The sequence below is a fragment of the Sarcophilus harrisii genome, chromosome 6, assembly GCF_902635505.1.
Source record: "Sarcophilus harrisii chromosome 6, mSarHar1.11, whole genome shotgun sequence".
NCBI lineage: Eukaryota > Metazoa > Chordata > Mammalia > Dasyuromorphia > Dasyuridae > Sarcophilus > Sarcophilus harrisii.
This window is the reverse complement of record NC_045431.1, coordinates 254,690,684-254,762,772: the sequence shown is the minus strand read 5'-3', so window position 1 is coordinate 254,762,772 and position 72,089 is coordinate 254,690,684. Positions and strand designations below refer to the sequence as shown.

Sequence of the window (72,089 nt, the reverse complement as noted above, 5' to 3'; positions counted from 1 at the left end):
TTTATAGATGCAAAGTGAGAAACTACCTGTGTTCACCCTTCACCGAGCCAACAGCTCAGGAAAGTCCATTGAGAAGTGGAACAATGGATAGAGCAATGATACCTAGAAGGAAGGAGGATATTGGGACCAGAGTTCAAGTGAAGCACAGCTGAGAAAGCATTTCTTCAATTAGGGTCAAGATCAAGGGTTCTTAATATAGAAAATTTCTTGGTAATTTCATTTTAATAGGGTCTTTTCCCTTTGAAACACTATGCATTTTTTTTTACACTTTTAAAGACATGATTCTGAACAGTTCAAAGGCTTCATCAGATTGAAAAAGATGTCTGTGACACAGAAATAGTTAGGAAGTTCTGGTTCAACTAGAGATGTACAGACCAGATGTATTACATTTATTTCAACACTAAGTTTTAAATTTAATTTTTTGTGTTACATTTTAAGTTCTGAACTATTTCCATTTTTCGCCACCTGCACTAGAGAAGGCTACTATTTGACATAGAATTATAAATATATGTAAAAGCATACTATGTGTACCTCTATCAGTTCTTTTTTTTTTTTTTGGATGGAAGATAGCCTCTTCCTTCATAAATATTTTTATTTCTTTTGTTAAATATTTCCCAATGTCATGTAACCTTTTTTTTTTTAAAAGCATCTATTAAAAAATTGAGTTCCATTTCTCTCCTTCCATTCTACTTGTATTTCACCCCTTAAGAAGACAAACCATATGCTATGCACTACACATGTGAAGTCATGGTAAACATGTTCATATTAGCCATGGAGCAAAAGAAAATCACAAAAAACCTTCCAAGAGAAAAGTATTCTTCAGTGTGTACTCAAAATCCCATCAGTTCTTTCTGGAGGTTTTATTCATCAGTCCTTTGGAATTGTCTTAGATCATTGTCTTGATTAGAACAAATTAATTTCATGGTTGATCATCTTTAGATATTGCTGTTAGTGTATAATGGTTTCCTGATTCTACTCATTTCACTTTACATCTGTTCATATTCTTCCCAGGTATTTCAGAAAGCATCCTGTTCATATTTCTTAAAACACAATAATAGCCATCACAATTATATACTACAACTTGTTTAGCCATTCCCTGATGGATGAGAATCCTTTCAATTACTAATTTTTTTTTGCTACCATAAAAAGAGCTTCTATAAATATTTTGTATTAATAAATCCTTTCCCATATTCTATGATCTCTTTGAGATACAGATATAGTACTGGTACTGTGGATCAAAGGGTATGCAGTTTTATATTCTGTTGGATAGAATTGTTTTCTTGAATGCTTGGACTAGTTTACAACCAACAACACCAAAAGTGCTCCAATTTTTCTACATCTACTCCAGTATTTTTTATTTTCCTTTTTCAGTTATGTGAGCCAATTTGATAAATGTGAGGTGGGATCTCAGAGTTGTTTTAAATTACATTTCTTTAATCAATAGTGGTTTAGAGCTTTTTCCCATATGACTCTTCATAACATTTCTTTTTCTGAAAACAGCCTATTCATAGTCTTTGAGCATTTATCAGGCTTATGTGAATTTGGCTTTTTATCTATATATTTGAGAAATGAGGCCTCTCTTAGAGAAACTTGCTGTAAACATTTCTCCTCTAATTTTCTGTTTTCCTTTTTATTTTGGCTGCAATGATTTTGTTTGTACAAAATCCTTTTAATTTCATGTAATCAAAATTATTCATCTTAGTTCTTTTTTCTTTCTCTTTTGGTCATAAACTCTTCTCTCATCCATAGGTGTGGCAAGTACCTTTTCCCCTGTTCTCCTGATTTACTTATGATATCAACCTTTATTTCTAAACCATTCATCCGTTTTCACCTTATCTTGGTTTATGACATGCAATGCTGGTCCCTGCCTAATTTCTTATAAACTTCTTTCCAGTTTTCCCAGTATATATTTCCCAGTATGAGTTTTTACCCCCCAAATTTGGATCTTTGGGTTTATCAAATTCTCAATTCCTATGATAATTTACTATTGTGTATTACATATTTTGTCTATTCTACTTATCCATCATTCTGTTTCTTAGTATCACACTGTTTTGTAATATGGTTGGAAATATGCTACTGATTGGCTGTCTTCCTTCATGGTTTTTCCCCATTGATTCCCTTAATATTCTTGATCTTTTTTCTTCCAGATGAATTTTATTATTAGTTTTATTAGTATTATTAATTTTTCTAGCTCTATAAAATAATTCCTTGATAATTTAATTACATTACATAATTACATAATTACAGAATAAGTAAATGAACTTAGGTAGAACTGTCATTTTTATTACATCGCCTAGGCAAAGCATGACAATATTTTTAGTTTAAATCTACATTTATTTGTGTGAAGTGTTTTATAGTTGTATTTATTTAGTTCTTGAGTTTCTCAGAGGGTAGACGCCCAATAATTTTATGTTGTCTGTTTTTACTTTAAATGATTTTTTCTATCATTTCATGCAAATTTTGTTGATAGCATGTAGAGATACTGATGATTTATGTGAATTTATTTTATTATTCCAAATTTTGGGTTTAAACTTCCATTTAATGATCCTTAGGTTCCAAGATACTATTCTAAAATACTGTAAGGGATGTCCTATTAATATTTTTAAAAGGGTTCAACTCTTTTCTTGTCATTGCTAAGCACACCAAAAAGCCTAAAATTTAATGTTTCTTTTATTTCTTCTTGAGGCTAAGTTTAATTCCTTTTCCGAGAAAGAGAATTTCTTTTGGTTTTAACAATTATTACCATAATTTTAGAAACCTTTTTATTTGGTGCTTTCTGGGAGGGTAGAGAGGGAGGAAAATAAATAAATGGTCAAAATTTTTTGGCATTTATTTAATCCACAATATAATTTTGTTTATTATTTTGTATTGATAAATAAAATTAATTATGTGGTAATTATTTTCCTGAACTTTTAAATTATTTTTCAATTCTTATAAATCATAGGTCATAGTAATATTTTAAGATGTATTTGTTATTACCATCCTTTGCTTTTAAGAGAAATACATTTTTACAATTTGATATTATTAAGGTATTGGGAACCTTGTTTATGTTTTTTTTTTTATTAAAGGTGCTTTTATAGTTTCAATTGATGGCTTAATTAGGAAAAGCCCTTTAATCTTTCAAATTTTTTTTGAAGGTTAATTTTATCAAATTCCCCATCTTTTGGTGACAAAACAAAAAATTATTTAATCTTTCTCAAGAACTATATTCCCTGGAAAAACTCTTATCATTATTATCTGGGAAAAAGTAATTATTTAAGTTTAGCATCTTTTCATTGTTGGAAGGCAAATTTTTTTCTCTTTTCAACCATTTTGTTTCCAGAAAATCGTTGTAGAATTGAAATCTCTAATTTTACTTTTTAAATAGTTTAAAGGGGGCTAATGCGAAGTTTGGAAAGACTGTTCCTTCTGTCCTGGGGATTTTTTTCGGAGGAATTGGAAATTAAATACCCTGAAAGAAAAAATTCCCTGTTTAATTGGGAGTCTATTTTTAAGGAGCAAAATCTAGGAAAATTTGACTGTTGGGAAGTAGAGTTTTAATTTCAATTTGGAAAGTTTTTTCAAATTTAAGAGATTAAACCTTTTTTTAATCAAAATTTAAAAGGGGCAATTTATTGGTTTGATAAACCAACCTGAAGTTCAAAGGACTCCTATTCAATCAGTCTCTTCATTTTAAATTTCTTGTTTGTTGGGGGAAATCCTTCCCCAAGTTGGCCATTTCAGACCCGACAAGAACTTATGAGAATAGTCTTTCTTTTACAATTTGCTGCAATTAGAAAATGTAAAAATATTAATTTAGCAGCTGTCTCACCAATTTTGTAAGGGAAAGATTAGAATCAGGGAAACAAGTAAGAAGGGTTTCTCAAGAGTACTATATAGGGAATGGGGGCCTTTGATGTAGAAGAAAGGGAATGACATAAGAAATATTACAAAGGTATAATTCACATGACTTGGCACCTAATTTATATGTGATTATTGAATGTGAGAAAAGGCCTGAGAATGGTTCTAAGCTTTCAAACCTGAAGTGACTTGTGGTGCTTTCATGAGAATTCAGGAAGAAAGAGAAAGGCATAAGTTTTATTGGAAAGGTAAGTTGTTTTGTGTAGGATTTAGGGTACAGAAATTCCTATTCCAATGTATAATGTCCCATGGAGTCTAGCTTGGAAAGAAAAGGAATGGATGTCCTATTCCTCCTTTGTGCCCAATTGCTTTTCATGAAGCCCAAGTATTTTCATTAACTTGAGAGTTCTTCCTGGCCTAACTTCTTCAACCCTAAGAGAACATGCAAAGACCTGGGAATCTGGGTGTCAAAGCTGATCAGCACAAAGGGGCTAACTATTGGATAAAACAGGGAAAGGGCAACAGTGAAACGTAGCCCCCAGTGCCTCGTTGCTTTAGCAGAAGCTATGTAAATGATGACAGGAGAACTGGCCGAGTTAAAGCAGACAAAACTAAGCACAAGCATCAGGATGGCTTTGGTGGCTCTGGTCTCATGGGAGGCTCTGAGTAGGAGGCTGGTGTGAATGTGTTGGACTTGCTGCCTGTGTCTATAGAGGACAGACACCATGTAGCCACTTGAGCAGATCATGAGCCCCACAAAGAGAGCATCAATAACTGATTTCCAAATGAGAATTTTTATGGTATTTCCGGTGTGCAAGTTGAAAGAGCTATGTCCAACCCTCCATCTTTCATTACTGCTGTTTCTTGCATCACTTATATTTGCTGCCATTATGACATCTACCAGAATATTGAAAATCCAGCAGAGTGAAGAGCAGGAAATAATATGTTTGTGGATCCAAATTTTGATCGCTGTCCATAGGGGCTGTTGGGACTGATAGTGATGGCCTGGAAGACACTCAAGAGGCAGGTGGTGGTGAGGGAAACTCCCCGGGTCACTCTTATGAGGTAATTTAAGATTTTTCCCATCATGTCATCTGGAAAAGATCTCCATCCCCAAGTGATTATTATTATGGGTATTCCTCTGAAAAAAATCATCAGGGTATGAGCTAAAGCCAAGTTGATGATTATCAGGCTAATAAGTCTTTTTCTGTGACCTATGATGAGCTTCTGGCTGTGTAGATAGAGAAGGAACATATTCCCCAGGACCCCAAACAAAAGCAGGGTCAAGTAGATAATCTCCAGGACTTCTTTATGCGAATTCATTTTTTGGGGGGGGTGTCTCAGGGAACTTTTCTATTAGATTCAAAGTGACCTGGGGAGAAACAGATAGGAACTTTATTAAATTAAGAATTATTCAGTAAAATCCTCCAAATGACTCACCTTTTATACAAGGAGTGGGGACCTTTGCAGAAGTAGTACTACTTCAGGAGACATGCATTCAACTTATTATCGCCTAAATATTTATTAAACATTTACTCTGTAACCTAGTAATGTGATAATTTCCAGTTGTCTCCAAATCATGTCTTCTGCTCTTGGAATGTCATCATCCTTTCCTTCCCACTGGTATCTTGCACTGTTCCTGGACCCATCAGCTCTGATAGATGAGTTGTAGCCTTTTCTCCCAAGGCTCATGTCTCCAGGCCACTTTCCTTCCATGTTTCATCATGCTACTGAACTTGTTTCTGTCCCTATTTCTGTAATAATCTGTTTTGTTTTTCCATTAGAACATAAGCTCTTTGAGGGGAAGTATCATCTTTCTTATTTTCATTCCTTCCCCTAGCGTTTGATAAATCTCATGGCACACAGTAAGACCATTTTGATAGTTTTTGGGTGTAAGTAGCATGTGCTTGGTTCGTCCTTACCTTTTAATCAATAATGATCAGAAAGGGATTTGTTATTAACAAAATCACACCACACGTTAATCAAATTACTCTTCTGTCATGTTCTTCTTTGTAAAAGGGTGAAGGGGCAGAGACAAAGAAGCACAAATACAGATGAAGTAAAATACAAACAAGTCATCACTGTGAAAGTAAATGAGATCAACTTCCTCATAAAGTAGAAGAGGACAGTAAAATACTTCAGAAATATGATTCTAACAGTGTATTATTTACAAGAAATATTCTTAATTTATAAATAATCACACATCACAATGAAAATCTTTAATAAAATTTCAGGTGACCTAAAAATGCCCCACTAACAGTAATAATCATGATTTCAGAAAACACTATATTAATAAATATGTTAATTTCATAAATAAATTAGATTAAATCAATATAATAAAAAAAAATAAAAATATGTGCAAAGAAATGACATTGTGCTTAAATATACCATAAGCAAATTAATATGATCCATTAATTGTATATCCATATGTAATATACTCTTTGTTACTCTCTATCTCTTTCTCTGTCTCTGTGTCTCTGTCTGTCTCTCTAATTATATACAGATATATTATCACAACCACTAAATATTTAAGGGAAAAATTAACCCAACCTTAGGAAGAAATACAGAGTAAAAGTGGAAGACCTTATTTTGAAGATATTTGAGGAATAGATTCAAATGTATAAGAATAAGAGCCAGTCCCAGTTGATAAATGTTTGAAGAATATGACCAGGCTGTTTTCAAAGGAATAAATCTAAGGTATCCACCTTTGTATTAAAAAGTGCTCATATTTTTAGTAATGAGCAAAACACATATTAAAGCCATATTGAAGTTTTCCCTTTCACCCTTACCATTTGAAAAATTCCAAAAAAGGAAACTATAAAATGTTGGAGGGACCGAGGGAAGGTCTGACCACTCTAGAAAGCCTGATAGTCACCAAACTGCCAGAAATACTACTACCAAGCCAATGCTACAAAGAATTTAAAATGAGAGGGAAAGGATTTCTATGTATAAAAATATTTCTAACAGCTTTTTTATAGTATCAAAGAACTAGAAACTAAAGTTGTATCTCTAAATTGGGGACTGATTGATGAAAATTATGTTATAGAAATGTCATGGAATACTATCATTCTCTAAAAAAAGGATTAATAGGACAGCTTCAGAGAAATCTGGGAAGATTTGTATGATGCAGTATGAGTAAAACCAAGAGATTAAATTATACAATACTAAATATTACGAAGAGAAACAACTTTGAAAATTTAGGCACTCTGTTGCAAGGATTAGCTACGGTTCCAGACAACTGATAATAAATTATGACACAAGTAATGGAATCTTGATGAACAATTATACACACATATATATGCATGTGTGTATATATATATATAATGTTATATTATTATACTATTTTATGCTATATACAAAGTAATAATATATATTGCATATTTAGTATATACATACCTCATATATATACACATACATATATAGATACACAGTACATATGCATGTATATATTATATATAAATATATATTATATGTAGTAATATATAGTATATATTGCATATCATATAATACATATAGTATTATGATATACTATATACATCATATAGTACATTAAATTAATATCCTATATATAGTAATGCATGTTATCTTAATATAAATATAAATGTTATATTAATAATACTATATAATCACTATCATATATTAATACAATATACAGTAGCATATTATTCATATTAGTATTATATTAATATGCCATATATTGGCATGATATGCATGCATATATTTGTAAAACCACACACATATATATGTAAACACATTTTCAAACATGTCCAATGTGGGGATTTATTTTATTCAACTATGCTTCCTTATTATATATGTTTTACTTTCTATTCTTTGGTGGCAGTTGGTGAGATGGAGATAAATCAAAACTTGTGAATTAAAAAATAAAATGAAAATTAAAAACAATGGTTGCAGACCTTAATGTATGTTCCACCTTTAAATAGACAAATCTAATGAAAATATAAACAAAAAAAGGTAAGGGCTCAAATCTTTAGAAAAAAAAAGTTAGAATTGTGAGCTCTGCGATGATTATTGAATAGGATGATTATTGGGACACAAGTTTGGTACTCTATCCATTGTATTACTCAACTGCCCCAAGAAACACAGAAACAGAAATGATAAAGTGCATCATTTAGTGAGACAGTGAATCACCAGTTATTGAATGTCTACTATGTGCTAGATGGTGTGCTATGCTAGGGATACAATGAAAGGCAAAATCCAGTCCCTGCTCTCAAAAAGCTGAGGGTCTAATGGGGAAGACTATACACACACCCCTACACACACACCCCAAACTATATTATACAAGATAAATTGGAGATAATTGGCAGAGGGAAGGCATTCAAATTAAAGAAATTGGGAAAGGTTTCCTTTGGAAGATGAGGTTCTATTTGGGACTTCAAGGATGAGTAGAGGACCTGAAGGAAGGTAGAAATGAGAAGAGAGAGAACCTCAGTCATGGGAGACATCCAGTGAAAATGCCCAGAGTTAAGAGATGCAATGTTGTTATTTTTGAAATGGCCAAGAATCCTGAGTCATTGGACTGAAGAGTATGGGAGGGGTTATAATGTGCAAGAAAACTAGAAATGTGGAGGGGTAAGGATTGAGTTATAAAGGACATTGAATGCCAAACAAAGGATTTGGTATTTGAGGGGAAAAGAAGCTAGTGGAATTTATGGAGTAGTGTGGAAATGGCATGGATATATGTGGCATTTAGAAAGTAGGATTGGTGGCTGAGTGGAGTTTGGCCTGGAGTCTGAAGACTGTGGGGCTACTTTAAGTTCTGGCTTAGAATCGTACAAGCTGTGTCACCCTAAGCAAGCCACTTAACCTTTGTCAGGCTCAGTTTTCTCATCTATAAAATAGGAATGAAAATAGTGCCCACTTCTCATAATTGTTAGGATAAAATCAGTTGATAAGGATAAAGTACTTTCCAAACCTACTATGTTATGTCTCCAGAAGAATTCGATCTGGTCTAAACTTTTGTGCCTTACTATTGCACAGCATGAGGTTTTCCAACAGGGGATTAACTGACTAATCAATCAATTGAAGTCCTGCTGCCCCATATGAAGGTTCCCAAAGGTGCTCATTGGAAGAGCCAATGGAAACATGAAATCAATATTTTAATGCATACAAATGAGCAAGAGTTTGTGTTAGGAAAGCAAAACTAGGAAGAGACTTTGGATCCTTTTAAATGATGATCCACAGATCTCAGAGTACTCTTAGGGGTGCCCATATCTATGGACAAAGCAAGACTCTCATAGGATCATGGAAGGAACCAAGGTATAGAATCTATCAGTTGGGGTTTGTGGGTGGGGAGAGGAAGCAAACTGTCTGCTAGCTTCCTATTTCATGTCATTATTTTTGCTAAATAGGTATTGCTGGGCAATATGCTGCAATGGCTACAGGACTATTCTTCCAATCAGGGAGATGGCTTCAAATTCTGACTCTGACACCGTACAGATTGTAGTTCTCTGAGAATGTCACCTGATGTCTCAGATATTCTGAGTAATTTAAGATTATAAATAATAGAACAGATGCTAATCTCTTATTTTAAGAGGCACTTTCTTTACTTATCTCCCAGCTTGGATGAAAAATCACAGGGATGCACTAATATATATTTTTTAATTTCCCTAAGGAATATGATTGCTACCAGCATCTTTAAATGTTAGAATGTTGTGATAAGCCTTAACCCTCTCCCTTTTCCCCTTCCCCCCTGCTCGCAGGAGTTACACTGAATTGTATTTTATAACACACAACGTAATAGTTTTTGTGAATGTGTTTGCTGTTTAAGGAGCTTAGAGTTAGAAAATTCCTTGGCAGCATAGTATATACTAAAGATTTATCTGAGTCCTTAACTTTCTTTTATTTATATTTCCATTAGATTTATCTGTTTAAAGCTGGTACATCCATTAAGGTCTGTATTTCATTTTTCAAATGAAAATACAGTAATGACTCACCAGCTTCTGTCAGCTAGGAGCTGTCCCAATCTATTCCAATTCAGTCCTCAGTTCCTATATATGGAAGATTGAGTGGATCTTGGGCAAACACTGATGCTAATAATTCTATTTCTAACCCTACTATTATTTGAAAAATGCTTAGTTTTTTTTTCCCTAAGAAACTAGAAAAGTTCTTAGAAATTACTTTCTAAATTTCTTGAGCATACTAGGAACTTAATAAATGCTTAGTCTTCTCCCCATTCCTTATCCCCCTCATATCCTACTCTGACTCATGCAAGGAGAAATGACTGGGTGGGCTTGAGTGCTCAGGATCACTGTGCATTGTCAAAGGAACCAAACAATTTTTCTGTCTCAGAGTTGAGATCTAGAGTTGAGACCTGGCATATTGGAACTGCATAATAATTGCCTATTGATTGAATGATTGATTCACTGAGACCTGTGCTGTGTCCTATAGAGGCTAAGTGATGGGAAGCAGAGAAATTAAGGTTCTGGGAGTCTTGCCTCCCTCTTTATTTCTAAACATAGTAAAACAGTCATGACATTGAGCTGCCTGTGTGATGTGTGAGATCTAAAAACATTATGTTCTCTCTCAACTGAATAGATTCGGGTTAGAGCTCAGGAACTCCAATTCCTTAACCCGGGGTCATACTCGGTAACTATAACCCATTTCTTAACCAAGATCTTGAGGCAATAACTGGCTGAAACTCAGTACTTTTCTGGGGTGACTGAAGCAGAGTCCTCCCTCATCCGGGTCTAACACTGAAATTTCTCCCTTCCCCATCTCATACATTCTTCTCTGCTTTAGTTTAAAAGGATAGGGTACAGAGCCTAGGGCGGCGTCTACTCTTGCCCACACTTCAGGTACAAGGCCTTTCCTATGACCCAGTGACATAAATTTCTCTAGTTGGGCAACGTTCCTAGAATTCCTGCCTTCTCTCCACCACCCATACACCAAGTGTCTGTTTTCTTCCTCCTAGAAGGGATTCTTCTAATTCCTTTCTCTGAGAATAAGAAACTTCAGTCACTCACCACATTGTTCTCTGTTGGCAGGGCAGGCCATAGAGCTGTGTCAATTGGCGTGTGCGTAGGCAAGAAGCGGGCACTGCCACTACAAGAATTATAGGGAAAGGTGAAGGCTGACCTCATCTCCCCCAAGAACTGAAATTATCATGTTATCTGCTGTGACATTGTTGGCTAAGGGAAATTGGAAAGTTTGTGAAGAAGAGAAAGAAATTAACTTTTGTCTCAGGTGCAAATCTTTATTAACAATGATTGTAAGTTAATTAAAGTCTCCAAAAAAAGCATCCATCATCTTCTAGGAGACACTTTTTCTCTTTTAAGAGGAGGAAAAGAGAACATGAGAATTGGGAAGGGCCATTTGAGAAAAGGGAGGTAGGGACCCCTGATTTCTGTTAATGAAGATCCATAAGCTTAAACCTTGCAATTTCTAACAAGATATTTTTTCCTTTTTTTTTTGTTTTTCTCAGTAGTATTTTATTTTCCCCAAATCCATGTAAATATAGCTTTCAATATTCATTTTTATAAGATTTTGTATTCTAAATTTATTCTTCCTTCCTCTCTTGCTTCCTCCTTCCCCAAGAAAGCAAGCAACCTGATAGAGATTGTACATGTAAAATTCTTTCAAACATATTTTCATATTTGTCATCTTGTGGAAGGAAAATCAGAAGAAAAGGGGAAAACGACGAGAAAGTAAAAGCAAGCAAACAAATAATTAAGGTGAAAATGTTGAAATACTCGGGAGAGCTGTTGAAATACATGGGAGTCAGCTGACAGTGGCTGGTGGAGATCCAACCCAGAATGGATCTCCTCTTGTGAGAAGATGATACAAGGAGATTGAGAGGTTATTGCTGTTCTCTGGTCTCTCTGACTGAGAGGCCCTTGTGTTGTCTGACCTCTCTCCTTTTCCCTTTGCCTCCAATTTATCATCTTCCCAGTCCACAACCTCTGTGTCAGTCAAGGCAATCCTGCAACTCCTTCAGTTGTTATGATCCACAGCTGTGGAGGCTCTTGGAAAATTGACCTTAACATGAAAATACTATGCTTTGATCCACACTCAGTCTCCATAGCTTTTCCCTCTGGATGTGGATGGCATTTTCCATCTCAAGACTGGCAAGATTTTCTCATGTGGAAGCTACCAAGACTCCTTCCTCTTCCCTGTTTCATTATCTTCTTTTACACATCTGGGTTCCCTTAAGTAACTCTTTTCCAAGGCAAAGAAATTCGAAATAAAACTCAGAAGAGCTTTTTTATAGGACTGTTGGGAATGTTTCCACAGATGTGGCCAGTTCTACTCAGTTAGGATGGTGTCGTTGTTCATTGCCCTCAGATTCAGGAAAAGAAGCTATTTCCTTTGCAGGGGTTCTCAAACTTTTAAAATGGGGGGTCCTTTCACTGTCCCTCAAACTGTTGGAGGGCCAGACTGTAGTAAAAACAAAATCTTTGTCGTGTGGGCCTTTAAATAAAGAAACTTCATAGGCCTGGGTGAGGGGGGATAACCATACTCAGCTGCTGCATCTTGTCCGTGGGCCATAGTTTGAGGACCCCTGCATAGTGTATAGTTTCCAAGTGTCTTCATACTCTGTCACATAGTTCAGAGCCATAATTCTCTGGGCCTTGTGTTTCAGATAAGGAAATTATTTATAAAAGTTTTCCTTTAGTTAACATTTTTTTCCTTCTTATTTTGGCTTTATTTGTTTTATTCCTATAAATCCCTTTTAATTTTATGTATTCACAGTTGTCCATTTTGTCTTTCATGATCTTTTCTAGTCCTCATTTGATCACAAGAACTTCCTCTAGCCCTAGACTTGAAAGGTAGTTTTGTCTTCCTTTAATTTGTATGTGACCTTTTATGCCTGTCACGTATCTATTTGAAACTTGTCTTGTATATTGTGAGATATTGCTCTAAACCTAATTTCTGCCCATCTCATGTTTGGTTTTGCAGTAGTTTTTGTCAAATAGCAATTCCTTCACCCATTATCTGTTCTTTTAATTGATCAAAGCTAGGCTACTAGGCTTATTTGCTTCTCTTGTTGTATATTTGTTTTTCTTCCACTGATTCACTTTTTAAGCCAATCCCAAATCATTTGGATGATTCCTAACTAGGTGGCTATTACAAGTTTTAGGCAATGAAGTGGTCTAATGAATGATGTGGTATAAAGCCTGAGTTTAAATGTTTCATATCTATTTATATATAAATATAAAAATTCTTCATATATATATATATAATTCTTTATATATTAATATAAATTATATGCTTACAAGCTGTGACCCTGTGAGGTCACTTGACTTCTGCCTGCCTTAGTCTTCTTACATGTTAAATGGGGACAATGATAGCAACAATCTTTTAGGGATACTGTGAGGATAAAATAAGGTAATATTTGTTAAATACTTTATAAACATTAAAGTGCTATAAAAATGCTAACTCATTATTATTGAATTATAGTTTGAATTCTAATACTGCTAAGCTCTTTTCCTTTCCATTTTTTCTCATCATTTTCCCCAAAATTCTTGACATTTTTTCCCACCAGATGTGTCATTATTTTTTCTTTACATAAGAATCCATTGGTAGTGTTGCTTAGTTTATTATGAGGAATTTATATATTTTTTCAACTATTTTGTCCAATTCCATGATGTTTTGGCAATCATATTAATTTAACTGATGGATAAATTGACTGGTTGATTTCCAAGAATTTTATACATTTAGTAGTAACTTAGGCTTTTTTAGGTTAGCTAAATTTATTTATTTTCATTATAATAACTTTTTATTGACAGAACCCATGCCAGGGGAATTTTTTACAACATTATCCCTTGTACTCACGTCTGTTTCGATTTTTCCCTCCCACCCTCCACCCCCTCCCCCAGATGGCAAGCAGTCCTATATATGTTAAATATCTTGCAGTATATCCTAGATACAACATATGTGTACAGAACCGAACTGTTCTCTTGTTGCACAGGGAAAATTGAATTCAGAAGGTAGAAATAACCTGGGAAGAAAAACAAAAATGCAAGCAGTTTACATTCATTTCCCAGTGTTCTTTCTTTGGGTGTAGCTGCTTCTGTCCCTCATTGATCAATTGAAACTAAGTTAGATCTTCTCTTTGTCAAAGAAATCCACTTCCATCAGATTACATCTTCATACAGTATCGTTGTTGACGTATATAATGATCTCCTGGTTCTGCTCATTTCACTTAGCATCACTTCATGTAAGTCTCTCCAAACCTCTCCGTATTCATCCTGCTGGTCATTTCTTATAGAACAATAATATTCCATAACATTCATATACCACAATTTACCCAACCATTCTCCAATTGATGGGCATCCATTCATTTTCCAGTTTTCAGCTGCTACAAACAAGGCTGCCACAAACATTTTGGCACATACAGGCCCCTTTCCCTTCTTTAGTATCTCTTTGGGATATAAGCCCAGTAGAAACACTGCTGGATCAAAGGGTATGGGCAGTTTGATAACTTTTTGGCATAATTCCAGATTGCTCTCCAGAATGTTTGGATTCATTCACAACTCCACCAACAATGCATCAGTGTCCCAGTTTTCCCACATCCCCTCCAACAATCATCATTATTTTTTCCTGTCATCTTTGCCAATCTGACAGGTGTGTAGTGGTATCTCAGAGTTGTCTTAATTTGCATTCTTTGATCTTAGTGATTTGGAACACTCTTTCCTATGAGTGTAATAGTTTCAATTTCATCATCTGAAAATTGTCTGTTCATATTCTTTGACCATTTATCAAATAGAGAATGGCTTGATTTCTTATAAATTAGAGTCAGTTCTCTATATATTTTGGAATTGAGGCCTTTATCACAACCTTTAACTGTGAAGATGTTTTCCCAGTTTGTTGCTTCCCTTCTAATCTTGTTTGCATTAGTTTTGTTTGTACAAAGGCTTTTTAATTTGATATAATCAAAATTTTCTATTTTATGATCAGTAATGGTAGCTAGTTCATCTTTGAAATTTCTTCCTCCTCCACAAATCTGAGAGATAAACTATCCTATGTTCCTCTAATTTATTTATAATCTCATTCCTTTTGACTAAATCATGGACCCATTTTGATCATATCTTGGTATACGGTGTTAAGTGTGGGTCCATGTCTAATTTCTGCCATACTAATTTCCAGTTATCCCTGCAGTTTTTGTCAAATAATGAATTCTCATCCCAAAAGTAAGGATCTTTGGGTTTGTCAAACACTAGATTGCTATAGTTGACTATTCTGTCTTGTGAACCTAACCTATTCCACTGATCAACTAATCTATTTCTTAGCCAATACCAAAGGGTTTTGGTGACTGCTGCTTTATAGTATAGTTTTAGATCAGGTATAGCTAGGCCACCTTCATTTGATTTTTTTTCATTAATTCCCTTGAGATTCTCCATCTTTTGTTCTCCATATGAATTTTGTTATTTTTTTTGTTCATTAAAATGTTTTCTTGGAAGTATGATTGGTAGAACACTAAATAAATAGATTAATTCAGGGAGTATTGTTATCTTTATTATATTTACTTGGTCTATCCAGGAGCGCTTAATATTTTTCCAATTATTTAAATCTGACTTTATTTGTGTGGAAAGTTTTTTGTAATTTTGCTCATATAGTACCTCACTTTCCTTTGGTAGATAGATTCCCAAATATTTTATGCTGTTGACAGTTATTTTGCATGGAATTTCTCTTTTTATCTCTTGCTGTTGGATTTTGTTGGTAATGTATAAAAAAAAATGCTGAGGATTTATGGGGATTTATTTTGTATAAATTTATGTTGAAAACCACAAAATCTTTTTTTTTTTCTGAGACAATTGGGGTTAAGTAACTTGCCCAGGGTCACATAGCTAGGAAATGTTAAATGTTATATGTCTGAGGTCATATTTGAACTCAGGTCCTTCTGACTTCAGGGCTGGTGCTCTATCCACTACATCACCTAGCTGCCCCTATTTTCTGGTTCTAGAATATTGTGAAAGTTTTCCTGCTTCTGCCAATGTTCCTTCTTAACTTGGGACTGTGACCGAGGACCAAATATGGGCAATGCAATAAAATGTTATACCTTGGGCCAGCATGGGGTCCCATGTAATTTCCTTTGGACTCCCTTACTGCCTGTAGACTGAGTGCTTCAGGAGCTTCCACCTCTGAAGCAATTGTCTCTAAAGGCTGTTGCTGGGATCAGTCTGTGCCCTATTCTCATTCTGGTGAGACAGAATTTTCTAAGTTGTCTTAAACTGAAAAATTATTTCCTCCCATCTTGTTTCAGTTGAAGTTTTATTTAAAATTTGAGGGGCATTTGGGAGAACTTAGGTGAGTCCCTTTACCCTGTCATCCTGGTTTCAGCTTTCTCCTTAATCATTTTGGATCACACTCCAGCTCTTGATTCTGTACCTTAACTGCTTCTCTCTTTTTCTTGGGAAGCTCCTTCTGCTCATAATTTCTTCCAAGATTTCTTGCCTTACTTAAAGATTCCATTCAAATCCTACTTCCTGTAGGAGGCCTTCTCCATCCCCTGCCATGCCTAATTGATGCCATCCCTCTAATTTTGCCTCCCATTTTATACACACACACAGACACATTTTCAATGAACCTAATAGTTTGCCTGTTGTCTCCCTCATTTGGAATGTGAGTGGCTTGAGAGCAGAAACCATATTTTAACCTTTCTTAGTATCCTCAGAACAGTTCCCAGAACACATTAGGGATTTGATAAATCATTGTTGCATGATTATTTTTTAAAATGAATTTTTGCTTATATCATTTAAAATATTTCCTAAATTGTTTTGTGTTTCTGTCTGAATCCTTCTCCAGAGAACAATTTCTTATAGTAAAGTTCTTTAGTAGAGAAAACTCTACAGATAAATATATGCAAATTTAATACAAATGTGAATGTAATGTGAAGTAATTATAGTTGTATGCATGCATCTTTCCATGTGAAAACATAAAATTTGGTAAAAATACAAACAGTTATTGTTTCCAAGAAAAATATCTTGTAGAATGAAGTATCTAAGTTTTACTTTGGAGGTAGTTAGGAAGGCTACAAGGCAGAGTTGAGAAGACTATACTTTTCAGTCATGGGGGATGCTATAAGGGAATGGAAAATCAAATATCCTACAAGGAAAAAGCCATTCAGGTTAGTTCAGTTTGATTCTGGATTATATAAGGGCAAATGCTATGAGATTTGACTGTGAAGTGGAGATGGAATCAATTTGAGAAGTAATGTAGCTTTCAAATTTAGAGGAAGTTAAAAATTTTTTTAATGCAAAATGGAATAGAGAGGGGCAACTATGAGACAATCTAGTCTCAGTCATTTAACACATTCTGGCTGTTTGGCTCTGGGCAAGTCACTTAACCCCAATTGCCTCAGCAAAAACAAAGAAAAAGCAATAGAGAACTAGTGCTGCATTTTGAGCAGATGAATGACAGTTAAGACTGTGTACTAAAAAATATTAATTTAGCAGCTGTCTCACCAATTTTGTAAGGGAAAGATTAGAGTCAGGGAAACAAGTAAGAAGGGTTTTTCAAGAGTACGACATAGGGTATGGGGCCTTTGATGTAGAAGAAAGGGAATGACATAAGAAATATTACAAAGGTAAAATTGACATGACTTGGCACCTAGTTTATATGTGATTAATGAATGTGAGAAAAGGCCTGAGAATGGTTCTAAGCTTTCAAGCCTGAAGTGACTTGTGCTGCTTTCATGAGAATTCAGAAAGAAAGAGAAAGGCATAAGTTTTATTGGAAAGGTAAGTTGTTTTGTTTAGGATTTAGGGTATAGAAATTCCTATTCCAATGTAGGAAATATCCCATGGAGTCTAGTTTGGAAAGAAAAGGAATGGATGTCCTATTTCTCCTTTGTGCCCAATTCCTTTTCATGAAGTCTAAGTATTTTTATTAATTTGAGAGTACTTCCTGACCTAACCTTTTCAATCCTAAGAGAACATGCAAAAACCTGGGCATCTGGGTGTCAAAGCTGATCAGCACAAAGGGGCTAACTATTGGATAAAAGAGGGAAAGGGCAACAGTGAAAAGTAGCCCCCAGTCCCTAGTTGCTTTAGCAGAAGCTATGTAAATGATGACAGGAGAACTGGCCGAGTTAAAGCAGACAAAACTAAGCACAAGCATCAGGATGGCTTTGGTGGCTCTGGTCTCATGGGAGGCTCTGAGTAGGAGGTTGGTGTGAATGTGTTGGACTTGCCGTCTGTGTCTATAGAGGACAGACACCATGTAGCCCTTGGAGATCAAGGGCCCCCAGAAAGAAATCAATAACTGATTTCCAAATGAAAATTTTTATGGTATTTCCTTTTGGTTGAAAGAGCTATAATCCTCCATCTTTCATTACTCTGTTTTTGATCACTTATATTTTGCCATTATGACATCTACCAGAATATTGAAAATCCAGCAGAGTGAAGAGCAGGAAAGAATATGTTTGTGGATCCAAATTTTGATCGCTGTCCATATGGGGCTGTTGGGACTGATAGTGATGGCCTGGAAGACACTCAAGAGACAGGTGGTGGTGAGGGAAACTCCCCGGGTCACTCTTATAAGGTAAATTAAGATTTTTCCTATCATGTCATCTGAAGTCCCATCCCCAAATGATTTTTTAATATTCCTTGAAAAATCATCAGGGTTACGGTTGAGATTACGGAAAAGTCTTTTCTGGACCTATGATAGCTTTGGCCCGGTAGATGGAAAGGAATATATTCCCCAGGGCTCCAAACAACAGCAGGGTCAAGTAGATAATCTTCATGCTTTTTTTAATTATTTTATGGAGGGGGGGTGTCTAGGGAACCTTTAGATTCAAAGTGACCTGGGGAGAAACAAATGAATTTAAATTAAGAATTATTAGAAATCTCAAATGACCCCTTATACAAGGGTGGGGACCTTTTAAAGTAGTACTACTTCAGGAAACATGCATTTAACTTATTATCACCTAAATATTTATTAAACATTTACTCTGTAACCTAGTAATGCAATGATTTCCAGTTGTCTTCAAATCATGTCTTCTACTCTTGGAATGTCAACATTCTTTCCTTCCCACTGGTATCTTGAACTGTTCTGGACCCATCACTCAAAATGAGTTTGGCCGTTATCAAACGCATACTTTTGATCCAGAAATCTGGGATTATTCCCAAAGAGATTATAAAGAGGGAAAGGGACCTGTGTTCCGAATGTTTGTGGGCCCTTTTAGTGGGAAAAACTGAAACGAATGGATGCCCATCAGTTGGAGAATGGCTGAATAAATTGTTTAGAATATTTGGAATATTACTGTTTGAAGAAAACCAACAGGATGTTTGAAAGGCCTGGGAGATTACAGAACTGTGCTGGTGAAAGGGCGGAAGAATCATTATATCTTAAAATACTAAGATGACCAGTTCGATGCACCACCCTCCAAGAGACAACCAACATTTCCAATGGAGCGAATGAACTGAACCAATTGGCCAGAAAAAAGAACTCAGATGACTAAAACCATTACGAACCCAGTCCCTAATTTATGCATACCTGCATTTTGATTTCCTTCGCTAATTTTAAATTTTCAAGTCTGATTCTTTTGGGACACAAAAATGTTTTGTCATTATACTTATTTGTATCTAATTTATATTTTAATATATTTAAATCTATGGTCATCCTGCCATCTAGGGTAAGGGGGGTAGAGGGAAAATTGGAAAAACGTTTGGCAATTGTTAATGCTTAAATTCCATGCAATCCTAAAAAAATATTAAATTAAAAAACAAAAACAAAAACAAAAACAAAATAAATGAGTTGTAGCCTTTTCTCCCAAGGCTCAGGTCTCCAGGCCACTTTCCTTCCATGTTTCATCATGCTACTGAACTTGTTTCTGTCCCTATTTCGTAAAATCTTTTTGTTTTCCATTAGAACATAAGGTCTTTTGAGGGGTTCATCTTTTTTTTTTTCCTTCCCAGATTTGATAAATCTTTAACACAGAAGACTATTTTGATAGTTTTTAAAAAGTAATGGCTTTGGTTCGTCCTACCTTTTAATCAAAAATAAAGGTTGTTTTCAAATCCCCACACGTTAATCAAATTACTCCTCTGTCACTTTCTTCTTTGTAAAAGGGTGAAGGGGCAGAGACAAAGAAGCACAAATACAGATGAAGTAAAATAAAAAAAAGTCATCATTGTGAAAGTAAATGAGATAAACCTCCTCATAAAGTAGAAGAGGACAGTGAAATACTTCAGAAATATGATTCTAACAGTGTATTATTTACAAGAAATATTCTTAATTTATAAATAATCACACATCACAATGAAAATCTTTAATAAAATTTCAGGTGACCTAAAAAAGTATCACTAATGGTAGTAATCATGATTTTAGAAAAGACCATAATAATAAATATAATGAATAATTTCATAAATAAATAAATTAGATTAAATCAATATAATAAAAAAAAAATATTAAAGAAATGACATTTGAAAATCCATCAAATTAATATGACCAATCAATATAATCACTTTGTTATTCTACCCCTTTCTGTCTTTTGTCTCCTTTTTCCAATTATATACAGCTATATTAACAGAACCACTAAATATTTAAGGGAAAAATTAACCAAACCTTAGGAAGAAATGCAGAGTAAAAGTGGAAGACCTTATTTTGAAGATATTTGAGGAACAGATTCAAATTTATAAGAATAAGAGCCAGTCCCAGTTGATAAATGTTTGAAGAAAGACCAGGCTGTTTTCAAAGGAATAAATCTAAGGATACCTGAAAAAAGGCTCTATTTTAAAATGGCAAAACATATTAAAAAATTGAACTTTTTCCCTTTCACCCTTATCATTTGAAAATTCCAAAAAGGAAATGAAAATGTTGGGGGACGAGGGAAGATCACCCTTTCTCGATACCAAACTGCCCGAAATACTACTACCAAGTAGCAAAGAATTTAAAAATGGAGGGAAAAGGATTTCTAGATAAAAAAATTTTAAACTTTTTTATAGTTTAAAGAACACAAAAAGTTGTATTCTAAATTGGGGACTGATTGATGAAAATTTGTTATAAAAATGTTGGAATACCATTCCTAAAAAGGTTAAGGAAGTTTCAGAAAGTATAAAGATTTTAGATGCAGTATTAAAAAAGCAAGAATTAAATTTAAATAAAAAAATATTACAAAAAAAACGAAAATTTAGGCATTTTCGGATTCTGTTAGACAACTATAATAAATTTCAAAAGTATTTGGAATCTGATGAAAAAAAAATATATATGCATGTGTACACATATAATGTTATATTATTATATTTATGCTATATACAAAGCAATAGTATATATTGCATATTTGATATATACATACCTCATATATATACATACATATATAGATATATGATATATATGCATGTATATATTATATATATATTTACTATATGTAGTATATATGTAGTAATATATAGTATATATTGCATATCATATAATACATATAGTATTATGATATACCATATATATCATGTAGTACATTAAATTAATATCCTACATGTAGGAATTCATGTTATGTTAATGTAAATATAAATATTATATTAATAATACTATATAATCACTATAATGAATTAATATAATATACAGTCACATATTATTCATATTACTATTATATTAACATGCCATATATTGGCATGATATAAATTAATTTGTAACAACATATGATTAAACACATTTTCAAACTAAAATGGAATTTAATTTATTCAACTATGCATCGTTATTATATATATTTTACTTTCTTTCGTGGCAGTTGGTGAGATGGAGATAAATCAAAACTTGTCAATTAAAAAATAAAATGAAAATTAAAAACAATGATTGCAGACCTTAATGTATGTATTATTTTTAAATAGACAAATATAATAAAAGTATAAACAAAAAAAATTTAGGGACTCAAATGTTTAGAAAAAAAGTTGGATCTTAACCTTCGGATTATTAACAAGTTTGGTATAATTCATTGTATCCCAATTTCCCCCAAAAACACAGAAACAGAAATGATAAAGGCATTTGTAGAAAAGTGAATGACCAGTTATTGAATGTCTACTATGTGATAGTTGGTGTGCTATGCTAGGGATACAATGAAAGGCAAAATCCAGTCCCAGCTTTCAAGAAACTGAGGGTCTAATGGGGAAGACTATACACACACACACACACACACACACATACACCGAAGTGTATACAAGATAAATTGGAGATAATTGGCAGAGGGAAGGCATTCAAATTAAAGAAATGGGAAAGATTTCCTATGGAAGATAAGGTTCTATTTGGGACTTGAAGGATGAGTAGAGGACCTGAAGGAAGGTAGAACTGAGAAGAAGGGAGAACCCGACATGGGAATCCAGGAAAATGCCCGAGGTCTTTATTATTTTGAAATGGCCAAGAGTCCTGAGTCATTGACTAAATATGGAAGGGAAAAGCAAGTGAAATTGGAGAGGAAATTTGAGATAAAGGTTAATGAAAAAAGATTTTGGTGTTGAGTGGAAAGGCCAGTGAATTTAGGGAGGTAATTTCTGGATAAATGGGAATTTAGAAAATTAATTTGGTAATTTTCATCTAAACGTGGGGTATGTTAATTCTGTTAGATAAAGAGTGGCCAAAACCCTACAAGTTTAACCTTTTCAGGCCAATTTTTTATTTAAAACGGAAGTTTTTTTCTAGAAAATAAAATGATTGACAAGGATCCCCTTTGAAATGCAACATTGTCCCCATTGGAATTTTTAGAAAGGGGCTGTTTTTGTTAGCTAATGACAAGTTTGGGTTTTTTTTTATTTTCCAGGGTTCCTCAGGGTTCCTTCCCATGAGTCCCCAAAGGTTGGGATTGGTTAAACCTTTTCCCTTTATTCAAAAATGAGGTTTTTAAAGAGGAAACCAAACTAAAAAAAATCCTCTGCCCTTATAAAGGTTCCCAAATACTATGGAAGAGCAATGAAAATAAAAAATTTTAACAAAAATAAAAGGTGTGGAAAGCAAACTGGAAGAGCTTTGGGTCCTTTTTAAATAGATATGTTTAAATCTCAGAATCTTTTGGGTGCCCTTTCATGGAAACAAGACTGAAGGATCTGGAAGGAACGAAAAATTTATAGAATAACATTAGGGTTTGGGGGGGAGAAACCACGTTCTACTTTTTTTTTTTTTTTCAAATGGATTGCTCAGATCTGAAGGTTAGTATTCTTAAAGGAGTGGTTCAAATTTCCCTGCCCTGTTAAATTCTTAGGAAGTATATTAATTTTGGTAATTTTTATAAATAAAAATTGTAATTTTTTCGGAAATTTCTTTTTGGTTTCCTTTGGATGAAAACAAGGAATCAATCTTTTTTTTTTTTTAATTTCCTAGGGTAGATTTCTACCAATTTTAAAGACATCTGGAAATTAACCCCCACCCCTTTGTCCCCACCCCGGATTAAGTTGTCTTAAAACACACAATAATATTTTGGGAATTTTTGTTTAAGGAGCTTGGCAAAAATTCCTTGGACTAGTTTAAAAATTTCTTTGGGAACTTTTTTGTTTATATTTTTATTAGATTTGTCATTTAAAGGTGGACATCCATTAAGGTCGCATGTCATTTTTCAAAGGAAAAAAATCTCTCGGTTTCTCAGGTGGACTGTCCCGTCAAATTATCCTTGTTCCTTGGATATGGAAGATTAGTGGTCTTGGGCAAAAGTGCAAAATTCTTTTTCTCCCATTTTATGAAAAATGGTTTTTTTGAAAACTAAAAAGTTCTTAAACTTAGTTCTAAATTTCGAACCCTTAAACAATAAATGTACTCCCATTCCTTTTTTCTGCTCTCTGACTCATGCGGAGAAATGAAGGGAGGGCTTCTCTCAGGTACTGGATTTCAAAACCAAAATCTTTTCTGTTAGGGATTAGACTAAGGCACCATTTAACTGCAAAAATTTTCATTGAAATTTCCACTGAATCTTGGTTTCCTTTTCTAAAGAAACCCAAGGTGGGTTCTGGGGTTTCCTCCCTTTTTTTCAAAAAGAAAACAGCCTTTAATTGGCTCCTGGGTGGGAGTTAGAAACATTATGTTTTAAAAAGAGGGTTAGAAACTAAGAATTTTTTAACGGGTCTCTCGAACTATAAATTCCTAAAAGATCTTAGGGAATAACTCTCTCTTGTTTGGGATAAGATTCCTTTATCCAGGTTAAATGGATTTCTCCTTCCCATCTCCATTTTTTCTTGCCCTAGTTTGGGATAGGGGAATAGGGCCGTCTAATGACCTGCTCCTTTCTTTGGCCCAAAAAATTTTTTCCCTTGGAAATTTTTTCTAGAATTCTCCTTTTCTAAAGAACCCAAGTTCTGTTTTCTTTTCCCCGGAAAAGCCCTAATTTTTTTGAATGAAACTTTAGTTTCCCAAATTTTCTCTTTTTAAGGAAAACTGAATTTTGGGGGGGGAAAAGCGGGCACCCATAAAAGGGTTTGGAAAAAGGGAACTAAGAACTAAAATTTCATTTTGGGTAAAAAGTGACTTTTTAAAGGAAATTGGGAACCCTCTGAAGAAGAGCTTCTTTTTGTCTCAGGTGCAAATCTTTTTTCAATATTTTAATTAAATCTCCAAAAAAGCTCCTCATCTTCTAGGAGACACCTTTTAGGAGGAGGAAAAAATGAAATTAAGTCCTTTTAAAAAAAGGGAAACAAATATTTCTTTTAAGAAACCCAAAATTTTGAGTTTTAACAAATATTTTTTTCCTTTTTTTTCCTCAAGGGTTTTTTCCCAATCCTTAAATTCTTTCAATATTCTTTTATAAGATTTTGTGTTCCAAATTGTTTTTCCTCCCCCTCTGCTTCCTCCTTCCCCAGGACAAAACAAACAACCTGATATAATTATAGATGTAAAATTTTTAAATATTTTCTAATTTCATTTTAAAGGAAAAATAGGAATAGGGAAAAAGAAAAGTAAAAAGAACCAAATAAAAAGGTGAAAAGGGAATAAAAAGGAAACTGTTGAAAATTTAGGATAATTTTTGAAAAAACCAAATGATCTCCCTTTAAAAGGAAGGTTTTGTTTCTTGACCCTCGAAAGAAAAGCAAAAAATTTTTTTCCCACCCCAAATTTTCCTTTCCAGAAAACAAATTTAAAAGGGTGCCATTTCCTTCGATGTCTGACCACATCTTAAGGAGCTCCCCTAACCTTTCTAATTTTAAAAGAAAATTTCTTGGTCAAAATTTGTCAGAAAAACGCCTTTATTGAAAAAAAAAAAAAGAAAGAGCCATTTGGTTCTTTCTTTGGAGACTTTATACAATTGAAACGGAGACCTTTGTTTAAACCAATGAAAATCCCCAGATCGTTGTTTGTTTAATGACTCCCTTTTCTTTATTTTATTTTGCCGTTCTATAAGCTCCAAGCCCCTTACAATTGGTTTTCCAAGAACAAAATATTCATAAAAGTAGTTTATGGAATTTAAAATTTCCCTTTATTACCGTTTCTGAATCCAAAATTTGTAAAATATTAATTTAGCAGTTTTTAAAATTTTGAAGGGAAAGATTAGTTTGGAAACAATAGGGTTTCTCCTTTATATAGGGAATGGGGCCTTCAAGGGAGGGGGACATAAGTACAAAATATAATTCACAGATTCACCTAATTTATATGGATTTTGAATAAAATTTAGAATGGTTTAAGCTTTAAAACCTGAGGACTTGTGGTGCTTTGTGAAATTCAGAAAAAAGAAAGTATAAGTTTTATTAAAGGTAGGTTGTTTTTAGGATTTGGGACAGAAATTCCTTTTTCCAATTAAATGCCCATGGAATTACTTAGAAAAAAGGAATATGTCAAATTTCCCCTTTTAATTGTTTTCTGAAGCCCAAGTATTTTCATTAACAAAGATTCTTCCTTTTTCCCTTTTCCCCAAGGGAACTGAAAGCCTGGGCACTGGGCCTGATAGATAAAGGGCACTTTTAAAAAGGGAAAGGGCCCAGGAAACTTTCCCCATGCCTCGTTGTTTTGCTTTATAAAAAGACAAAACTGGCCATTAAAAGACCCGAAAGAAGGATGGCTTCTTTTCTCATACCTCTGAGCGGAAGTTTAATTTTGGACTTGCCCTTGTGCTATGGGAAATTTACCTTTACCACTTGGGCAGACCTTGAGAAAAAAATCACAAACGGTTAAATAAATTTTTATTGTTTTGTGTGTGTTGAAAGAGCCAGAACCCACCATTACGCTGTTTTTGATCATTTATATTTGTGATTATGGACACTCTATTAAAATAAAGAGGAAGACAGGAAAGAAGTTTTGATCAAATTTTATTTCCCATAAGGGCTGGGGACTATATTCCGGAAACAAAAGGATGGTTAACCCCGGATTTAGAGAATTTAAAAAATTTTTCCCATAATTATTAGGAAAAAATATAATATTAAAAATTTGGTTATTCCTTAAAAAAACATAGGAATAAAACCATTATATTATCAAAGAATAATTTTTTACCCCTGTCTCTGGCTTTAATGAAAACATATCCCAGGAAAAAAAAAACAGGGTCAAGAAAATCCAGGCCTTTTTTAAGAATATTTTTTGGGGGGTTAATATTAATTAAAGTGCCTGGGAAAAGTAGGAATTTATCAAAAAGGTTTCAAAAAAATCCCAATGACACTTTTATAAAAGTGGTACCCTTTTGGGTTAGAACCAGGAATAATTAAGTTTTCCCCAAATTTTATTAAAATTTCCAAAGAACATAATTTAACTAAATCTGACCCTCTTGAAGTATATTCCCCCACTGGTATCTTGCTTTCCTACCCATTTGAAATGAGGGTCGTTTTTATTTTTAGGCCCTTTTTAGTTTATCAAGAACAGAATTTTCGTTCCTATCCTTAAAATTGGGGTTTTTATTGAAATAAGTTTGAAAAGTATTGTCTTTCTTTTTTTTAATCTTCCCCAGATTTGTAATCTGGAACAGAAGACATTTTTAAATTTTTTAAAAACTAGTTTTTGGTCTTTCTTTAATCAAAATGATAAAAAACCTAGGGATTTTTATTAACAAAATCACACCAAGTTAATCAAAAATTTTACTTTTTTTTGTAAAAAAAGAAAAAAAGGAAAAACAATATAAAATAAAAAGTCATAGTAAATGAGATAATTTTAAAAAAAATAAAGAGGAAGTAAAATATTAGAAATATAAATTTAATAGTATTATTTAAAGAAAATTTAATTTATAAATAATCATACAAAAATTTTAATAAAATTTAGGTAATAAAATTGTTATAATGGTAATAATCATGATTTCAGAAAAGAATATAATAATAAATATATTAACTTCATAAATAAAAATTTTAATAAATATAAAAAAATTCAAAAATGATTTATATTAAATAATAAGCAAATTAATAGATCCATTAATTATATACCAACAATATATTTGTTACCCCATTCCTTGTTTTTTTAATTATTGAATATATCCCAATCCCAATTTTTAAGGGAAAAATTAACCAAAAAAAATCAAAAAATGAAATTTTAAAAGAATTTGAGGAATAGATTTTAAATGTATAAAATAAAAGTTGGTTGAAAATTTTGAAGAAATAGGCTGTTTTCGGAATAAATTAAGGGATATTTTATTAAAAAAGTGTCATATTTTAAATGAAAAACATAAAAAAAAATGTGTTTTCCTTTACTTACCCAATTTAAAAACCCAAAACTTATAAAATTTGGAGGGAAGGAAAGATTACCACCTAAAACTTAAAATCTTGAAATATATTTACTAAGAATGACAAAATTTAAAATGAGAGGAAAGAATTTATGTATAAAAATATTTAAAAGCTTTTTATGATCAAGAACTGAAACCCCTGACTAAATTGGGGGAATTGAAAGAAAATTATGAAGAAAGATGGAATAATCATTCTCAAAAAAAGGATTAATAGGAAAAAGAAACTAGGAAATTTTACGTATTACATGTATATGTATTAATGTACATGTACAATAATGTAATGTAGTGTAATTAATCTTAATGTAAATATAAATATTATCTTAATAATACTATATAATCACTATCATATATTAATACAATATACAGTAGCATATTATTCATATTAGTATTATATTAATATGCCATATATTGGCATGATATGCATGCATATATATGTAAACACACACACATATATGTAAACACATTTTCAAACATGTCCAATGTGGGGATTTATTTTATTCCACCATGCTTCTTTATTATATATGTTTTCCTTTCTATTCTTTGGTGGCACTTGGTGAGATGGAGATAAATCAAAACTTTTGAATCAAAAAATAAAATGAAAATTAATAGCAATGGTTGCAGACCTTAATGTATGTTCCACCTTTAAATCTAATGAAAATATAAACAAAAAAAAGTTAAGGATTTAAATCTTTGAGAAAAAAAGTTAGAGCTGTGAGCTCTCCAATGATTATTGGATGGGATGATTATTGGGACACAAGTTTGGTACTCTATTGATTGTATTACTCAACTGCCCCAAGAAACACAGAAACAGAAATGATAAAGTGCGTCATTTAACACACACACATACCACCACCCTGCCAAAACTGTATACAAGATAAATTGGAGATAATTGGCAGAGGGAAGGCATTCAAATTAAAGAAATTGGGAAAGGTTTCCTATGGAAGATGAAGTTCTATTTGGGACTTGAAGGATGAGTAGAGGACCTGAAGGAAGGTAGAAATGAGAAGAGAGAGAACCTCAGTCATGGGAGACTCCAGTGAAAATGCCCAGAGTTAAGAGATGCAATGTTGTTATTTTTGAAATGGCCAAGATTCCCGAGTCACTGGACTGAAGAGTATAGGAGGGTTATAATGTGCAAGAAAACTAGAAATGTGGAGGAGGGATAAGGATTGAGTTATAAAGGACATTGAATGCCAAACAAAGGATTTGGTATTTGAGGGAAAAGAAGCTAGTGGAATTTATGGAGTAGAGTAGAAATGACATGGATAAATGTGGCATTTAGAAAATTAGATTGGTGGCTGAGTGGAGTTTGGCCTGGAGTCTGAAGACTGTGGGGCTACTTTAAGTTCTGGCTTAGAATCCTAAGAACTGTGTCACCCTAAGCAAGCCACTTAACCTTTCTCAGGCTCAGTTTTCTCATCTATAAAATAGGAATGAAATTAGTGTCCACCTCTCATAGTTGTTTAGATAAAATGAGTTGACAAGGATACCACACTATGTAAATGCTAACCATTGTCAGCCATTGTAATTATTTAAGAACGGAGCTGTTTCTTGTCTGAGAGCATACATAGATCCAAGTTTGAGTGCCTCTTTTCTTTTTGACATTAGTGCTAAGGTTCCTCTAGGCTTCTTTTCCTTCCTACTATGTTATGTCTCCAGAAGAATTGGGATCTGGTCTAAACCTTTGTGCCTTAGTATTGCACAGCATGAGGTTTTGCAACAGAGGATTAACCGACTAATCAATCAATTGAAGTCCTGCTGCCCCATATGAAGGTTCCCAAAGGTGCTCATTGGAAGAGCTTATGAAAACATGAAATCAATATTTTAATGCATAGAAATGAGCAAGAGTTTGTGTTAGGAAAGCAAAACTAGGAAGAGACTTTGGATCCTTTTAAATGATGATCCATGTAGCTTAAGATCTCAGAATACTTTTAGGGGTGCCCATATCTATGGACAAAGCAAGACTCTGACAGGATCATGGAAGGAACCAAGGTATAGAATATATCAGTTGGGGTTTGGGGGTGGGGAGAGGAAGCACACTGTCTGCTAGCTTCCTGTTTTATGTCATTATTTTTGCTAAATAGGTATTGCTGGGCAGTATGCTGCAATGGCTAGAGGACTATTCTTCCAATCAGAGAGATGGCTTCAAATTCTGACCCTGACACCGTACAGATTGTAGTTCTCTGAGAATGTCACCTGATGTCTCAGTATTCTGAGTAATTTAAGATTATAAATAATAGAACAGTTGCTAATCTCTTATTTCAGGAGACACTTTCTTTACTTGGATCTCCCAACTTGGATGAAAAATCACAGGGATGTGCTAATCGTTTTTTTTTAATTTCCCTAAGGAATATGATTGCTACCAGCATCTTTAAATGTTAGAATCTTGTGATAAGCCTTAACCAACCCCTTTGTCCCCACCCCCAGGAGTTACACAGAATTGTACTTTAAAACACACAATGTAATAGTTTTTGTGAATGTGTTTGCTGTTTAAGGAGCTTAGAGTTAGAAAATTCCTTGGCAGCATAGTATATACTCAAGATTTCTTTGAGTCCTTAACTTTCTTTTGTTTATATTTTCATTAGATTTGTCTATTTAAAGGTGGTACATCCATTAAGGTCTGCATGTCATTTTTCAAATGAAAATACAATAATGACTCACCAGCTTCTCTCAGGTAGGAGCTGTCCCAGTCTATTCCAATTCAGTCCTTAGTTCCTGGATATGGAAGATTGAGTGGATCTTGGGCAAACACTGATGCTAATAATTCTATTTCTAACCCTACTGTTATTTGAAAAATGCTTAGTTTTTTTCTAAGAAACTAGAAAAGTTCTTAGAACTTACTTTCTAAGTTTCTCGAACATACTAGGAACTTAATAAATGCTTAGTCTTCTCCCCATTCCTTATCCCCCTCATAGCCTACTCTGACTCATGCAAGGAGAAATGACTGGGTGGGCTTGACTGCTCAGGATCACTGTGCATTGTCAAAGGAACCAAACAGTCTTTTCTGTCTCAGAGTTGAGATCTAGAGTTGAGACCTGGCATATTGGAACTGCATAATAATTGCCTATTGATTGAATGATTGATTCACTGAGATCTGTGCTGTGTCCTATTGAGGCTAAATGATGGGAAGCAGAGAAATTAAGGTTCTGGGAGTCTTGCCTCCCTCTTTATTTCTAAACATAGTAAAACAGTCATGACATTGAGCTGCCTGTGTGATGTGTGAGATCTAGAAACATTATGTTCTCTCTCAACTGAATAGATTCGGGTTAGAGCTCAGGAACTCCTATTCCTTAACCCGGGGTCATACTTGGTAACTATAACCCATTCCTTAACCAAGATCTTGAGGCAATAACTGGCTGAAACTCAGTACGTTTCTGGGGTGACTGAAGCAGAGTCCTCCCTCATCCGGGTCTAACACTGAAATTTCTCCCTTCCCCATCTCATACATTCTTCTCTGCCCTAGTTTAAAGGGATAGGGTACAGAGCCTAGGGCGGCGTCTACTCATGCCCACACTGCAGGTACAAGGCCTTTCCTGTGACCCAGTGACAAAAATTTCTCCACTTGGACAACTTTCCTAGAATTCCTGCCTTCTCTCCACCACCCAGACACCAAGTGTCTGTTTTCTTTCTCCTGGAAGGGATTCCTCTAATTCCTTTCTCTGAGAATAAGAAACTTCAGTCACTCACCACATTGTTCTCTGTTGGCAGGGCAGGCCATAGAGCTGTGTCAATTGGCGTGTGTGTAGGCAAGAAGCGGGCACTGCCACTACAAGAATTATAGGGAAAGGTGAAGGCTGACCTCATCTCCCCCAAGAACTGAAATTATCATGTTATCTGCTGCAAAAGTGACATTGTTGGCTTAGGGAAATTGGGAACTTTCTGAAGAAGAGCAAGAAATTAACTTTTGTCTCAGGTGCAAATCTTTATTAACAATGATTGGAAGTTAATTAAAGTCTCCAAAAAAAGCATCCGTCATCTTCTAGGAGACACTTTTTCTTTTTTAGGAGGAGGGAAAGGGAACATGAGAATTGGTAAGGGCCATTTGAGAAAAGGGAGGTAGGGACACCTGATTTCTGTTAATGAAGATCCCTAAGCTTAAACCTTACAGTTTCTAACAAGATATTTTTTCCTTTTTTTTTTCCTCAGTAGGTATTTTATTTTCCCCAATCCATGTAAATATAACTTTCAATATTCATTTTTATAAGATTTTGTGTTCCAAATTGATTTTTCCTCCCTCTCTTGCTTCCTCCTTCCCAAGACAGCAAGCAACCTGATATAGATTATACATGTAAAATCTTTTAAACATATTTTCATATTTGTCATCTTGTGCAAGGAAAATCAGATGAATAGGGGAAAAAGATGAGAAAGTAAAAGCAAGCAAACAAATAAAAAGGTGAAAATGTTGGAATAAACGGGAGAGCTGTTGGAATACATGGGAGTCAGCTGACAGTGGCTGCTGAAGATCCAACCCACAATGGATCTCCTCTTGTGAAAGGATGATACAAGGAGACTGAGAGGCTGTTGCTGTTCTCTGACCTCTCTGACTGAGAGGCCCTTGTGTTGTCTGACCTCTCTCCTTTTTCCTCTGCCTCCAATTTATCTCCTTCCCAGTCTACAACATCTGTGTCAGCAAAGGCTGCCCTGCAATTCCTTCAGATGTTATGATCCACAGCTATGGATCTTGGAAAATTGTCTTGGAAAATTGACCTTAACATGAAAATACTATGCTTTGATCCACGCTCAGTCTCCATAGTTTTTCCCTCTGGATGTGGATGGCATTTTCCATCTCAAAACTGGCAAGATTTTCCAATGTGGAAGCTACCAAGACTCTTTCCTCTTTCCTATTTCATTATCTTCTTTTACACATCTGGGTTCTCTTAGGTAACTCTTTTCCAAGGTAAAGAAATCTGAAATAAAACTCAGAAGGGCTTTTTTCTAGGACTGTTGGGAATGTTTCCACATCGATGGCCAATTCTGCTCAGTTAGGATGGTGTCAGTGTGCATTGCCCTCCGATTCAGGACAGGAAGAAATTTCCTTTGCAGGGGTCCTCAAACTTTTTAAATAGGGGGCCAGTTCACTGTCCCTCAGACTGTTGGATGGCTGGACTATAGTAAAAACAAAAACTTTGTTTTGTGGGCCTTTAAATAAAGAAAGTTCATAGGCCTGGGTGAGGGGGATATCTGTCCTCAGCTGCTGCATCTGGCCCATGGGGCGTAGTTTAAGGATCCCTGATTTGTATATAGTTTCCAAGTGTCTTCATATTCTGTCACACAGTTCAGAGCCCTAATTCTCCAGGCCTTGTGTTTCAGATGAGGAAATTGTTTATAAAAAGTTTTCCTCTAGTTAACCTTTTTTCCTTCTCATTTTGGCTTCATTTGTTTTATTCCTACAAAACCCTTTTAATTTTATGTATTCACAGTTGTCCATTTTGTCTTTCATGATCTTTTCTACTCCTCATTTGGTCGCAAGAACTTCCTTTAGACCTAGATTTGAAAGGTAGTTTTGTCTTTGTTCCTTTAATTTGTATAAAATGTGACATTTTATTCCTGTCACGTATCTATTTGAAACTTGTCTTGTATATCGTGAGATATTGCCCTAACCTTAATTTCTGCCCATCTCACGTTTGGTTTTTGCAATAGTTTTTGTCAAATAGCAATTCCTTCTCCCATTATCTGTTGTTTTAATTGATCAAAGCTGGGCTACTAGGCTCATTTGCTTCTTTTATTGTATATTTGTTTTTGTTCCATTGATTGACTTTTTAAGCCAAGGCCAAATCATTTGGACGATTACTAGCTAGGTGGCTATTACAAGTTTTAGGCAACCAAGTGGTCTAATGAATAATGTGCTATAAGGCCTGAGTTTAAATTCTTCATATATACGCATATATAAATATAAAAATTCTCCATATATATATAAAATTCTTTATATATAAATATAAATTATATGCTTACGAGCTGTGACCCTGTGAGGTCACTTGACCTCTGCCTGCCTTAGTCTTCTTACCTGTTAAATGGGGACAATGATAGCAACCATCTTTTAGGGATACTGTGAGGATAAAATAAGTTAATATTTGTTAAGTACTTTATAAAAGTGCTATAAAAATGCTAACTCATTATTATTGAATTATAGTTTGAATTGGATCTTTGCCTCTTCAATGGCATAGGGGAAAATGTTAACTAATCTTTTTTTTGAAAATTCTGTTCATTATAATTTTGCAACTTTACAGGGGAGAAAGGAACATTAATTTTCAATTAGCCCCTTCATTTTTATTCCTTGATTTTTTTTGAGAATAGAGGCTGTGGGTAGTAGGATCAATGGGTTAAGGAGAGAAACTTATCCATAAAGAATCTTTATATAATTCCAAATTAATATCTAATCCAAATTAATATTAATTTCAAGATGATTGAAAGCATACTCAGCTCCAGGGATTGTTTTTGGGTACTTGTCTTAACATAACACTTTGGCATTTTTGTTAACTTAAGTATAAGATGAAATTTAGAGTTCTTTTATCATTAGTGATTTGGAAGGTGCTTCTATGTGGTGATTTATAGTTTACAATTCTTCTTTAAAAAACTATTCATATCCCTTGACCACTACTCAACAGAGAAATGCATGTTTTAGATAGTTGTATATCAATGACCTATATATGTTGGCTATCAGACACAATAATGATGTTTGCCATAGATCCATCCCCCTCCACAATTGAGAGTTACTCTTCTATTTTTATTAAATTTTTTGGATGAGTTTTTGAATTTAATTTAAACATGAGTGAAATTATTTGTTTTTTTGGATGAACTCTACTTTTTGTTTTGCTGAGTGTTCTGTCACTCTTAGTTGTGAATGGTCACTTCTCCCATTATCCTCCACTTTTTTTTTTTTGGTGATGTGACATATACAGGTTCTTCATCCATTTTGAGCTAATTTAATGATAGATTTAAAATTTAAAATTTTTAAAAAAAATTTAATAGCTTTTTATGTATGGGTAACTTTACAGCATTGACAGTTGCCAAACCTCTTGTTCCAATTTTCCCCCTCCTTTCCCCCACCCTTCCCCCAGATGGCAGGATGACCACTAGATGTTAAATATATTAAAATATAAATTAGATACACAATAAGTATATATGACCAAACCGTTATTTTGCTGTACAAAAAGAATCGGACTCTGAAATATTGTACAATTAGCTTGTGAAGGAAATCAAAAATGCAGGTGGCCAAAAATATAGAGATTGGGAATTCAATGTAATGGTTCATACTCATCTCCCAGAGTTCTTTTGCTGGGTGTAGCTGGTTCAGTTCATTACTGCTCCATTGGAACTGATTTGGTTGATCTCATTGCTGAGGATGGCCAGGTCCATCAGAATTGATCATCAAAATATTCTTGTTGAAGTATATAATGATCTCCTGGTCCTGCTTGTTTCACTTACCATCAGTTTGTGTAAGTCTCTCCAGGCCTTTCTGAAATCATCCTGTTGGTCATTTCTTACCGAACAATAATATTCCATAATATTCATATACCACAATTTATTCAGCCATTCTCCAATTGATGGGCATCCACTCAGTTTCCAGTTTATGGCCACTACAAAGAGGGCTGCCACAAACATTCATGCACATACAGGTCCCTTTACCTTCTTTATGATTTCTTTGGGATATAAGCCCAGTAGTAACACTGCTGCATCAAAGGGTATGCACAGTTTGATAACTTTTTGAGCATAGTTCCAAATTGCTCTCCAGAATGGTTGGATGTATTCACAATTCCACCAACAATGTATTAGTGTCCCTGTTTTCCCATATCCCCTCCAACATTCCGCATTATCTTTTCCTGCCATTCTAGCCAGTCTGAAGGTGTGTAGTGGTATCTCAGAGTTGTCTTAATTTGCATTTCGCTAACCAATAATGACTTGGAGCATCTTTTCATATGGCTAGAAATAGTTTCAACCTCTTCATCTGAGAATTGTCTGTTCATATCCTTTGACCATTTATCAATTGGAGAATAGCTTGATTTTTTATAAATTAGAGTCAGTTCTCTATATATTTTGGAAATGAGGCCTTTATCAGAACCTTTGATTGTAAAAATATTTTCCCAGTAAAACTTAAATCTAATCCTAATCTATGCCTACTTCTTAGCATCTTCCATAGCAGCTCTTCTCAACTACAGAGTATTTCTTGAAAAGAGTTCTTGAGATATAGAAGAGTGGCAAAAAAACCTGGGCTTCTGGGTGTCAATGCCTATCAGCACGAAAGGGCTGACAATTGGATAAAACATGGAAAGTGTGACAATGAACTGTAGCCCCCAGCGTCTGGTTTCTACAGCAGAAGCTACATAAATAACAAAAGGGGAGCTGACTGAGTTAAAGCAGACAAAGGTGACCACCAGCATTAGAATGGCTTTCGTGGCTCTGTTCTCAGGAGAAGCTTTATGGGAATAGTTGCTGCTATGAATGTGTTGGACTCTCTGGTTGTGTCTGTGCAAGACAGACATCATATAGCAACTTGAACAGATCATGAGACCCATAAACAAAGCATCCACAAATGACACACAAATTAAAATTTTTATAATACTTTTGGCTTGCAAGTCAAAAGAAACATGTCCAATCCTCCATCTTTCATTACTGCTGTTTTTTGAAGTACTTATATTCAGAGGTGTAGCAATATCAAGAAGGAGATTGAAAACCCAACTCAAAATGCAGGAGGAAGGAATATACTTTTGGGCTCTAGTTTTAACCTTTGCCCACTTAAGGCTGTTAGGGCTGATAATGATGGCCTGGAAGACACTCAGGAGGCAGGTATTGGAAAGAGAAATGCCCTGAGTTACTCTTATGAGATAAGTTAAGATTTTACCCATTGTTTCATCTAGGAAAGATCTCCATCCCCATTTGGCTATTATTGTGGGGATGCCCCTTAAAAGAATCATCAAGACATGGGCCAAGGACAAATTGATTATGATTAGGCTTATGAGTCTTTTCCTGTGGCCAGTGATGAGTTTAAGGCTATGTAAATAAATCAGGGACAGGTTCCCCAAAATTCCAAAGAAAACCATGGTCAAGTAGATATTCTGCAGTCCTTCTTTATTAGAGTTCATGCCTTCTGGGTCTTGGAGAACTTTGCTGTCAGATCCAAAGACCTGGAGAGAAACACAGGAAACTGTGACTTTTCCAGAACAAGAAATTCCCAATAAAATTCTACAAATTACTCCCCTTCTCTCTGAGGAGTGGTAAGACTTCTTAGATAAGTAGTAACATTCTAGTATTTGTGACACACGTATTCAATGAATCAATTCATAAAGTATTGATTGTTCATTTATTGTGTATTTAGTAATATACCACTTCCCATATATCTCCAAACTATGCCTCTTCTCTTGGGCCATGAGCATCAACTCCTTCCCACTAGGCCTTGGACAGTTCCCAGGATCCTCAGCTGTCATGTTTGAGTTTTTCCTTTATCTTTTCAGGTCCATATCTTCAGGTTACTTCCTTTCCTTTGCTTCACCATGGTATTACAGAAGTCTCAGTTCCCCTTTCTGTAATCTTCCATTTTTTTGTTCTTCCATTAGAACATAAGAGATCTAGGACAGAGATTGTATTGGGTGCTTTTAATCCTATCATTAGTGCTTAGCACAGTTCCTCCAGCAAAGCAAGGTCATTTTGATGGTCTTTTGAATAATTGGAACTTGATGAGAATGAGTCAACTCTGCAGGAGTCAGCTTGGATCCTTCTTACTCTGAAAGGCTAAGTGACCAGAAATATTGGAATGCTGTGGGATTATTTTCTTTTGATGCTGAAAATTCAAGTCCTTAAAGAGGGGTGTGTGTGTGTGTGTGTGTATGTGTGTGTGTGTGTGTGTGTGTGCGTGCGCGCACATGTGTGCCTGTAGACTGATACTCTCAGGCCGGAAATAAAGACTGTACATATAAAATGTTTATAGTTACTCCTGCCGTAGCATCATGGAACCAGAAACCAAGGAGTTCCTTATAAATTGGGGAATGACTAACCAAAATATGGTATATAGATGTAATAGAATCCACTGCACTATAAAAAAATGATGAAACTTAGGGTTTCAGAAAAAGCTGGAAAGATTTATATGAGCAGACCCAGGAGACAAATTCATACAATATCATAATTGTAACAAAAAAAAACCTTTCTAAATTAAAGAACTCTGATGATTTTAAGGATCCATTATTATTCTAGATGACTGGTCATGGAGTAAACAGAGAGAAGATTGAATCTCAATGCAAAATTACACACACAGTTTTTCTTCAATGACCATATAGGAATTTGTTCTACTTTGTGCTTCCTTGTTACAAATATTTTGCTTTTCTATTTCTTTAATAGGGTGGGTAGGATACAGAAAATAAATGACTACTCCCTGAAAAATAAATGACTTTTCATTGAAATATTAAAATTTGTCAAATAGTTGAGGCTTCAGTGTATTTCTTTCAAACTTAGAGAAATCTAACTAAAAAACAAATAACAAATGTTATGGAGATGAACAGGATACTAGGAAAGTTAGAGTTGAGAAATCTCTAATGATAACTGAATGAAAGAATTAAAGTTTATCTATTTCTTAATCACAAAACCGTTGCAAAAATCAAACATGGTTTTGGTGAGAAAGGTTTTATAAAAACAATAGCTAGAATTTTTAGATAACAATCATATTAATAATATATAGCATTTTTATGCCATTTAAGTATTGAAAAATACTTTATATATGTATATATTATCTTGATTTGATCATTGCAAAAACTCTGGTATGTTTGTGCTACCATTATCCCTATTTTATAATTGAGGAAATTGAGACAGACAGAGGTTAAACGATTTGTGGTGGGTCATAAGGCTGGTGAGTGCCAAAGGTAGGATTTGGACTCAAAAGTCTTCCTTACTGTACACTTAGTGTTTTACTCATTGCATCACCAAACTGACACATCAAATGTAGAAGCAGAGAAAAAGAAAATTATCTTAATTAGACACAATCCCAATAAAATTTTATTTAATGAAGGAACTTTGAACAAAATTGAATTGAAACTACATAATTTTGTACTAAAGAATGGACAGACTAAAGAAAAAGTTACAGAAACAGAAATTGTCCTTGAAATACTTTTTTTACAAGGAACATTCCAAAGCATATGGGATACAATTAAAGGATGCAGCTAAACGATTCTTAAGTGAAATGTTTTTTTATGTAAATGCTTTTATCAACAAAAGCAAGAAAGGACAAATGAATGAACAGGCATGGCACAAAAAATAGAAAAATAAGAAATCAGCTTCCTCTCCTGTTAGAATTCTTACAAAGTGTTAAGTCACTTATCTAATTTAGCATGGTTCTTAGCAAGTTTTCTAGCTCACCAATGTATTTAAGTACTCATTGGAGTTCACACATTTGGGAGATTCACAAGTCAGGATTCAGTATGAGATTCACAAGTCAGCAACCACAATCCCAGTCCCTGGGAGGAGGAGTCAACTTTTGAATTCATACTTTTAAGAGATCATATAAAAGGATGAGCTTCAGTCAGGAGTCAGTTGAGGAGATTGAGAGGCAGAATTCAGTCGGGAGATTGAGAGCCAGGATTCGGAGAGAGTTGGAGGCTGAAGCTGGCAGAGGCAAAGGACAGGCAACTCGAAGAGCTCTCGAAAACCAAGGAATGCTTATCAGGCCATTTTGGAAGAGACAATAAAGAATCTGTACTTTAATGGCTGGCTGCATTTGAGGTGATTATTACTTTGAACTGAACTGAAACTAAAGCTGCCTCCAGAAGCCCCACAAGAAATCTGCTCCCAGAGAATGATTATATTTTAGAAAAGAAAAACACTACACTCACCTAACCATCAAAATAGAAATTCCGAAAATTAAAGAAGGAAAACATTCATAGTAGAATCACCTCACTGAACTGATATATAAAATCTGGAATAAAAAATGAATAAAGTAAGTAGCTACACAATTCAATTTGTAAGAGAAAAGAAGAAAAATTTTCTTGTTCAAACTGAAAATTCACTGCATTTAAAAATAAAACAAAGCAAGTTATCAGAATGTCTTTTGCCAAATTAAATGCCAAATAAATGACAACATATCTGAGATGAGTGAGTTACAAAAATCTTCACATCTAGGTCAATGGAAACATGTATAATTCTATATTAGAAAAAGAAAATTTGAACTTCCTAAGAAAAACTCCAGTATCTATGTATCCAGTGTCCAGTATCAAATGGAATTATAAATGAATTCTATATCAGTATTTAAAGAACTCTGTACTTAGATGGACAGATGTCTAATTAAAAATTCTGTTGCTCAGGGCAATCATCACAAAGATGCTCTGGGAAAGGAGATTAAAAGGATCCTTCTAGTCAATTTTTAGACAAACCAAGGATGAGAAGTATGCTAACTTTCAGCATCTTGGGATAGCACATCAGTGCCTTATCTTTGTTATGTTTATTAATAAATTATGATTTTTTAAAAAAGGAATTCTATACTCTTTATTTTTTTCCCAAGGTAACCTCCCTAGAGGCTGTGAAATGGTTAGCATGATGGATTTAGTTTCAGTCCATCAAATGTAGCTATTGACATTTATTAACTATGGGACTCTGGGCAAAACATCCAATTCCTGCCTTCCTCTTTCTCAACATCTGTTAGAATGAGGATGACAATACTCTCCATCTCTTTATCTGTAAAGTACTTAGCACAGTGCCCAGCACAAAATAGATATTTAATAAATACTTCCTTTCTTTCTTGAAAGTCTATATCAGGGGTCCTCAAACTATGGCCTGTGGGCCAGATGCGGCAGCTGAGGACGATTATCTCCCTCACCCAGGGCTATGAAGTTTCTTTATTTAAAGGCCCACAAAACAAAGTTATTGTTTTTACTATAGTCGGCCCTCCAACAGTCTGAGGGATAGTGAACTGGCCCCCTGTTTAAAAAGTTTGAGGACTCCTGGACTCTATATTATTACCTCATGGAGAAAATTTCAAATTTAGTGAAGAATCATTAATTGTGAAAAATTTTTTCCAGAATTTTTGCCAGTGCAAACTGAAATAAACCACTTACAAGTGTGGAAGAAACATTTTAATGGTTAAGATTGTATATCTGTCACTTGTAACTGATGCCATCCAGACATTTCTAGGTGTAGAGACCTTTGTGTCTTGGGATTTTGAAGATTTCACATAGAATGCCTTTATTTTTCCTTTTCAGTATTAGGCAGTTTGGTATTATTTAAATTCAAAAGAATTCTTCATACCTCCTGCTTCATTACTGAACAGCATACATAAACAAGAACTGATATTGTTTGTATGTTTCTATTGTCTCACTCAAATACACTGGCTTTTTGGTGATTAATGGAAATTAATGGAAATGTCGGATTCTGGAATTAATTCTGACGATGAACTCAAGGCACTACTGTCTCTTGCAAAGTAAGAGAACAAACACAATATGCATAAAATAAATACAGGTCACTAGGATTTAGCTGATAGAATCACCTGCCTGTGTAATAACATAAAGTAGAAAGTATTTATCCTATGGCTATATATATATATATATATATATATATATATATATATATATACTGTATATTATGTCTGATCTCTAATATAGCTTTACAAGTGTTGCTTTTCATTCACCAAAACTGAATCTTTTTTCCTTTTAAAAAGTAATACATTGGGAGAGACAGTGGCTAGAGTAATATTCTTAACTATAGAAAAATGAAATCATACTGTTTGATTTAAATAAGTGATTTTTATTTGAATATAAAAAAAGAAAAGCTGTGCTGTTCCAGTAGGGTTAAAATTAGAAACTAATCTGTCCTATGTTACATCCCTGTGAAGATCAGCTGAGTTAGCCTATGAAGTGTGTTTTGTAAACCTTAAAATATACTATAAATGCTATTTATCCCCATTACTCAGATTATTCATGTATCTGGGCCCACTGACCTCCTTTCTTGTACAGCTGAGGTTCTTTGTACACTGAAATTCCTGTAAAAGTAAAAGATACAAAAGAAAAATGGTTGGATGCCATTGTTTCTATAGTTCCCAAAGTGGTACAATGATGAAGCTGATAGGCCTGGAGTCTGGAAGATTTAAATTTAAATCTATTCTCAGACATGGATTAATTATGTGATCCTGGCCAAGTCACTCAACTAACATTTTCTTCAGTATCCTTGTGTAAAATGGGAATATGATCCAAGATCAAATGAGATAGTAGTGATAAAGAGCTTAACATAGTATTTGGCACATAATTGACTTTCGATAAATCCTTCCTTCTTTCCCTTCTTCCAACATTATGGTATTCGAATGTCCTTAAAATCAGAAAAACAATACTGCCTTATATCGTCACTTGATCTCCAAACTCATTGAAACAAAAGAGAACATTTTCACACAAAGATGTGGAGAATCTTCTTTTTTCCCCTCCTAAAGTATTATATGAAACAGCCAACTCAGTCCAATTCAGTGCATGCCCCCATAACATCTGGCTATGGAGGGCTGCACACAACTTAGGGAAATAAGTTGAAGCTGTTCTCTCTGAATAGGGAGAATTTTGGAGGTGTGGTGAGTTGCATAGGATCAATCTTTGTAGTGCCCAAGGGGAAAGAGGAAGAAGTGAAATAAAACATAGCAAAACCCCTAAATGCTAGCTTTTACTCCATCAGGGGAGTGATCTGTCCTTGGCATCTAAAATCAGGATTTTGTTTTCCACATTGAGGAAACTGATCCTCAGAATATGAAAGTGAGAGAAAAACCTACCTCAAATGAAGTACTCTTCCCATTAGATCAGGAAACTTGTATTGCCACTGCCTGGACAGAGAGGGAAGCAGACAGACAAAAAGGGACCATGCGTTGTCCTCTTTATAAAAAAAACTTTGCAGAATATAAGAAGATAAGTGATATTTTTTCTGACTTCCACTAAATGGCTGGGAACCCAAAAGAGAAGTGGACAGGGGAAAAAGAGAAAAACAGGACATATGGAGGAGGTAGCAATAAAGACTCAAGGACTCTGAATCTACAGGAAACTAGTGAGATATGTGTTAAACTGACATTGAGAAGATGCTGGTAAAGAAAGAGGCTATCACTATTGCCAGACATGAACTCTCCATCTCCTGTCTTTCTCCTCCCCAAATATTCATTTGCAGAGAGTGATAAAGAGTGGCCTGAAGATTAACTAAAGAAAGGGAGAACAGAAGCTGGCAGTCTTGTTTCCAAAACCCAAGCGAGAATAGCCTAGAATAGTCAAAATGTCCTTCCTGTGTCTACCCCCCAAAAAAATCATTATTCCTAGTTATCTTTTCTTCCTCATTCCAGAACTGTGAGCCTGTTCCCTAGCTCCTGGAAGGGATTCTTGCCTATTTCTTGTGTCTGAGGCTAAGACCTTCCATATCACTTACCAGACTGTTCTCTGCTGCCAGGGCCTGGGATAGAATTGCAGATGTCGGTGCCTCTGTGTGTGTGTGTGTGTGTGTGTGTGTGTGTGTGTGTGTGTGTTTGTATGTGTATGTGAGGGGCATATCTGTGGCTGGAGTTATAGGGAGAGCAGAGTCTGAGCTCATTTCCCCTAAGAGCTATAATTATTATGTCATGTGCTGCAAGAGGAACTCTTGACAGAAGAGGGAACTTGAGGGGTGTCTGAATTAGGAACAGAATTTTACCTCACGTGGAAATTATTGTCACCAATTTTTATTGATTAATGAGACTCTCCAAAGGAATATTTGTGAGTAACCAAGAGATTTTCCTCTACCTATTGAGAGGAGAAGAAAACTTACATTTTTTTTCATGGTCACTACAAGGATGTGCTGCAAATGTCTATCAAACAGTGATCTCAGAAAAATGTTCTCTGGGCTCACTTCTACATTTGATCGACGTCTTCACACTTTATCATTTCCCCAAGTCTTCTTGTCCTTCCATCATACCCAAATTTTTGTGACTCTGTGGATCATACTGTCCATATGATTTTCTTGCAAAAGAGATGGAGGATTACCTTTTCCTTCTCTAGTGAATTAAGGCAAATACAGGTTATGTGACTCGTACAATAAATGTCATAGGTCAGATTTGTCCTTTTGACATCCTGACCCAGAACTCTATCCACTGAAACATATGTTTTGTCTAAATGTAGACAAAACAACAAAATGAAACTCAAACCTTGTTTCTCAGAATTTGCCAATTTTTGAGATGTGAACAATCACCTTGAAAGGTTAAGGATTAGCTGTTCTGAGCAAGTTTGAGCTAGCTCCAACAAACTTCTAAGAAAGAGTGAGACTAGGATGCTTGTGATGTGATGAATGGAGAACCCTTTGCTTGTCTTCTTGGGCTCCTACTGAGCTCTTGTGTAGAAATCACTGAATGTTGTTCATGCAAGGGCCATACAGAATGCTTTACAATTATATTAATTTAACTGGTGGATAAATTGATAGGTTGATTTCCAAGAATCGTATACATTTAGTAGTAACTTAGTTTTTTTTTAGGTTAACTAAATTTATATTAAAAAACATAAAACTATTTTTTCTGAGACAATTGGGATTAAGTGATTTGCTCAGGGTCATACAGCTAGGAAGTGTTAAGTGTCTGAGACTACATTTGAACTCAGGTCCTCCTGACTTCAGGGCTGGTCTCTACCCACTGCACCAACTAGCTGTTCCTTCTTCTGCCAATGTTCCTTTTTACCTTGGGACTGTGACCCCGGACCAAATATGGGCAATGCAATAGAATGTTACATCCTGGGCCAGCATGGGGTCCCTGTAATTTCCTTTAGACTTCCTTAATGTCTGTGGGCTGAGTGCTTCAGGTGCTTCCACCTCTGAGGTAAATGTCTCTAAGGACTGTTGCTGGGAGCAGTCTGTGCCCTATTCTCATCCTGGTGAGATAGAATTTTCTAAGTTGTCTTAAACTGAAAAATTCTTTCCTCCGATCTTGTTTCAGTAGGTTTTATTTGAAATTTGAGGGGCATTTGGGAGAACATAGGTGAATCCCTTTACCCTGTCGTCTTGGTTTCACCTTTCTCATTAATCATTTTGGATGACACTCCATCTCTTGATTCTGTACCTTAACTGGTTCTCTCTCTCTTTTTCTTGGAAAACTCCTTCTTCGCACTGTTTCTTCCTAGATTCCTTGTCTTCCTTAAAGATTCCATTCAAATCCTGCTTCCTGTAGGAGGCCTTCTCAATCCCCTGCCATGCCTAATTGGTGCCATCTCTCTAATTTTGACTCCCATTTTACACACACACACACACACACACACACACACACATTTTGAATGAACCTAATAGTTTGCCTCTTGTCTCCCTCATTTGGAATGTGAATGGCTTGAGAACAGAAACCATATTTTAACCTTTCGTAGTATCCTCAGAACTTAGCACAGTTCCCAGAACACATTAGGGATTTGATAAATCATTGTTGCATGATCATTTTTAAAAATGAATTTTTGCTCATATCATTTAAAATATTTCCTAAATTGTTCTGTGTTTCTGTCTGAATCCTTCCCCAGAGAACAATTTCTTGTACTAAAGTTCTTTAGAAAAATGAAAAAAGAAGGAAAATGTATCAAAACCCATTAATAAAGAAAAATTCTGTACAATACTTCTTATCTTTGGATCTTTGACTCTTCAATAGCGTTGAGAAAATGGTAATTCATCTTTTTTTTGTGAAAATTGTGTTCATTATAATTTTTCAACTTTATAGGGGAGAAAAGAACATTAATTTTCAATTAGCCCTTTTGCTTCTATTCCTTGATTTTATGAGAATAGAGTCAGGGTAGTAGGATTAATGGGTTAAGGAGAAGAACTTTGCCATAAAGAAACTTTATATAATTCCAAATTAATATCTAAGATGATTGAAAGCATACTCAGCTCCAAAGATTGTATTTGTGTACTTTTCTTACCATAACTCTTTGGCATTTTTGTTAACTTGTTAAGTATATGATGAAATTTAGAGTTCTTTTATCATTAGTGATTTGGAAGGTATTTTAATGTAGTGATTTATAGTTTACAATTCCTCTTTAAAAAACTATTCATATCCCTTGACCACTAATCAACAGAGAAATGCATGTTTTAGATAGTTGTATCAATTCCCTATATATGTTGGATATCAGACACAAAAATGATGTTTGCCATAGATCCATCCCCCTCCACAACTGAGAGTTACTCTTCTATTTTTATTGAATTTTTTGGACAAGTTTTTGAATTTAATTTAAACATGATTGAAATTATTTATTTGTTTTTTTAGATGAACTCTACTTTTTGTTTTGCTGAGAATTCTATCTTCCTTCTTAGTTGTGAATGGTCACTTCTCCCATTATCCTCCACTTTTTTTTGGTGATGTTACATAGACAGTTGGCTCATCCATTTTGAGCTAATTTTATGATATAGTTTAAGTTATTGATCTAATCCTAATGTATGCCTATTTCTTAGCATCTTCCATAGCAGTTCTTCTCAACTAGAGAGCATTTCTTGAAACATAGTTCTTGAAACATAGAAGAGTGGCAAAAAAACTGGGCTTCTGGGTGTCAATACCCATCAGCACGAAAGGGCTGGCAATTGGATAAAACATGGAAAGTGTGACAGTGAACTGTAGCCCCCAGCATCTGGTTTCTCTAGCAGAAGCTACATAAATAACAAAAGGGGAGCTGACTGAGTTAAAGCAGACAAAGATGACCACAAGCATTAGAATGGCTTTTGTGGCTCTGTTCTCAGGAGAAGCTTTATGGGAATGGTTGCTGCTATGTATGTGTTGGACTCTCTGGTTGTGTCTGTGCAAGACAGACATCATATAGCAACTTGAACAGATCATGAGACCCATAAACAAAGCATCCACAACTGACTCCCAAATTAAAATTTTTATAATACTTTTGGCTTGCAAGTCAAAAGAAACATGTCCAATCCTCCATCTTTCATTACTGCTGTTTTTTGAAGTACTTATATTCAGAGGTGTAGCAATATCAAGAAGAAGATTGAAAACCCAACTCAAAATGCAGGAGGAGGGAATACACTTTTGGGCTCTAGTTTTAACCTTTGCCCACTTAATGTTGTTAGGGCTGATAATGATGGCCTGGAAGACACTCAGGAGGCAGGTGTTATAAAGAGAAATGCCCCTAGATACTCTTATGAGATAATTTAAGATTTTACCCATTGTTTCATCTAGGAAAGATCTCCATCCCCACTTGGCTATTATTGTGGGGATGCCCCTTAAAAGAATCATCAAGACATGGGCCAAGGACAAATTGATTATGATTAGGCTTATGAGTCTTTTCCTGTGGCCAGTGATAAGCTTAAGGCTATGTAAATAAAGCAGGGACAGGTTCCCCAAAATTCCAAAGGAAAGCATGGTCAGGTAGATATTCTGCAGGCTTTCTTTATCAGAGCTCATTCCTTCTGGGTCTTGGAGAACTTTGCTGTCAGATGCAAAGTGACCTGGAGAGAAACACAGGAAACTATGACTTTTCAGAAGAAGAAATTCCAAATAAGATTCTACACATTACTCACCTTCTCTCTGAGGAGTGGTAAGCCTTCCTAGATAAGTAATACCATTCTAATATTTGTGATACATGTTATATGCATGGGTAATTTTAAAGCATTGATAATTGCCAAACCTTTTGTTCCAACTTTTTCCCTCTTTCCTCCCACCCTCTCCCCCAGATGGCAGATTGACCAATACATGTTAAATATCTTAAAGTATAAATTAAATACAAATAAGTATACATGTCCAAACCATTATTTTGCTGTAAAAAAAGAATCGGACTCTGAAATATTGTACAATTAGCCTGTGAAGAAAATCAAAAATACAGGCAAGCAAAAATAGGGGGAATGGGAATTCAATAATGGTACCCATGCATATAACTTGTAAATAAAAAGCTATTAAAAAATAAAAAAAGAGGTGTGTGTGTGTGTGTGTGTGTGTGTGTGTGTGTGTGTGTGTGTTTGTAGACTGATGCCCTCAGGCAGGAATTAAAGACTTCCTTGGAGACAGGGTTAAATGTCTATATCTTTCTCCCCTCTAAACATGAGGCTACACATGTCTACAATGCTTTTTAAAAGACATATGGAGATACATATTTTCTATAGTTAATGGATCCATTGTACATAATAATTGTGCATAAGATGAAGAGTCTATAGATATAGAGAAAATAATGGCACTTCATGGTCCTCATTTTTATCTTAACTGGACGAAAGTATTGAACATATACAATCAATTCTATATGCACTTACATATATATATATATATATATATATATATATATATACATACACACACACACACGCACACACACACGAAACATTGTTTATCAATACTTTAAACTCAACCGTGAAATTGTTAGGTTTGGGGGCAAAGAGAGGAAAGCATAAGTAAGAAGGCAAGTTTTTAAGAGAGTATTCATAAATAAAACTCATCATTGGAAGCAGAGGAATCTTACAGATGGATTAAGAGAAAAGAAAGAGTAAAATAATGCTTGGGATTGGTAGGGAAGACAAGAAGGGTATTGAAGCAGAAAAAGATTGTGTCATTTATAGCCCATGTGTTGTTAGTTGAGGTGCTCTTTCCAACTTCTGCTTTGCAAAGAGGAAAATAAAAAGAAAAAAAAATTAGGACAAGAGGATAGGATCAAAAGAAATATAAAACTTAAATCATCACTGTGAAAATATATGGAAAACCACACACAGAATGGAAGAGAACAGTGGGATATATTACAAAAATGATTCCCAAAATATGTCATTTAAAAAAATCACCTTTGATGCCCAAAGCTTCATGTAAAGGTAAAATAGAAATCTTGAAAATATCCATTATGCTTCACATAAAAAAAGCATGGTAGCAGTGATGATTTCAGAGAAAACCATGTTAAATAGACATGATAAAGGATGATATGTACGGAAAAATATTTTGCTTATGAGTAACATAGAAAAGTTGATTTTAAAGATATAGCATGTAAATTATATGGTACACATTAATTATATATATATTTTACATACCTATGTATGGTCACATATATAGACACAAATAAGTATCAGTACTATATATTATAAATACACACATCAATCAGTATAGCAATTAAAATATTCAAAGGACAAATTGATCAAATTGTAGGATGGAGTGCCAAAATAACCCACTTTTGACAATCTTCTCATTTCTGAGATACATAAGAATAGATTTACATTTGTAAGAATCAGGTCTGTTCTTCAATGGACAAATTGTAGAAGGATAGAAAAAGGTTGTTCTCAAAGGAAGAAATCCAATTTATCAAAACATATATTAAAATGCCCAAATTTTTAATACATACTGAACTACAAATTAAAGCAGTTCTGATGCTTCACATTATACTCCTCTTTGGTAAAGATGACAAAGAAGAAATGACAAAGCTGAGAGACAACAGGGATATTAGTGCATTATTGATCTAGGCATTTTGGACTGTCTTTTGGAATAATGTCCTCTCCATTATAAATTCGTCACATCCTTTGGCCCAGAAATATATCTCATAAATGATAGCATAAAGGATCAAGGTAAAGATAAAAAACCTGTATATATAAAATGTTCATAGTAATTCCTGCCATAGCAGCATGGAATCAGAAACCAAGGAGTTGCTTATAAATTGGGGAATGACTGACCAAAATATGGTATATAGATGCAATAGAAACCACTGTACTATAAAAAAATGATGAAACTTGGGGTTTCAGAAAAAGCTGGAAAGATTTATATGAAGTTGAATGGGCTGACGCAAGAGACAAATTCATACAATATCATAATTTTAACAAAAAAACTTTCTAAATTTAAGAACTCTGATGATTTTAAGGATCCATTATTATTCTAGATGACTGATCATGGAGTAAACAGAGAGAAGATTGAATCTCAGTGAAAAATTACACACACGTTTTTTCTTCAATCACAATATAGGAATTTGTTCTACTTTGTGCTTCCTTGTTACAAATATTTTGCTTTTCTATTTCTTTAATAGGGTGGGTAGGATAGAGAAAATAAATGACTACTCCCTGAAAAATAAATGGCTTTTCATTGAAAAATTAAAATTTGTGAAATAGTTAAGGCTTCAGTACATTTCTTTCCAACTTAGAGGAATCTAACCAAAAAACAAATAACAAATGTTATGGAAATGAATAGGATACTAGGAAATTTAGAGTTGAGAAATCTCTAGTGATAACTGAATGAAAGAATTAAAGCTTACCTATTTCTTAATCATGAAACCCTTGCAAAGATTAATCATGGTTTTGCATATAAAGGTTTTATAAACACAATAGCTAGCATTTATAGATAATAATCATATTCATAATATATAGCATTTTTATACCACTTAAGTATTGAAAAATACTTTATATATATATGTATATATTATTTTGATTTGATAATTAAAAAACTCTGGGATATTTGTGCTACCATTATCCCTGTTTTATAATTGAGGAAATTGAGCAGACAGAGGTTAAACGATTTGTGGTGGGTCATATAGCTGATGAGTGCCAAAGATAGGATTTGAACTCAAAAGTGTTCCTTACTATACATCTAGTGTTTTATTCACTGTACCACCAAACTGACACATCAAATGTAGAAGCAGAGAAAAAGAAAATTTTCTTAATTAGATACAATCCCAATAAAATTTTATTCAATGAAGGAACTTTGAACAAAGAAATAAAATTGAATTGAAACTACATAATTTTGTACTAAAGAATAGATAGACTAAAGAAAAAGTTACAGAAACAGAAATTGTTCTTGAAATACTTTTTTACAAAGAATATTTCAAAGCATATAGGATACAATTAAAGGATGCAGCTAAACGATTCTTAAGTGAAATGTTTTTTTCATGTAAATTATTTCATTATCAAAAGCAAGAAAGGACAAATTAATGAACAAAAAAATGGAAAAATAAGAACTCAACTCCCTCATCCAACCACCAAAATAGAAATTCTGAAAATTAAAGAAGGAAAAAATTCATAGCACAATCACCTCATTGAACTGATATAGAAAAGTTGGAATAAAAAATTAATAAAGTAAGTAGCTACACAATTCAGTTTGTAAGAGTAAAGAAGAAAAATTTTCATGTTCAAACTTTAAATTCACTACATTTAAAAATAAAACAAAGCAAATTATCTGAATGTCTTTTGCCAAATTACATGCCAAATAAATGACAACATATCTGAGATGAGCGAGCTATAAAAATCTTCACATCTAGGTTAATGGAAATATGTATAAATAATTCCATATTAGAAAAAGAAAATTTACAAAGAAAATTTGAACTTCCTAAGAAAAATCCAATATCAAATGGAATTATAAATGAATTCTATATAATTTATTTAAAGAACTCTGTACTCAAATGGGCTAAATAAATCTCTAACTAAAAATTCTCTTGCTCAGGACAATCATCACAAAGATGTTCTGGGAAAGGAGATTAAAAGATCCTTCTAATCAGTTTTTAGACAAGTCAAGGATGAGAAGTATAGTCTGTATTCTAAATTTCAGCATCTTGGGATACTACACCAGTGCCTTATCTTTGTTACATTTATTAATAAATTATGATTTTTTTTTAAAAAAGGAATTCAATACTCTATTTTTTCCCCAGGATAACCTCCCTAGAGGCTGTGAAATGGTTAGTGTGATGGACTTAGTTTCAGGGAGAGCTGAGTTCAAATGTAGCTATTGACATTTATTAACTATGGGACTCTGGGCAAATCATCTAATGCCTGCTTTCCTCTTTCTCAACATCTGTTAGAATGAGGATAACAATACTCTCCATGTCTTTATCTGTAAAGTACTTAGCACAGTGCCCAGCACAAAATAGCTATTTAATAAATACTTTCTTTCTTTCTTGAAAGTCTATATTATTACCTCATGGTGAAAATTTTAAATTCATTGAAGAATCATTAATTGTGAAAAAAAATTTCTGAGTTTGCCAGAATTTTGCCAGTGCAAACTGAGATAAACAGCTCACAAGTGTGGAAGAAACATTTTGATATTTAAGATTGTATATCTGTCACTTGTAACTGATGCCATCCAGACATTTCTAGGTGTAGAGACCTTTGTGTCTTGGGATTTTGAAGACTTCATATAGAATGCCTTTATTTTTCCTTTTCAGTATTTCCTTATCAGTTTGGTATTATTTAAATTCAAAAGAATTCTTCAAACTTCCTGCTTCATTACTGAACAGCATACATAAACAAGAACAGATATTGTTTGTATGTTTCTGTTATCTCACTCAAATATACTGGTTTTTCGGTGATTAATGGAAATTAATGGAAATGTCAGATTCTGGAATTTATTCTGACGATGAACTCAAGGCACTACTGCCTCTTGCAAAGTAATAGGACAAACATAATATGCATAAAATAAATACAGGTCAATAGGATTTAGCTGATAGAACCACCTACCTGTATAATAACTTAAGGGCCCAAAGTATTTATAAATGTGGCTTTATATATACTGTATATTATGTCTGATCTCTAATATAGCTTTACAGGTGTTGCTTTTCCTTCACCAAATCTGAATCTTTTTTCCTTTTAAATAGTAATACATTGGGAGAGACAGTGGCTGGGATAATATTCTTAACTATCAAAAAATGAAATCATACTGTTTGATTTAAATAAGTTATTTTTATTTGAATATAAAAAAAGAAAAACTGTGTTATAAAGCTATAAGAAGAACAGTGATTTTTTTGTCTGACTTCCACTGAATGGCTGGGAACCTGGAAGAGAACTGAACAAGGGAAAAGAGAAAAACAGGACACATGGAGGAGGTAGCAATAAAGACTCAAGGACCCTGAATCTATAGGAAATTAGTGAGATATGTGTTAAATTGACATTGAGAGGATTCTGGGAAAGAAAGAGGGCATCACCATTGCCAGAAATGAAATCCCTATCTCTTATCTTTCTCCTCCCCAAATATATCATTTGGAGAGAGTAATAAAGAGTGGGTTGAAGATTAACTAAAGGAAGGGAGAACAGAAGCTGGCAGTCTTGGTTCCAAAATCCAAGCAAGAATAGCCTTCAATAGTCAAAATGTCCTTCCTGTCTCTCCATCCACCCAAAAAAACTACATTATTCCTAGTCATCTTTTCTTCCTCATTCCAGAACTGCGAGCCTGTTCCCTAGGTCCTGGAAGGGATTCTTACCTATCCCTGTGTCTGAGGCTAAGACCTTCCATATCACTCACCAGACTGTTCTCTGCTGCCAGGGCCTGGGATAGAATTGCAGAAGTCTGTGCATGTGTGTGTGTGTATGTGTATGTGAGGGGCATATCTGTGGCTGGAGTTATAGGGAGAGCAGAGTCTGAGCTCTTTTCCCCCAAGAGCTATAATTATTATGTCATGTGCTGCAAGAGGAACACTTGACAGAAGACGGAACTTGAGGGGTGTCTGAATTAAGAACAGAATTTTACCTCACGTGAAAATTATTGTCAACACATTTTATTAATTAATGAGAATCTCCAAAGGAATATTTGTGAGTAACCAATAGATTTTCCTCTGCCTGTTGAGAGGAGAAGAAAAGTTTCATTTTTTTCATGGTCATTACAAGGATGTGCTGCAAATGTCTATCAAACAGTGATCTTAGAAAAATGTACTCTGGGCTCACTTTTACATTTGATCTACATCTTCACACTTTATCATTTTCCCAAGTCTTCTTGTCCTTCCCTCATACCCAACTTTTTGTGACCCTGTGGACCATGCTGTCCATGTGATTTTCTTGGCAAAAGCGATGGAGGATTACCTTTTCCTTCTCTAGTGAATTAAGGCAAATGCAGTTTATGTGACTCACACAATAAATGTCATAGGCCAGATTTGTCTTTTTGACATCCTGACCCAGAACTTTATCCACTGAAACATGTTTTTTCTAAATGTAGACAAAAAACAAAATGAAAACTCAAATCTTGTTTTGCAGAATTTGCCAATTTTTGAGATGTGAACAATCACCTTGAAAAGTTAAGAATTCACTGTTCTGAGCAAGTTGGAGCTAGCTCCAACAAACTTCTAAGAAAGAGTGAGACTGGGATGCTTGTGATATGATGAATGGAGAACCCTTTGCTTGTCTTCTTGGGCTCCTACTGAGCTCTTCTCTAGAAATCACTGAATGTTGCTCATGCAAGGGCCATGAAGAATGCTTTGCAGTTATATTAATTTAACTGATTGATAAATTGACAAGTTGATTTCCAAAAAATTTTTACATTTAGTATATACTGAATCTTCATAATGTTTTACTTGTTGTCCACAAGCAGTACAACAAGTAGTAACTTATTTTTTTAGATTAATTAAATTTATATTAAAAACATAAAACCTTTTTTTCCTGAGACAATTGGGGTTAAGTGACTTGCTCAGGGTCACACAGTTAGGTAGTGTTAAGTGTCTGAGACTAGATTTGAACTCAGCTCCCCCTGACTTCATGGCTGGGCCTCTATCCACTGCAGCACCTAGCTGCTCCTCCCCTCTCGTTCTAGAATATCCTGAAAGTTTTCCTGCATCTGCCAATGTTACTTTTTACCTTGGGACTGTGACCCGGGACCAAATATGGGCAATGCAACAGAATAGTACACCTTGGGGCAGCATGGGGTCCCATGTAATTTCCTCTGGACTTCCTGACTGTCTGTGGGCTGAGTGCTTCAGGTGCTTCCATCTCTGAAACAATTGTCTCTAAGGGCTGTTGCTGGGAGCAGTCTGTGCCCTATTCTCATCCTGGTGAGACAGAATTTTCTAAGTTGTTTTAAACTGAAAAATTATTTCCTCCCATCTTTTTTAAATTGAGGTATTATTTTAAATTTGAGGGGCATTTGGGAGAACTTAGGTGAATCCCTTTACTCATTAATCATTTTGGATGACACTCTATCTCTTGATTCTGTATCTTAGCTGGTTCTATCTTTTTCTTGTAAAGCTCCTTCTTTCACTCTTTCTTCCTAGATTCTTTACCTTACTTAAAGATTCCATTCAAATCCTACTTCCTATAGGAGGCCTTCTCCATCCCCTGCCATGCCTAATTGATGTCATCCCTCTAATTTTGCCTCCCATTTTACATACGCACACACATTTTGAATGAACCTAATAGTTTGCCTCTTGTCTCCCTCATTTGGAATGTGAATGGCATGAGAGCAGAACCCATATTTTAACCTTTTTTAGTATCCTCAGAACTTAGCACAGTTCCCAGAACACATTAGGGATTTGATAAATCATTGTTACATAATTATTTTTTAAATGAATTTTTGCTCATATCATTTAAAATATTTCCTAAATTATTCTGTGTTTCTGTCTGAATCCTTCCCCAGAGAACAATTTCTTGTACTAAAGTTCTTTAGAAAAATGAAAAAAGGAAGGAAAAGGTTTCAAAACCCATTAATAAAGAAAAATTCTGTACAACACTTCTTACCTTTGGATCTTTGACTCTTCAATGGCGTTGGGAAAATGGTAACTTTTTTTTTTTTTGAAAATTCTGTTCATTATAATTTTTCAACTTTATACGGGAGAAAAGAGTATTAATTTTCAGTTAGCCCTTTTGTTTCTATTCTTGATTTTATGAGAATAGAGGCACAGTGGTAAGATTAATGGTTTAAGGATAGAAACTTTGCCATAAAGAAACTTTATATAATACCAAAATAATATCTAAGATGATTGAAAGCATACTCAGCTCCAAAGATTGTTTTTGTGTACTTGTTTTACCATAACACTTTGGCATTTTCATTAACTTGTTAAATATAAAATGAAATTTAGAGTTCTTTTATCATTAGCGATATGGAAGGTGTTTTTATGTAGTGATTTATAGTTTACAATTCTTCTTTAAAAAACTGTTCCTATCCCTTGACCACTAATCAACAGAGAAATGCATGTTTTAGATAGGTGTATATCAATTCCCTATATATGTTGGATATCAGACACAATAATGATGTTTGCCATAGATCCATCTGCCTCCACAATTGAGTGTTTCTTCTATTTTTATTGAATTTTTTTGGACAAGTTTTTGAATTTAATTTAAACATGATTGAAATCATTTATTTGATTTTTTTAGATGAACTCTACTTTTTGTTTTGCTGAGAATTCTAACTTCCTTCTTAGTTGTCAATGGTTACTTCTCCCATTATTCTCCACTTTTTTTTGGTGATGTGACATATACAGGTGGCTCATCCATTTTGAGCTAATTTTGTGATATAGTTTAAGTTATTGATCTAATCCTAATCTATGCCTACTTCTTAGCATCTTCCATAGCAGTTCTTCTCAACTAGAGAGTATTTCTTGAAACATAGTTCTTGAAACATAGAAGAGTGGCAAAAAAACTGGGTTTCTGGGTGTCAATACCCATCAGCACGAAAGGGCTGGCAATTGGATAAAACATGGAAAGTGTGACAGTGAACTGTAGCCCCCAGCGTCTGGTTTCTCCAGCAGAAGCTACATAAATAACAAAAGGGGAGCTGACTGAGTTAAAACAGACAAAGATGACCACCAGTATTAGAATGGCTCTTGTGGCTCTGTTCTCAGGAGAAGCTTTATGGGAATGGTTGCTGCTATGAATGTGTTGGACTCTCTGGTTGTGCCTGTGCAAGACAGACATCATATAGCAACTTGAACAGATCATGAGACCCATAAACAAAGCATCCACAAATGACACACAAATTAAAATTTTTATAATACTCTTGGCTTGCAAGTCAAAAGAAACATGTCCAATCCTCCATCTTTCATTACTGCTGTTTTTTGAAGTACTTATATTCAGAGGTGTAGCAATATTAAGAAGAAGATTGAAAACCCAACTCAAAATGCAGGAGGAAGGAATACACTTTTGGGCTCTAGTTTTAACCTTTGCCCATTTAAGGCTGTTAGGGCTGATAATGATGGCCTGGAAGACACTCAGGAGGCAGGTGTTATAAAGAGAAATGCCCTTAGATACTCTTATGAGATAATTTAAGATTTTACCCATTGTTTCATCTAGGAAAGATCTCCATCCCCATTTGGCTATTATTGGGGGGATGCCCCTTAAAAGAATCATCAAGACATGGGCCAAGGACGAATTGATTATGATTAGGCTTATGAGTCTTTTCCTGTGGACATTGATGAGCTTAAGGCTATGTAGATAAAGCAGGGACAGGTTCCCCAAAATTCCAAAGAAAAGCACGGTTAGGTAGATATTCTGCAGGCTTTCTTTATCAGAGCTCATTCCTTCTGGGTCTTGGAGAACTTTGCTGTCAGGTGCAAAGTGACCTGGAGAGAAACACAGGAAACTGTGACTTTTCCAGAACAAGAAATTCCCAATAAAATTCTACAAATTACTCTCCTTATCTCTGAGGAGTGGTAAGCCTTCTTAGATAAGTAATTCCATTCTAGTATTTGTGACATACGTATTCAATGAATTAACTCATAAGTATTTATTATTCATTTATTATGTATTTTAGCAATATACCACTTCCCATATGTCTCCAAACTATTCCTCTTCTCTTGGGCCATGAGCATCAACTCCTTCCCACTAGCACCTTGGACAGTTCCCAGGAGCCTCACTTGTCATGTTTGCGTTTTTCCTTTTTCTTTCCAGGTCCATATCTCCAGGTTACTGCCTTTCCTTTGCTTTACCATGCTATTACACAAGTCTCAGGTCCCCTTTCTGTAATCTTTCATTTTTTTGTTCTTCTATTAGAACATAAGAGATTTAGGGCAGAGATTATATTGGGTGCTTTTTATCCTATCACTATGGCTTAGCACGCTTCCTTGAGCAAAGCAAGGTCATTTTGATGGTCTTTTGAATAACTGGAACTTGATGAGAATGAGTCAACTCTGCAGGTGTCAGCTTGGATCCTTCTTACTCTGAAAGGCTAAGTGACCAGAAATATTGGAATGCTGTGGGGTTATTTTCTTTTGATGCTGAAAATTCAAGTCCTTAAAGAGAAGTGTGTGTGTGTGTGTGTGTGTGTGTGTGTGTGCACATGTGTGCCTGCAGACTAATACTCTCAGCCAGGAAATAAAGAGTCCCTTGGAGACAGGATTAAATGTCTATCTTCTTTTCCCCTCTAAACATGTGGATACAAATGTCCACAATGCTTTTTACAAGAATATGGAAATACACATTTTTTATATTTAAAGGATCCATTGTACATAATGATAGTGCATAAGATGAAGAATATATATAGAGAAAATAATGGCACTTCATGGTCCGCATTTTTATCTTAACTGGACAAAAGTGTTGAACATATACCACAAATTCTATAGACACTTACAGATATATCCACAAAGCATTGTTTAGCACTACTTTAAATTCAACCATGAAATTGTTAGGTTTGGGGAAAGGAGAGGAAGGTATAAGCAGGAGGGCAAGTTTTTAGAGAGTATTCATAAATAAAACTCATCATTGGAAGCAGGGGGATCTTACAGATGGATTAAGAGTGAAGAAAGAGTAAAATAAAGTTTGGGATTTGTAGGGAACACAAGAAGAGTATCGAAGCAGAAAAAGATTGTGTCATTTCTAGCCCATGTGTTGTTAGTCGAAGTGCTCTTTCCAACTTTTGCTTTGAAAAGAGGAGAATAAGAAGAAAAAAAATTAGGATAAGAGGATAGGATCAAAGGAAATATAAAATTTAAATCATTACTGTGAAAATATATGGAAAACCACACACAGAATGGAAGAGAACAGTGGGATATATTACAAAGATTATTCCCAAAATATGTCATTTTAAAAAATTACCTTTGATGCACTAAGATTCATGTAAAGGTAAAATAGAAATCTTGAAAATATTCATTATGCTTCAAATAAATAAAAGCACTGGTAGCAGTCATGATTTCAGAGAAAACCATGTTATAATAGACATGATAAAGGATGATATGTATGGAAATATATTGTGCTTCACAGTGACATAGAAAAGTTGATTTTAAAGATATAGCATGTAAATTATATGGTACACATTAATTACGTACATATTTTACATACCTATGTATGGTCACATAGATAAACACAAATAAGTATCAGTAATATACATTATACATACACACATCAATCAGTATAGCAATTAAAATATTCAAAGGACAAATTGATCAAATTGTAGGATGGAGTGCCAAAATAACCCACTTTTGACAATCTTCTCATTTCTGAGATACATAAGAATAGATTTACATTTGTAAGAATCAGGTCTGTTCTTCAATGGACACATTGTAGAAGAATAGAAAAAGGTTATTCTCAAAGGAAGAAATCCAAGTTGTCAAAACATATATTAAAATATCCAATTTTTTATAATAAGTAGTGAACTACAAATTAAAGCAGTTCTGATGCTTCACATTACACTCATCTTTGGTAAAGATGACAAAGAAGGAATGAGAAATATTGGAAAAGCTGAGAGCCAAGAGGCATATTAGTGCATTACTGATCTAGGCATTTTGGATAGTTTTTTGAAACCATGCCCTCTCCATCACAAATTTTTCACATCCTTTGGCCCAGAAATATACCTAATAAATGATACCATAAAGCATCAAAGTAAAGAGAAAAAACTATATATATAAAATGTTTATAATAAACTCCTGCTGAAGCAGCATAGAACCACAAACCAAGGAGTTGCTTATAAATTGGGGAATGACTGACCAAAATATGGTGTATAGATGTAATAGAAACCACTGCACTATAAAAAAATGATGAAACTTGGGGTTTCAGAAAAGGCTGGAAAGATTTATATTTAGTTAACTAAGCAGAACCAGGAGATAAATTCATACAATATCATAATTGTAACAAAAAAACCTTTCGAAATTAAAGAACTCTGATAATTTTATAGAACCATTATTATTCTAGGTTGACTGATCATGGAGTAAACAGAGAGAAGATTGACTCTCAATGCCAAATTACACACATTTTTATTCAACGACAATATAGGAATTTATTGTACTTTGTGCTTCCTTGTTACAAATATTTTGTTTTTCTATTTCTTTAATTGGGTGGGTAGGATAGAGAAAATAAATGACTACTCCCTGAAAAATAAATGGCTTTTTATTGAAAATTTAAAATTTGTGAAATAGTTGTTGGCTTCAGTGTATTCCTTTCAAACATAGAGAAATCTAACCAAAAACCAAATAACAAATGTTATGGAGATGAATAGGATACTAGGAAATTTAGAGATGAGAAATCTCTAGTGATAACTGAATGAAAGAATTAAAGTTTATCTATTTCTTAATCACAAAACCCTTGCAAAAATCAGCCATGGTTTTGGATATAAAAGTTTATAAACACAATAGCTAGCATTTATAGATAATAATCATATTATAATATATAGCATTTTTATACCACTTAAGTATTGAAAAATATTTAATATATATATTATCTTGATTTGATCATTACAAAAATTCTGGCATGTTTGTGCTACCATTATTCCTATTTTATAATTAAGGAAATTGAGACAGACAGAGGTTAAACAATTTGTGGTGGGTCATAAGGCTGATGAGTGTCAAAGGTAGGATTTAAACTCAAAAGTCTTCTTCACTATACATCTAGTGTTCTATTCATTGCACCACCAAACTGACACATTAAATGTAGAAGCAAAGAAAAAGAAACTTGTCTTAATTAGATACAATCCCAATAAAATTTTATTCAATGAAGGAACTTTGAACAAAGAAATAAAATTGAATTGAAACTACATAATTTTGTACTAAAGAAAAGATAGACTAAAGAAAAAATTAGAGAAACAGAAATTGTCCTTGAAATACTTTTTTAAAAAGAACATTTCAAAACATATGGCATACAATTAAAGGATGCAGCTGAATGGTCGTTAAGTGAAATTTTTTTAATGTAAATTCTTTCATTAACAAAAGCCAGAAAGAACAAATGAATGAACAGGCACGGCACACAAAAAAATGGAAAAATAAGAAATCAGCTCCCTCATCTAACCACCAAAATAGAAATTCTGAAAATTAAAGAAGGAAAAAATTTATAGCACAATCACCTCATTGAACTGATATATAAAAGTTGGTATAAAAAATTAATAACGTAAGTAGCTACACAATTCAATTTGTAAAGAAGAAAAATTTTCATGTTCAAACTGAAAATTCACTGCATTTAAAAATAAAACAAAGCAAGTTATCTGAATGTCTTTTGCCAAATTACATGCCAAATAAATGACAACATGTCTGAGATGAGTGAGTTACAAAAATCTTCACATCTAGGTTAATTGAAACATGTATAAACGATTCTATATTAGAAAAAGAAAATTTGAACTTCCTAAGAAAAACTACAGTATCAAATGGAAATATAAATAAATTCCATATCAGTTATTTAAAGAACTCTGTACTCAGATGGACAGATATTTAAATAAAAAATTCTATTGTTCAGTACAATCATCACAAAGATACTCTGGGAAAGGAGATTAAAAGGATCCTTCTGGTCAGTTTTCAGACAAATCAAGAACAAGAAGTATGGTCAGTGTTCTAAATTTCAGCATCTTGGTATACTACACCAGTGCCTTATCTTTTTTATGTTTATTAATAAATTGTAATTTTTAAAAAAGGAATTCTATACTCTATTTTTCCCCCAAAGTAACCTCCCTAGAGGCTATGAAATGGTTAGCATGATGCACTTAGTTTAGGGAGACCTGAGTTCACATGTAGCTATTGACATTTATTAACTATGGGACTCTGGGCAAATCATCTTATTCCTGCCTTCCTCTTTCTCAACATCTGTTAGAATGAGGATAACAATACTCGCCATCTCTTAATCTGTAAAGTACTTAGCACACTGCCCAGCACAAAATAGATATTTAATAAATACTTCCTTTCTTTCTTGAAAGTCTATATTATTACCTCATGGAGAAAATTTCAAATTTAACGAAAAAACATTGTTAAAAAACTTTCTGAGTTTGCTAGAATTTTGCCACTGCAAATTGAAATAAACAGCTTACAAGTATGGAAGAAACATTTTAATTGTTAAGATTGTATATCTGTTATATATAACTGATGCCATCCAGACATTTCTTCGTGAGAGACCTTTGTGTCTTGGGATTTTGAATATTTCATATAGAATGCCTTTATTTTTCCTTTTCCCTATTAGGCAGTTTGGTATTATTTAAATTCAAAAGAATTCTTCAAACCTCCTGCTTCATTACTGAACAGCATACATAAACAAGAACAGATGTTGTTTATAAGTTTCTGTTATGTCATTCAAATATACTGGCTTTTCGGTGAATAATGGAAATTAATGGAAATGTCAGATTCTGGAATTTATTCTGACAATGACCTCAATGCACTACTGTCTCTTGCAAAGTAATAGAAACACAATATGCATAAAATAAATACAGGTCACTAGGATTTAGCTGATAGAATCACCTGCCTGTATAATAACATAAGGTAGAAAGTATTTATCCTGTGGCTATATATAGACTGTATATTATGTCTGATCTCTAATATAGCTTTACAGGTGTTGCTTTTCCTTCACCAAAACTGAATCTTTTTTCCTTTTAAAAAGTAATAAATTGGGAGAGACAGTGGCTAGGATAATATTCTTAACTATCAAAAAAATGAAATCATTCTGTTTGATTTAAATGTTATTTTTTATTTGAATATAAAAAAAGAAAAGCTGCACTATAAAGCTATAAGAAGAAAAGTGATTTTTTGTCTGACTTCCACTGAATGGCTGGGAACCTGGAAGAGAAGTGGACAAGGGAAAAGAGAAAAACAGGACACATGGAGGAGGTAGCAATAAAGACTCAAGGACTCTGAATCTACAGCAAACTAGTGAAATATGTGTTAAACTGACATTGAGAGGATGCTGGGAAAGAAAGAAGATATCATTATTGCCAAAAATGAACTCTCCATCTCTTGTCTTTCTCCTCCCCAAATATATCATTAGGAGAGAGTGATAAAGGGGCTGAAGATTAACTAAAGGGAGAACAGAAGCTGGGTAGTCTTGGTTCCAAAACCCAAGCGAGAATAGCCTAGAATAGTCAAAATGTCCTTCCTGTGTCTCTCCCCCCCAAAAAAAATCATTATTCCTAGTCATCTTTTCTTTCTCATTCTAGAACTGCGAGTCTGGTCCCTGGCTCCTAGAAGGGTTTCTTGCCTATCCCTGTGTCTGAGGCTAAGACGTTCCATATCACTCACCAGACTGTTCTCTGCTGCCAGGGCCTGGGATAGAATTGCAGAAGTCTGTGCATGTGTGTGTGTGTGTGTGTGTGTGTGTGTGTATATTTATGTGAGGGGCATATCTGTGGCTGGAGTTATAGGGAGAGCAGAGTTTGAGCTCATTTCCCCCAAGAGCTATAATTATTATGTAATGTGCTGCAAGAGGAACACTTGGCAGAAGAGGGAACTGAGGGGTGTCTGAATTAGGAATAGAATTTTACCTCATGTGAAAATTATTGTCAACAATTTTTAGTGATTAATGAGACTCTCTAAAGGAATATTTGCGAGTAACCAAGAGATTTTCCTCTGCCTGTTGAGAGGAGAAGAAAAGTTTCATTTTTTTCATGGTCATTACAAGGATGTGCTGCAAATGTCTATCAAACAGTGATCTCAGAAAAATGTACTCTGGGCTCACTTTTACATTTGATCTATATCTTCTCATTTTATCATTTTCCCAAGTCTTCTTGTCTTTCCATCATACCCAACTTTTTATGACCCTGTGGATCATACTGTTCACGTGATTTTTCTTTGCAAAAGAGATAGAGGACTACCTTTTCCTTCTCTAGTGAATTCTGGCAAACACAAGTTATGTGACTCGCACAATAAATGTCACAGGCCAGATTTGTCTTTTTGACATCCTGACCCAGAAGATTATCCATTGAAACATATGTATTGAATTATCAAACTGTGCATATCCTTTGACCCAGCAGTGTTACTACTGGTCTTATATCCCAAATAGATTTTAAAGAAGGGAAAGGACCTGTATGTGCACGAATGTTTGTGGCAGCCCTCTTTGTAGTGGCCAGAAACTGGAAACTGAGGGCATGCCCATCAGTTGGAGAATGGCTGAATAAATTGTGGTATATGAATATTATGGAATATTATTGTTCTGTAAGAAATGACCAACACAGGTATACTTATTGTGTATCTAATTTATATTTTAATATATTTAACATCTACTGGTCATCCTGCCATCTAGGGAAGGGGGTGGGGGGGGTAAGAGGTGAAAAATTGGAACAAGAGGTTTGGCAATTGTTAATGCTGTAAAGTTACCCATGTATATATCCTGTAAATAAAAGGCTATTAAATAAAAAAAAAAGAAATGACCAACAGCATGATTTCAGAAAGGCCTGGAGAGACTTACACGAACTGATGCTGAGTGAAATGAGCAGGAGCAGGAGATCATTATATACTTCAACAACAATACTACATGATGATTAATTCTGATAGATGTGGACATCTTCAACAATGAGATGAATCAAATCAGTTCCAATGGAGCAGTAATGAATTGAACCAGCTATACCCAGCAAAAGAACTCTGGGAGATGACTATGAACCACTACATAAAATTCCCAATGCCTCTATTTTTGTCCGCCTGCATTTTGGATTTCCTCCACAGGCTAATTGTACACTATTTCAAAGTCCGATTCTTTTTGTGCAGCAAAATAACTGTTTGGACATGTATTCTTATCTTGTATTTAATTTATACTTTAAAATATTTAACATGTATTTGTCAACCTGCCATCTGGGGGAGGGAAAAGAGGGAAGGAAGGGAAAAATCTGAACAAAAGGTTTGGCAATTGTCAATGTTGTAAAATTACCCTTGCATATAACCTGTAAATAAAAAGCTATAATAATAAAAAAGGAACATAAATTTTGTCTAAATGTAGACAAAACAACAAAATGAAGACTCAAAAGTTGTTTTGCAGAGTTTGTCAATTTCTGAGATATGAACAATCACCTTGAAAGGTTAAGAATTAGCTGTGCTGAGGAAGTTTGAGCTAGCTCTAATAAACTTCTAAGAAAGAGTGAGACTGGGATGCTTGTGATATGATGAATGGAGAGCACTTTCTTTGTATTCCTGGGCTCCTAGTGAGCTCTTCTGTAGAAATCACTGAATGTTGTTCATGCAAGGGCCAGTTGGGTTCATTTGGTGTCCCATTTTGTGTATCCAAGATGAATTCCCTTCTTATGGTAAAAAGATTAGGGATGTTGACTTAAAATCCTCTCCTTGATGGTATATGGGATTGATACAATGATGGTGATGGATATAAGTTTGTAACTTCCATATCATGGAAGGTTTCCTTCCTATCATGTATCCCCAGGTACTACTCCCTAGCCCTTGAATACCATATACTATGAGGCGTCAACCATGTGATGGGTCTTTGAGATGACATAATTCCTCCATTCATGACATGGATCAAGCTATTTTTATCTCCTTTTGCCTCCTTTGGCCCTTTTGTTTTGTTGAGATATCAGATGTGTATCCTGATGTCGCCTCTGAAAGAATTCAGGCTCAGACAGTCTCCAACCCAAGTAAAGGCACTGTAATGAGTTATAGACACTCAGTAGGCAGTCCAAACTCCCTGAAGGAGTCAGTAGACCAGCAACTCAAGGCAAGGGTTTTTAGAGAGTAAATGATGCTGATGAGATCACAAGATATGTCCATTTTGAGTTTTTAGCAGGAATTTGGAGAGGTCCTTAATCTTGCTGGAACTGTACCTGTGATTATCTAGAATGCATACAGAAAAACTTACTTGAGGGTATTAATATATGGCAGTGATTTTATAACTAGTGTAGGCTCAGCCAGAGACAATAAAGAAGGGGAACACCAAGTGATGTGGGTATAGAATATGCTGGTTTGCTCATTACTGTAGTGAGACCCACGATTAATGATTTTTGTAGGGGTTAGGGTTAGGGACAGGTGTGGGCTTCAATTGGGTGGGGAAACAATCAGAATCCAATCAGTTTGAAGTATTCTCTCATTTCAGTTCATTTACACAACATGGATGATGGGTGTACCATGAGCCCATGAATGATCAAGATTTTTTGCTTTTAATTTCCTTCTAAAATTATAGTAATGCATTTTATAATTTGTGTTTGAAATCTGATGTGTTTCTGGGTTTTGTATTAGGGAATTACATTACTTCTCATTCCTGAGACTGATTTATACTATCACAATATTTGAACCAGAATGCAAAATTGAATCACTTTTTGATATTTATAAAAACAGATATGTAGGTTGCAAATTGGGGAAACATTTGAGAAAAAGTTGGGACTGAATGTGCTGAGCTATAGCAGAGAAGACAGTGATCAAAATGATCCCTTTAGGGCAGTGGTCCTCAAAGTGTAGTCCAAAGAATTGTTGGGGTCTCTGAAACCCTTTCAGAGGGTCTACAAATTCAAAATTATTTTTTATTTCTAATATAGTAAATAGCTATAAATATAACCCATGTGAACAGAAACTCTTTGAACAGATCCTAGATAGTTTTTTTTAACAACATGAAGATACTGAGAACAAAGGTTTGAGAACCACTGCTTTAGAGGCTGAGGAATAAGGAATTCAATTGAATCTATGGGTTGTGATTGCCTTTTCCTGGATTCTTGGATATACCAAAATGTCAATTCCTTTCCCAACTTTCCCTCCCTGTATGTCTTGTAAAATTTTTTCTGTATTCTGATTTTTTTCCTCTAACATAAATGAAATATACAGCCTATAAATTAGGACAGAGAGCCTGATTATTAGGAATTTCTTACCTGGGGGTTCTAGGTTTTTATGGTTATATTAATAACACATGATGTGATATAAATGCCATAAAATAGTAGAGTTAGGGTCAACATGAACCCGAGAATACTTCAATTTTTCAAATAGTAAAAGTAAATGAATTGAAGGGAGGAAGAAAGAGACAAGATCTGCCTAGATGAGAGCTTCAGCTCCTACCCCTTACCTTGTGCAAAGGAAAAAGTATCAGAGATGGTAGGGGGGGGGTCATAATATCTAATTGATCTGAGAAGATCGATTGATACCAGATTGTATATGACTTTAGAGACTAAACAGAGGACTTGATATTATATTCTCAAGTCAAGAGGAAGCAATTGGCCTTGAGTCAGTAGAAGAGTCACATGGTCATATCAGCACTTTAGGAAAATTACTTGAGCAGCCCTATGTAGGAAGGACTGGAGGTCTGAGATATGAGGCAGAGGGATCGTTTGGGAGACTATTGTAAAGGTCTAGGCAAGAGGTGATAAGGGCCTAAATTAATATGTTTATGAGTACCAGTTAGTTTTTGAGCAAAAGAGTTTGATGTAAGAAGTGTTATGAAGGTCAAATGGTACTTCTCATTCCTGTCAAATGACAATTGATTGGAAATGAGGGAAGGAAATTGAGGATGATGCTGAGGTTATAAATCCTGAAAACTGAAAGGAGAGTGCTGAACCACACTTTGGCTATAAAAAGGGAAAGGTGAAAAGGGTTTGTAAGGAAAGCTAGTGATTTAAGTTTTAGACAAAATGAGTTTCAGATGTCTCCAGGACACACAGTTTGAAATGTACAATGGATAGTTTTTGATTCAGGTCTAAACTACTACTAATTTTTTTTTGTTTATTTAGTACCAAGTCATTTGGCAATTATAGGTTCATAATGTGATTTGTGTTCTATTTACTTTTCTTTCCTAATTCTTTTTGTCAATATCAAGAAGAAAAACCCCAACCACAGACTTTTACTCTAGAAATGGGAGACTGGGATTCATCCTCAGAGAACTACAGTAAAGTAAAAAAGGCCTTTTGTATTCCAAAGTATAACATTAAATGACTCCCCATCCAGAAAGAATTTATAAAAGAATTCAAAAATGACTTTAAAAATCAAATGAGAGTAATTGAGGAAAAACTTACAAAAATAAAAACAAGAAAACCATCTAGGAAAAACAAGAAAAATTTGAAAAAAAAGTCAACCAACTAGAAAAGGAGAAATTTAGAGAAGAAAATACATCTTTGAATATTTGAATGGGGTAATGAAAAGCCAGTGAAGTGATTGGAGACCAAGAAATAGCAAACCAAAATATAGAAAATGAAAAAATAGAAGAGAATGTGAAACATTTAATAAGAAAAAACAACAAATCAGGAAAACAGATCAAGAAGACAAACCATAAGAATAATTGGACTACTCTAAAAGTGATATCAATGCCCCCCAGAACTCTTACAAACTACTCTTGACACAATAATGGAAGAAATAAAGAAACTTTTCCTGAAGTGATACAACAATAAGGGAAATGGAAATAGAAAAAACCCACTGATTACCACCTGAAAGAAATTTTACAAGCAAATAACATAGGAATATTATTCCTAAATTTTGAAACCCCCAGAACAAAAAGAAAATTTTATAAGAAACAAACCAAAAAAATCACAATTCAAATATGCTTTAGCTACAATTAGAATTGTTTAGAATTTGTCAGCAGCTATAATAAAAGAATGCAAGTCCTAGAATATTACATATTGTTAATTGAAAGAACTAGGCCTGTGAACAAAAAGATCATATCTAGAAAAATGAACCCTAATATTGAACAGAAAAATGGACATCCAGTGAATTTACAGATTATAAAGATTTTGTCTCAACTAAATCTGAACTCAATACAAAATCTGACACATAAGAGTCAGTATCAAAAACTAATATCAAGGGAGTCAACATGTAAAAATGTAAGACATATGTCTAAAGATGTCAGTAATTGAGTAGTTCAAAAGAAAGATTGAGAGCCGAGTATGATTTGACTCAAAAAAACCAAACTATCTAGGAAAAGGTTAAAAATTGTAATTATGCTATTTAAATGAAGGTCAGAAGAAATGATATGAAAACATTGGATGGGGGAAGAAGGCTGGTATATATATATACTTACATTCATCTATACTTGTACATATATATATATATATATTTTTCAAATATATACATGTGTATCTATATATGTATATGCTCCCCACACACAATTAAGTATATAGTATTATCAAAATCTATTAAAAATATGGGGGGCAGGGAATAGGAATAGGAGGGTGTGTAGACTTATAGCAGTATAACAAGGTGTGTAGATTGAGGGGAAAGGGATTAAGAGGGAAGGAAAGGGTAGATTCAGAAGAGTATTTAGATTAGAGGGAGTGGAATCAAGAGGATGGAAAAAGTAGTGGAGAAGATAAGGGAAAGATCTATGGATGAGGGGAAGTTAAATAAAAGCAAGGCTAGTTAAGGAGTAGAACTAGTTAGCAGGGATAGGAAATTAGAAATATACAGAAACACTATAACAAAAATCAGGAGTTGAATTTGTTGGGGGAAAAAAAGGAGTTCTTGTAATCATTGACCTGAAACAAAGTCAAACTTAAAGATTCAATCAAGTGAGAAATCAACATTATATGTCAACCATGGTAATATTGTTTTACATGCATGTATATAAATGTGCATATATATGTGTATGCTTATAGATATGATGTGTATATAGATATATGTCTCTGGGTGCGGATGTGAATATATATGTATAATATAATTATATCTCTGCTTAACGGTAGCCTGCTTGGTATGGTGGTAGGTCAGGGTCAAAGGTGCATAAAGAATAAAGAAAAAATTGTACAACAAAGAAGACAACAGTATCCTACAAAGAAGTAAAGAATCTAAGGAGAATCATAAATATAATGTCTTCTATTATATATAATTTCTTGAAATGAAAATTTATTGTTACATATTTTGAATCCCCTTTGATATTCTGCTAGGCACATGAAAATATTGTGGTTTTTTTCTTTCTTCTGGATGTCTATATTTTTATTATTTTATATTTAACTTTAACTAAATATTAAAAAAGGAGCAGGAGGAAATACCTTGGGTTTCTGCCTTGTGAATAGTCTTAGTGATTATTATTTCATATAACTTTTTTCAAGTGTTTAGATACTATTCTTTTTATTTACATATTTATGGTCATTTTGCACTCCTGGTTCTATTTACTTTACTTTCCATAATTTCACCTATGTCTTTCCATTTTTCTATGCATTTATTATATTCATGACTTTTTTACCTTATAGTAATCTGCATAATATTTAAATATTCCATTTATTTTGTTTAATATGAATTCCATATTTATTTCATTACATTTACATGCCATGCTTTAAAAAAGACCTTTTCAAGTAGATGGGAATTGACTTTGTTTCCTTTCTTTGCTTCAATCAGAAATATTGTTATAAATATTCTGATGTATGTTGGGCTTTTTTTGAACATTGGTCTCATTGGGGTATATGCCTAAGAGCAGGGAATCCAATTTTATATGGGAAGGGGCAGTGTTATTTTTCATTTGTACCTTTCTTTATAATTTTTCACTTTATGCAAGGAGAATTGCAGTTATAGGATTATTATTATATGATTATTGTTTTTAAATTTTTTATGTTTTATGACAAACTCAATTTTTTTGTTTTGGTAAAAATTTGACTTGCTTCCATTGTTGGGAATCATCAGTTCTCCTATTATCCTGCTGTATTTTGATGATGCGAGTCTTTACCTTCAGATTACTTATCCATTTTGAGCTCATTTTGTGATATACTTTGAGTTGTTAATCTTACCCTAATTTATGCCCAATTTTTTCCTTTTCCCTAACATTTCTCAATTGGAGAGTCCTTCCTGAGAGGAGTTCTTTAAACATAAGAGAGAAGAAAAAGAGCTGGGCTTCTGAGTGTCAGTGGTGATCAGCACAAAAGGACTGATTATTGGATAAAACATGGAAAGTGCAACTGTGAAACGTAATGCCCAGTTGCTGGTTTCTGCTGCAGAAGCTATATAAATAACAAAAGGAGAACTGACTGAATTAAAGCAGACAAATGTGACCACCAGCATCAGGATGGCTTTGGTGGCTCTAATCTCAGGGGATGTACTGAGAATGGACTTGATTCTGTGAATGTGTTGGACTCTCTGATTGTGTCTGTGTAAGACAAACACCATATAGCCACTTGAACCAACCATGAGTCCCACAAACAGAGCATCAACAACTGACTCACAAATTAAAATTTTTATAATACTCATGGCTTGCAAGTCAAAAGAAATATGTCCAATCCTCCACCTTTCATTACTCCTGTTTCTTGGACTACTATAATTCATAGGTGCAACAGTATCAAGAAGAATATTGAAAATCCAGCTGAGGATACAGCAGGAAGGAATACACTTTTGGGTTCTAGTTTTAACTTGTGCCCACTTAAGGTTGCTGGGGCTGATAATGATGGCCTGGAAGACACTCAGGAGGCAGGTGCTGCAAAGAGAAAGGCCCCGGGTCATTCTTATGAGGTAAGTTAAGATTTTACCCATTGTTTCATCTAGGAAAGCTCTCCATCCCCAATTGGTTATTATTGTAGAGAAGCCCCTGAAAAGAATCATTAAGACATGGGCAAAGGCCATATTTATGATGATCAGGCTGATGAGTCTTTTCCTGTGAGTAGTGATGAACTTATGAATGTGTAGATAAAGAAGGGACATGTTGCCCAGAACTCCAAAGAAAAGCATGGTCAAGTAGACAATGGCCAAACTATCTTTATGAGAGGTCATTCCTTGAGGGATTTCCTTGGAGAACTTCGCTGTCAGCTCCAAAGTGACCTGGGGAGAAACACAGGAGCATGTGACTTTTCCAGTGTAGGAATTCCCAATTCTACAACCTACTTAACTTCTCTTTGAAGAGTGGTAAACCTTCCCAGATAATAGGGCCATTCTGGTATTCATGACACATGTATTCAATGTATCAATTCACAAATATTTACTATTCATCAGGTATGTATCTTAGAAATCAAACACTTCCCATCTGTTTCCAAACCATATTTCTCCTCTTAGGACAGGATTATCACCTTTTTACAACCAAGATGTTGGACAGACCTGGGAGCTTCAGCTGTCACAGGTAAGCTTTTGTCTCATCTTTCCAGGGTCCATGTTTCCAATCTACTTCTTTTCCTTTGCTTCATGTGCTTCCCTTTTGTGAAATCTATTTTTTGTTCTTTCATTAGAATGTAAGATCCATGAGGACAGAGACTTGGATGCTTTCACCCTTATTACTATTACTTAGCACACTTCCTGGAGCATATACGGTAAAGCTATTTTGATGGTGTTTTGAGTAACTAGAATTGGATGAGAATGAGTAAACTCTGCAGGTGTCAGCTCTCTCTTAAAGGGTTAGTGACAAGAAATGCTGGTGAATTGTTCACATTCAGGTCCTTAAAGGTGTGTGTGTGTGTGTGTGTGTGTGTGTGTGTGTGTGTTCTAGATGATTGCCCTCAGGTAGGAATTAAAGATTCCCTTGGAGAGAAAGTTGGTCAAGGTTACTTAAATGTTTATCTGTATCTCCCCTCTAAACATGGGGATTCCACGATGCTTTCCACAAGTCATATGGAAACATACATTTTCTATAGTTAATGGATACATTATATATAAGTAATGTAAGATATTAAAAATATATAGAAATAATGAAAGGAGTTAGCACTGAAGCATTTGATAATCCTCATTTTTATCTGAACTGGATAAAAGAATTTAACATTTTCATACAACCTCTTTCACATACATATACACACCAAGCATGGTTTGGAATACTTTAAACTCAACAGTTTAAACCTATCAAATGGGTAGTTTTGGGGGAAAGGAGAGGGAGGCACAAACATGAGGTCAGATGTTTGAGAGAGTTTTGTAAATGAAATAGTTTATTTTAGGAAGCAGGGGACTCTTACAGATGGATTGAAAGAAAGAAAAGAAAGAATGAAACAATGTGATCAGTGTTGATAGGACAGTGAAGCAGAAAAAGATTGTATCATTCATAATTCGTTGTTGTTCGTGTAAGTGTTCTTTAACTCCTTCTTTGTAAAGAGGAAAATAAGAGCAAAAAAAAAAGAAAACCTAAGGGGTACAACACAGCAGGA

At 34.4% G+C, this 72,089-nt stretch overlaps 5 protein-coding genes across 5 annotated transcripts in view; all 5 read right to left on the bottom strand.

Moving 5' to 3' along the window:
- Window positions 1-4,234: 4,234 nt before the first annotated feature.
- Window positions 4,235-5,166, bottom strand: LOC100920761 (vomeronasal type-1 receptor 3-like). The gene is given in 2 exon segments (XM_012553044.3): window positions 4,235-4,821; window positions 4,824-5,166. Coding segments are annotated over 2 exon segments (927 nt in total). The 5' UTR covers window positions 5,164-5,166.
- Window positions 5,167-35,553: 30,387 nt separating this feature from the next.
- Window positions 35,554-36,506, bottom strand: LOC100918500 (vomeronasal type-1 receptor 4-like). The gene has a single exon (XM_003774362.3). The coding sequence runs from the start codon at window positions 36,481-36,483 to the stop codon at window positions 35,554-35,556; it is 930 nt and encodes a 309-aa protein (XP_003774410.1). The 5' UTR covers window positions 36,484-36,506.
- A 9,294-nt stretch (window positions 36,507-45,800) lies between these two features.
- Window positions 45,801-52,550, bottom strand: LOC116420128 (vomeronasal type-1 receptor 4-like). Its single transcript, XM_031943718.1, has 2 exons — window positions 52,506-52,550; window positions 45,801-46,774 (listed from the first exon to the last, which is right to left on the bottom strand). The coding sequence occupies exon 2, from the start codon at window positions 46,728-46,730 to the stop codon at window positions 45,801-45,803; it is 930 nt and encodes a 309-aa protein (XP_031799578.1). The 5' UTR covers window positions 46,731-46,774; window positions 52,506-52,550.
- Window positions 52,551-55,549: 2,999 nt separating this feature from the next.
- On the bottom strand, window positions 55,550-62,523 carry LOC100918760 (vomeronasal type-1 receptor 4-like). Its single transcript, XM_031943748.1, is given in 3 exon segments — window positions 55,550-56,490; window positions 56,493-56,523; window positions 62,380-62,523. Coding segments are annotated over 3 exon segments (1,116 nt in total).
- Window positions 62,524-69,804: 7,281 nt separating this feature from the next.
- Window positions 69,805-72,089, bottom strand: part of LOC100917203 (vomeronasal type-1 receptor 4-like) — a 5,470-nt gene continuing 3,185 nt past the window's right edge. Inside the window, 1 exon segment of the mRNA XM_003774357.2 lies at window positions 69,805-70,785. Within this exon segment, the coding sequence (XP_003774405.2) occupies window positions 69,805-70,785 (981 nt within the window).

Bases quoted from the DNA above. Each gene is read 5' to 3' on its own strand.
- LOC116420128 (XM_031943718.1), bottom strand. From the start codon at position 46,730: ATGAGCTCTGATAAAGAAAGCCTGCAGAATATCTACCTGACCATGCTT.
- LOC100918500 (XM_003774362.3), bottom strand. From the start codon at position 36,483: ATGAACTCTAATAAAGAAGGACTGCAGAATATCTACTTGACCATGGTT.